The following is a 72,089-nucleotide window of genomic DNA, read 5'->3' as shown; positions in this document are numbered from 1 at the left end:
CTAGAGACTCCATACCCAGATTTTTACTACAAACTAAGTTAGTTATCTTACAGAGGACTTAAAGGTGAATATATTATAGAATTCAGAGAAGTTCTGCCAACTGAGCCATCATCTTATCCTACATTTCTACACGTAAAAGAAACCCTTACTAACCTCACACAAGTATCCAGGCAAGGATCTCTGGAAAAGAAGCCAGAATCTATAAACAGAAAAAAGCAAATGGTCAGCTCAGTCATTATGGGTGAAGGAAAGTGTTAGAGTAACTTGCTGGTGCATGGCTATAATTTTCTTAAATCATAATAGCTTTGAGCAGCTCTTACCTCTCAATATGATAGCAGATTTGGAGGGGCCTGGCTGGCTGGCTTTGATCCATGTGTTTCTGCTATTGATGATATGTGATAAACCTGGGACCACTATGGTAAAGCTTTGAAAATTGGTGGCCATTGTATTTTTCACGCCCAATTAAAGGTCTCTCCATCTTCACTAATTTGTATTTCCTAAGCTTGGTGATCTCAGAGTGAATCAGAATTTTACATGGCAGCTGAAGTCTTCAAGAGAAAGTATTTACTTACATTAACAATGAAGACCCTCTATAACATTTTATGAAGTAGCCTTAAAAGTCACATAATTTTCGTTTTGCAATATCCGATGCATTGAAACAAGGATAAAAGCCATTCTTAGTTGCAGGTACTGAAGAGAGATTATCAAATATGAATAGATGGTTAGTCTAATTTACATCATGAGGACATGCTGGAGAGAAAATATGATTGTAACAGTTAAAAAAGTTACCTGGTTTATTATGTTGTGTACTTAGGAGACAGAGGCAAGAAGGCTCATGAGTTCAAGGCTAAGGTAGGTTAAATAGGGAGCTCACAGCCTACTTGAAAGCAAGCTCAGATCTCCAAAGCTACAACATAACAAAACAAAAAAATCAGTTCTAAAAGGGAAATGGGATGTCCAGAGATTCTTAAAGAGAAGCAAAAAAGAAAAGAATGTCTGAGAACTGACTAGGCAGAGATATCTGGGAGACTCAAGACCATTCATATATAGGAAGAAAGACAGATAACAGGTGATGAGTTTTCTCAGAGTGAGGCACATGGGAACGAGAATGTGGTCAGAGAGTTATATATAGTTGGGGATGGATCAAGAAGTAAAGATGATGAAAGAGGATTGGAGAGCCAAAAGGGTGAGGGAGCATGTCAGGATGAGCGTGTCAGTCTGGAGCCAGAATTTTGAAATTTATCGATAAGAGATCATTTCTGGAGACTCCTAAGAAAGAAATCAGCCTCTCTGTAATTTTATCTGCTGAGATTCTGCAACAGTTCATGTCTCCGATTCAGGTCATAACTGTCCTCGCCTCCATGATCTTCTTTTCTTGTTCTGGGTTGCCAGGTCCAGCATGGCCTTGCTGGGGACAGAATGACATGTCTTCTGCCCATGGGATGGGGCCATTGGTCATGGGCCTCCACAAGTGTTGATGGCAGCAATGGGCATAAGGCTTGTTTGTATAGTAATATACATATTTTACAATTCCTCCTTTAAGGAATGTCTTACCTGTTAACTGAGATGACTTAAAGATAATCAGAATAAGTACAAGGTCAGGAGGCAAAGGTGTGACTAATGTCTTAGCAAAATGGTAAATTCTGGTACATTAAGGACAGCTCTAAAGGCTGTGATAAAAAAATATCTAAAGACACAGTTTAAAATTTATAATTTCTCAATTTTGCAAAAAATAATGATGCAATATAAATTATATGAGGGGCTTCACAAATCTAAAGGAACAGACAGCTACACTATAAGCCAACTTGTTAGAAAGATACTGAGGGAGGAGATAGAGAAATTTAGGAAGTGATGATTGCAGGAGAACCCACCCAGCAAAGTTTTGTTTGTTTGTGTGTTTGTTTGTTTATATTTACAAAGGCAGACAAATCCCTGAGTTAAATGTTCAGCCTGGGACAAAGTAAGGTTAGGTCCAGGTGTGGGAGAAATGGTAATTTCAGAGTGGGTCCCACCCATCTAGTTTTTAGTATCTGCTTAACATGGGCAGGCAGATCTCTGAATTCTTTTGCAAGGTTTAAAAAAAAAAAAAAGTATGCTTGCTGTTTCCTAAGATTTAAAGGGGCTGGAGTCAAAGTATGCAGATTCATAGTACAATGAAAAGGAAACCTGAAGTAAATGACTGGAAAATTGTAACACTAAAATAAAAGTCTAGGTTTATGATCTACAGGAGATGAGCTGTCCAAAGAATTGTTTAGAATGCAAGAGAGAACTTCCTGGAGCAAAACATAAAGTTGTCTGGAGAGCTCCAGAAAAAGCAGACCAGAGAGAAAGCAGGTTGAAAATTGTCTACAGCAGCACATAGGTTGCCAGCTTGGATTTCCATTTGAATGGAATGGAATTCACCATTTGAATTTCAGTCCTTGGTTTCACTGCTCCCAGACACCCCTTCCTCAGAACCCCTCTACAAGAAGAGGTTGGGTCTCCCCAAGGTTTGTTACATGGATAAAGCAAACAGAATTCAGGGCTCCAACCAACCCAGAACAGTTATCTATAAGTTGAATCTTATTGTGTTTTTTCTATTTTTTTTTTTTACAAGGCCACCATATTAGGTTCCTTCCCCCCTCCCCTGATAACACACTGGAACCAAGGCAGCTTATAAAAGAAAGGGTTTGATCGTGCTATGCTTCCAGAGGGTTTGAATCTTGTGATGGTGGAGTGAAGGCATGAAAGCAGGTGGCTAGAGCAGCAGCTAAAACATCAAATCCTGATCCATAATCAGGGAACTAACAAAAAGAACTGGAGGTTTGTCTTAGCCAGGGTTTCTATTCCTGCACAAACATCATGACCAAGAAGCAAGTCCGGGAGGAAAGGGTTTATTTGGCTTACATTTCCACATTGCTGTTCATCACTGAAAGAAGTCAGGACTGGAACTCAAGCAGGTCAGGTAGCAGGAGCTGATGCAGAGGCCATGGAGGGATGTTCTTTACTGGCTTGCCTCCCCTGGCTTGCTCAGCCATCTCTCTTATAAAACCAAGACTACCAGCCCAGAGATGGTCCCACCCACAAGGGGCCTTTCCCCTTTGATCACTAATTGAGGAAGTGCCTTACAGTTGGATCTCATGGAGGCATTTCCTCAACTGAAGCAACTTTTTCTGTGATAACTCCAGCTGTGTCAAGTTGACACAAACTAGCCAGTACAGGGTTCCTAGTAACTTTTGTTTGTTTGGTTTTTGGTTTTTTTCTGCCTCCGGAGTGCTGGGATTAAAGGCATGCGCCACCATGTCCAGCTCAGAAACTTGAAGTTCTTATTATTCATGTCTTTCACTTACTTGGTTAGAATTGCACCAAGGTATTTTATATTATTTGTGGCTATTGTGAAGGGGTGGTCTCCCTCACATCTTTCTCATTCTATTTATCCTTTGTGTCAAGGAAGGGTACTGAGTTGAGTCAATTTTGTATCCAGACATTTTGCCAAAGGTGTCTATCACTGGTAAAAGTTCTCTGAGAGAGTTTTTCGGTTCACTTGTTCACTTATATATACTATCACATCATCTACAATAGAGATATTTTTACTTCATCCTTCCAAATTTGTATACTATTGATCTCCTTTCCGGATTTGAACTCCGGACCTTCGGAAGAGCAGTCGGGTGCATAGCACAATCAAACCCTTTCTTTTATAAGCTGCCTTGGTTCCAGTGTGTTATCAGGGGAGGGGGGAAGGAACCTAATATGGTGGCCTTGTAAAAAAAAAATAGAAAAAACACAATAAGATTCAACTTATAGATCATTGTTCTGGGTTGATTGGAGCCCGGAATTTTCCTTTTTTTTTTTTTTTTTTTTTTTTGGTTTTTCGAGACAGAGTTTCTCTGTATCCTGGAACTCACTCTGTAGACCAGGCTGGCTTTGAACTCAGAAATCTGCCTGCCTCTGCCTCCCAAGTACTGGGATTAAAGACACTCCAAGAGGGAGTCAGATCTTGTTACAGATGGTTGTGAGCCATCATGTGGTTCCTGAGATTTGAACTCCGGACCTTCAGAAGAGCAGTCGGGTGCTCTTACACACTGAGCCATCTCACCAGCCCTCATTTTCTTATTGCTTTAGCTAGAACTTAAAGTACTGGATTGAGGACATAGGGAGGAGTAGCCAGCCTTGCCTTCTTCCTGATTTTAGTAGAATTGCTTTAAGTTTCTCTCCATTTAATTTGATGTTGCTTATTGGATTGCTGTATATTGCATTTATTGTGTTTAGGTATGTACCCTGTATTCCTGATCTCTCCAAGTCTTTTAACATGAAGGGGTGTTGGATTTTGTCAAAAGCTTTTTCAACGTCTCATGAGATAATCATGTGGTTTTTTTTCCTTTCATTTTATATGGTAAATTATGTTGATGGATTTTTATATATTGAATCATCCCTGCATCCCTGGACTGAAGTTTATTTGATCATGGTAGATGTGTTTGATTTGTTCTTGGATTCAGTTTACTAGTATTTTATTGAGCGTATTTGTACTGATGTTCATAGAAATTTCTCTGAAATTCTGTTTTTTGGTTGAGTCTTTGTGTGGTTTACTATCAGAGTTACAGTTGTCTTACAGAATGAGTTTGTCAATATTCCCTCTGTTTCAATTTTGTGAAATAGTTTGAGGAGTATTGGTCTTACCTCTTCTTTGGAAGTCTGGTAGAATTCAGGTATAAAACCATCTGGCCCTGGAATTTTTTTGGTTCTGTTTCTTTCGGGGTTATAGGCCTATTTAGATAGATTACATGATCTTGGTTTAATTTTAGTAAGTGGTATCTGTCTAGAAAATTGTACATTTCATTTAGATTTTTGAATTTTGTGGAGTACTGGCTTTTGAAAAAAACCTAATAATTCTTTGAATTTCCTCAGGGTCCATTGTTATGTTTCCCCTTTTCTTTCTGAATTTGTTAATTTAGGTACAGTCTCTCTGCATTTTAGTTTGTCTGACTAAGGGTTTATTGATTTTTTTTTCAAGGAAACAGCTCTTGGTTTTGTTGAGTCTTTGTATTGTTCCCTTGGTTTCTAATTAACTGATATTTTCTTTGAGTTTGATTATTTCTTGTTGTGTACTCCTCTTGGGTTCTTTGGTATTTTTTTTAAAGCTTTCTGGTGTACTTTTAAATTGTTAATATAAGAACTCTTGAATTCTTTCATGAAAACACTTAATACGGTGAACTTTCCTCTTAGCACTGCTTTCATTGTGTTCTATAAGTTAGGTATCTTGTACTGAAAAAATATAACATAAAAGCAAAATTCTAGGCCTTTAGGCCCAGGCTTGAGAATGTGACCTCTATGACTCAATGCTCCAAGGTATGCTAATCACAAAACAGATAGCAACATTCCTCCACTCACCCACTTCCTGGGTTCAAGGAGTGTTCATTCAAAGAAAGTCACCCTGACCTGCCCTGACCATTGCTGAAACCCACTATGCAAATGTGCTATTGTTAGGGGCTCTTAGAAACTGTCTTGAGAAATAACCTACACAATTACCAGGTATTGTGACTCTTGTGAGTTTGCACTTCCTTGTGACTCTTAACTGTTATTTTTGGTATTTTCCAACAATGCCCTCCCCACCTCCTTGAGTTGTGGTTTCTTCCTTTAAATACCCCCTTACCCAGCTACTTGGGGGGCCATGGTTCTCTCCCCCTGCGTGGTGTATGACTGTGGGCCCTAGAGCACTCTTGAAATAAAAAGTCCTCTTGCAGTTTGCAGCAAGACCGTTTCTCGTGAGTGATTTTGGGGTGTCGCCTCTTCTGAGTCAGAATGTGGGGGAGTCCTCATGCTGTGGGTCTTTCAGTACCCTCATTTTCATCAAATTCTGAGAACTCTTTACTTTCTCTCTTTCTTCCCTTAACCAGAGATCATTGAATAGGGAATTATTTACTTTCCGTTGTTTCTGTTGTTGTAGTACACCTTTAATCAATGGTCTTCTGATAGGATACAAGAAGTTATTGCAATTTTCTTTTATCTGTTGAAACTTGTTTTGTCACTGAGTAGATGGTCAATAAAGTCTGTTAATTTCATTATTTCTGTTTAGTTTCTCTCAATAACCTATCCATTGGTGAGAGGGGAATGCTTGAATAGCTGGTAGTCCCAAATGTCCGCATAACACAAATATACTACTTTGAATACTGCTTCCTAATAACTCATATCCTCCTGGCTCATCAGAATAGGGTTGGGGTGGTTTGAATGAGATGTCATCTTTCAGTCTTAGGCATTTGAATACTTGATCCCCAACTGGTGGCTCTCTGGGAAGGGGATAGGACTTTGTTGGATGGAGCAGGTCATTTGGGGTAGGTGTGGAGTTTCAAAAGTTACTAGGAAGCCATGTGTGGTGGCGCACACCTTTAATCCCAGCACTCAGGAGGCAGAGGCAGGTGTATTTCTAAGTTCGAGGCCAGCCTGGTCTACAGAGTGAGTTCCAGGACAGCCAGAGCTACAGAGAAACCCTGTCTCGAAAAACCAAACCAAAACAAAACAAAAACAAAAACAAAACTTCAAGTTTCTGAATAAAGAAGCTGAAGAAGATTTCGATAGATGGAAAGATCTTCCATGTTCATGGATTGGTAGGATTAACATAGTGAAAATGGCCATTTTACCAAAAGCGATCTACAGATTCAATGTACTTCTCATCTAAATTCTACTACAACTATTTACAGACCTTGAAAGAACAATTTCCAATTTCATATGGAAAAACAAAAAACTCAGGATAGCAGAAAAACTATCCTTTACAATAAAAGAACTTCTTCAGAAATCATCACCTCTAATCTCAAGCTGTACTACAAAGCAATAATAACAAAAACTGCATGTATTTGTATAAAAACAGACAGACTGATCAATGGAATCGAGGTAAAGACCCAGAAATAAACCCACACACATATGGATGCTTGATTTTTGACAAAGAAGCCAAAACCAAACAATGGAAAAGGGAGAGAAAGTTCAACAAATGGTGCTGTTCTAACTGGATGTCTCAGTGGAGAAGAATGCAAATAGATCATAGTCAGTGTAACACTCAAGTCCAAGGGGATCAAAGACCTCATCATAAAACCAGATAAACTAAATCTAACATAGCAGGAAGTGGAAAATTGCCTTGAACATATTGGTACAGGAAACAGTTTCCTGAACAAAGCAGCCATAGCTTAGGCATTAAGATGAACAATTAATAAATGAGACCTCATGAAACTGAAAAGCTTCTGCAGGGAAAGGGATACCATCAATAAGATAAAACAAATGAAGGTATACAGGTTGGGAAAATATCTTCACCAACTTTACAGCTGACTAAGGGCTAATATCTAAAATACATAAAGAACTCCAGAACAGCCAAAATAGCTTAATTATAAAATTGGGTCAGAGATAAACAGAATTCTCAACACAAGAATCTCTAGTGGCTGAAAAGTGGGTAAAGAAATGATCAATGTCCTTAGTCATCTGGGAAATGCAAATCAAAATGACATTGTGATTCCACCTTACACCCATCAGAATGGCTAAGATCAAAACTCAATAGAGAGCACATGCTCGTGAGGATGTAGAACAAAGGGAACATTTCTTAATTGCCGGTGGACTTGCAAACTTGTACAACCACTCTGGAAAACAATTTGGTGGTTTCTCAGAAAGTTGGGAATAGTTCTGCCTCAAGATCCAGCTATACCACAGGAGTAGCATTTACCCAAAAGATGTTCCACCTCCCACAAAGACACTTGCTCAAGAATGTTCATAGCAACTTTATTCGTAATACCCAAGAACTGGAAACAACCCAGATAATCCAAAACGGAAGAATGGATAATGTAGTTCTTTTAAACAAGGGAATAAAACTCAGCTATTTTTTTTTAAAGGACAGCATGAATTTTCAGGTGAACGGATGGAGCTAGAAAAACATCATCATGAGTGAGGTATACCAGACAAAAAGGACATGCTTGGCATATACTCACTTATTAGTGGATATTAACCCTAAAGTACCAAAGAAACCAAGTAACAATGAGGGCCCAAGGGAGGATGCTTGAATCTTTCTCAGAATAGGAAATAAAATAAATAAAATAGATAGTGAAGGTACATGGAAGGAAGGAACTAGGTAGGAGGAGAGGTGGGGAGAGGAATAGGGCAAAGGTATCAGGTTTAGGGAAATGTGGGAAGTGAGAAAGGAAATTGGTGGTGGGCAGAGGGATCATCTCTAGCAAGTGACCGATATTGGGGTTGGAGGGAGATCTCAGGTAGTCTATGGGAGTGATTTCAGCTGAGACTCTTTGCAGTGCGAGATATGGCACATGAAATGGCCACCGCTCGTAGCCAGGCATAATTCCCAGTGGAGGATAAAGGACACCAACCCACCCAAAAAAACCTTTGACCCAAAATGTGTCCTGCCTACAAGAAGAACAGGAACTAAGATGGAGCAGAGACATGGGTAATGGCCAGCCAATGACTGGCCCAAATTGAGACCCATCCCATTAGCAAGAACCAATCCCTGACACTGTTAATGATACTCTGTTAAATTTGTAGACAGGAGCCTAGCATAACTGTCCTCTGAGAGGCTCCAACCAGCAACCAACAGAAACAGATGCAAAGACCCACAACCAAGCATTAGGCTGGGCTAGGAAATCTTGTGTAAGACTTGGGGGAAGGCCGGATGTGGTGGCACATGCCTTTAATCCCAGCACTCAGGAGGCAGAGGCAGGTGGATTTCTGAGTTCGAGGCCAGCCTGGTCTACAAAGTGAGTTCCAGGACAGCCAGGGCTATACAGAGAAACCCTGTCTTGAAAAAAAACAACAACAACAACAAAAAAAAGACTTGGGGGAAGGATTTAGGAACCCAGAGGGGATAGGAACTCCACAAAAAGACCAACAGAGTCAACTAACCTACATCCTTGGGGGCTCTCAGAGACTGAACCACCAACCAAAGATGAAGCATGAGCTGGACCTAGGCCCCCTACACATATGTAGCAAATGTGCAGACTGGTCTTTGTGGGGTGGTACCCCAAGAACTGGAATGGGAGCTGTCCCTTAACGTGTACCTGACTGAGGATCCTGTTTCTTTAACTGGGCTGCCTTGTTTGGCCTTAATGGGAGAGGATGAGCCTAGTCTTGCAGTGATTTGATGTCCAGGGTAGAGAGATATCCAGGGAGGCCAACCTCTTCTCAGAGGAGAAGGGGAGCGGGGACTGAGGAGAGGAGCTCTGTGAGGTGGGGACTGGGAGGAGAGGACAGGCTGATGTTTGGATATAAAGTGAATAAATACATAAAGTAATGAAAAAAATTATTGGTCCTAGAGAACCTGATAAAGAATTTGGTGTGCAAGAACTCAGGGGTATCCCAAAATCAGTGACTAGTTTGCATGAGAGCTTCAATAAGAAGCTCAGCATGATGTATTATTAATAATAATATATCGTGGATATACCCAAACAGCATGCCAGGCCAAGGCAAACCACGTGAGAGAGGTTTATCGTGAGGGAGAGACAAAAGGGGTGGCAGGGCAGGGCGAGTGGAAGGGGAGAGAAGAAAGAGAAGAGAGAGAGAGGGAGGGAGGGAGGGAGGGAGGGAGGAAGGAAGGAAGGAAGGAAGGAAGGAAGGAAGGAAGGAAGGAAGGAAGGAAGGAAGGAGGTGTTCTCCTTATTTATATGGAAAGTGACATAACACAAGTAAGGGTGGAAGGTGAGCCAAGTGGGTTCTGGGGTATGGTGGTCATTGGCTTGGCAACCAGCCTGCAGGTCCTGGGTCATGTTGTTAGCTCATATGTTTGGAATGTCCTGGTACTAACACAGGGAGCGTCAGGGAGCTCAATTAGAATTCATGAACCCTTATTTACAATTAGAAGAATTCAAAATAATTCATCTCTCATTTCTCAGTGTCTGCTCTCGGCAAGTTGTCTGGGCCTCTCATAATCCTGAAAAGTCCTAGCACTGAGGGTGTCCGTTGTACCTAGTAAAGCCCTCCTGAGCTCATGAATTGAGCTTTTTGGTCTCTGTCATGGAGTCTCTGTCAGAAACTCTGGATCTGAAGCAAACAATTCAAATTCACTTAGCATGTTTCCAGGTCTTAGCTTTTATGAAGAGAGCAGCTATCAGCATGGCTGTGCAAGTATCAGATGAGTAGAATATCAGGTCCTTGTCGGGCAAGGGTCCATGATTCGCCTGAAGAATGATAGCTAGGACTCAAATAGTATATAAATGCAAGAATGTTTTATTCTGCAGAAGTCCAGCAGGCTGGAGTCTCCCATTACTATAACAGAGAAACCCCAAAGTGAGCCCAGAGGTCAGATTTATGTTATATTAGGGGAATTCCAGAGAGGGGTAGGTGACCTCTCTCTTAATCTGTTAGATCCTTCTCTATGGAAATTCCACAATCATTACAGGGATGTGGGTCCATCCTCTACCAAAATCATTGCTGGGGAAGTCTTGAAACTATTGCGGACCCATAGTCCTTGCTTCAGGCCAGTTGGCAGGCCAGTTTCTGACTAGGTACCTGAAGCCTGGGGTCTTTTTTTTTTTTTTTTCCCCAGAAATTGACTTGCCTGGGCTTGCGTAGATTTGCCCATTTTTTTTGGAAACAGAAATTTAGGTTCAGTCTCCTTAACTGCTAATTTGAATCCTGTCAAGGAATCAGCCTAGCCTTCTCATATGCATATTCCAAGGAGTGGTACCACTAGAATGTATGGTAGGGTTTTGTTTATTTGTTTGTTTGTTTTTTCGAGACAGGGTTTCTCTGTGTAGCCCTGGCTGTCCTGGAACTCACTCTGTAGACCAGGCTGGCCTTGAACTCAGAAATCCGCCTGTCTCTGCCTCCCAAGTGCTAGGATTAAAGGCGTGCGCCACCACCGCCCGGCTACATGGTAGGTTTATGTTTAGCTTTTGGGAATTCTCTCCTGTTGTTGTGGACCCAGCAAACATCATGGTTGGCAGGGGAACTTTACATATAAGGTATAGAATAAAACTTGGATCAGCATCATTTTATCAGGTGCTAGGACAAAAGTCTCTAGAGTCTAACCAAGTGGTTTATTTTCCTTACACATTTAAACACAGTAAACTTTGAGGAATGGATTCTTGGTGACAATAATCACAACAAACCTTTAGACAAGGTTACATGGAAACTCCTAGGTGAAGTACATCTCTTTAGTGAAGCACCTGTGATATTTACCATATGAATGGGTTCTTATACACTGAGATAAATTGTTCAGGGGCCCTCTGGAGAAAGAATTTGTAATATGCATAAGAATGGGTTCTATTGTGGGACTTGTTTCACAAAGATGGCTTTTATTCACTTAGAGGCAGAGACAGAATTAAGGCCTAACAATGTTCAGGATCTGAGGGATGCAGGTGAAGGCTAGCTCAACAGAATGGCAAAAGATTACCAGGTTGTTAGTAAGGATCCACTCCAGCCTTCCAGGTGAACAGGCATCAGTCATTTTCTTCCCATTGAGAAAAAAAAAGCCTAGATATTTAGCAATTCTGGTTTTTCTAACACATCCCTTAAGCTGTGTCCTGTTGGTATCAGAATCAGTTGGGAAACCAGTAACATCACACCTAGGTGACAGCGACTTGCACGTCTGTTGCCAAGGCGACTATCACCCTATTCCCAAAATCCACTTGGCTCCTCTCCCACCTTTACCTGTGAATGGCTATGTCAATATCCAAATAAAAGGAAGACCTCTCTCTCTCTCTCTCTCCCTCTCTCTCTCTCTCTCTCTCTCTCAGTCTCTCTCTCTTTCTCTCTCTCTCTCTCACACACACACACACACACACACACACACACACACACACACACCCTGCTTCTTCTTCTCTGCCACCTTTGTCCTTTTCTCCTACAATAAACCTCAGGTGGAATTGTTTGCTCTGGTGTGGTCTGTCTGCAGTTGCACTTCTAACACAACATGACTTTTCCATTCATGCCTCCTAACATTTGCTACCCTTTGTTGTTCTTTTCATTCTAATTACATAGGAAGAAATCTCACAGTTGTTAGGATTTGCATTTTCCACTTACTAGAGATGGTAAACTTTCTTAGACATATTTCTCCTCCTCTTCTTCCTCCTCTTCCTCCTCTTTCTCCTTTCCTCTTCAAGTATGACCTTTTTACTTAGCATGCCACCTCCCTTGAATGGGCTATTTTATTTGGACCTTGCTGATTTTACAGAATTTGAGTTCATTATAAATTCTAAAGACTAATCCTCTTTCAGATGTAGAATTAGCAAAGATTCTATCACATTCTTACATCTACAATCTTCAATTTTTTTTTCTATACTTTTCTCATTCTTTTAGGTTTTAGTCTCGTTTTTGTTAACAAAGTAATTATTGAAAATTGATGTAGACTCTGCATGCGTTCTTTGGAGATGTGCTAGAATTCTCCAGAGACCTTTGCCCAGGGATATTCTTTTAGCTGCAAGCGGTTTATTATGGCTTATAACCCAATAGTTGTTATTGGCTCATTATGTTATCCGTGTCATCTGGGTTAGTGTTGATAGTTCATAAATATTAAGAAATATGTCTTGATTTAGATTTTTCAGTTCAATAGAATGTAGATGTTTTCAGTAGTTTGTCTATGTGATACCAGTTCTGCTATATCTGCGTGCTTCCCTTTAAAACGATTTCATTAATTCTAATAATTTTAATAATCTCTCTCTTTAAAAAAATAACCAACCAGATTCCCCCCCCCCCCCACTCCTCAGGCTCCCAGGGACTAAGCCACCAACTAAGGATGGCACATAGCTCCAGCTGCAAGTTTATAAAAACAAGATAACAACATGTTGGCTTGTGGACTCTGTCACTTTTTAAATAATATATAACTGATAGACTATTGGGGTTTTTTCACTTTTTAAGATTTATTTTTTATTATTATACATAAGTACACTGTAACTGTCTTCAGACACACCAGAAGAGGGCATCAGATCTCAATACAGATGATTGTGAGCCCCCATGTGGTGACTGGGATGTGAACTCAGGACCTTCGGAAGAGCAGTCAGTGTTTTTAACCACTGAGCCATCTCTCCAGTCCCTGATAGGCTGTTATTTACTCTTTTTCAGACTTCTGACTACATTAACAGCTAGAAAAAAAAAGCTTTCACAGATGTAATCTGTTATCTCCTTACCTAAACTTGGTTTCCATTAATTAAATGCTTTGTATTTCTTCTTATCTCTATGCCACTGTCCTAACATTATCTGAGTTTCTATAAATTTGCCTAACTCTAATAAAATGTTCCACTATATGATCCAAGTTTTTTAATCTTGCTCTTCAGCTCAAGAAAAGGCTCATCTTAAAGACTGTGCATGTTGTTAACGCATGTTATTCTATCTTTTATAAACTTATACCCTATAGATCGTACAACATTATGAACTAACCAGTACCTCGGAGCTCTTGACTCTAGCTGCATATGTATCAAAAGATGGCCTAGTCGGCCATCACTGGAAAGAGAGGCCCATTGGACTTGCAAACTTTATATGCCCCAGTACAGGGGAACGCCAGGGCCAAAAAGGGGGAGTGGGTGGGTAGGGGAGTGGGGGTTGGGTATGGGGGACTTTTGGGATAGCATTGGAAATGTAAATGAGGAAAATACCTAATAAAATTAAAAAAAAAATAAACTTATAAGCTCCAGGAAACCCATTCAGTTACCTCTCATGGACCAAATAGACTCCATCCAGATAAGTACATCTGGCCATAGTTCCCATTTACTACCTATTCCAAAGGATGGGATTCCTCTAGGTTTCAAATGTACATCTTAAGAAAAAATTTTCTTTCTCCCAAATGTACTTAATCTTATTCTCTACCTGTAATAATGTGTTTCAACATCTTGTCAAGTCCAGGCACTTACTACACCAAGGACAGCTCCAGAGAAGCAAACTTCAGATGCTCCATCTACTGTCACAGACACTTCTCCTGGACCTGTTCCTTCCACTGACCATGCCTTCCACTGACCGTGCCTGAGAATTACTGAGCCAGACTCCCACAAGCCCATTTCAGCCTATATTTCCCCGCTAGTGCTGATGCCAAATCTCTCCCTTCATTATGTATTCAACACTTAAGTCACCCCATCCTCCCTCTCAAAAACAGATCTAATTGAAGAATTTACATCATTTATGGGGCTTAAAACATATTCTAAAGTTAACTAATTCCTCCACGGGCCAAGAAAATTATTTGGTGAATGGACACTGGTTGAAAACATAAGCTTGCTTTCCTGGGTCTGTTGACTGTGAAGGATGTGGCCACAGACTCACGGAAGGAGTGGAAATCTCTGGCTTGTGCTCAGAAGACTTTGCATGGGTATGCCATATTAGAGAACCACAGCAACTCAGTCTCTGTGAGGAAGAATTTCATTTGTTCATGATTCCTAGCTTATCCCAGGGATATCTATCAAATGTAAACAGTGCCATACCCATTCTGTGTGAATGGGCCTCACAAGTGTATTTTTTGTTTAAAAGAAAAGATTTGAATTTCAGTATAAAACAAATATTTATGCCACTTGTGCTAATCTTTATATCAAGCCTCCTGAATGATGGATGGTATGCTTCTGTGTCGGGGTCCAGCCTCAATACAGAATTGGTATTCTCATCTGGGAGGCATAATAAATAGACACAGACTACTTTTTGAGTACAAACTGACAGGTAGTTTTTCAAGGCTTAAAATTATTCTCTTCTCTCTCTCTCTCTCTCTCTCTCTCTCTCTCTCTCACTCCCTCTCTCTCTCCTACTCTTGCTCGCCTGCAGCTTGAGGCTACACACCCTCTGCATTCTCCTGCACACTCTGCTTCTCTTCTTGAACCCCACACTCCTACACACCTGTGTGCATTCCCCTTTCACTCACACACACTCTTCATACACACCTCACACACACCACATGCACTGTCATTTCACTCACACAAACACTCTCCATACATACCTCTCTCTCACATTCTCTCCACTCACTCCACACTCACCTCACGCACACCTCATGAGCACCCCACTTGCTCTCCACTCCTCCTCACTATCTCTCTCACCTTTTTTTGCCTCAGTCTTGTATTGATACTCCAAAAGCAAGTAGAAAAAAAAAGACATTGTATAATCATTGCCAAATCAAATTCAAAAGAATAACCACATCCCACAAAGAATCAAGAATGACAATCGCTCCCCAAAGTTTCAAGCTTCTCCTATTCCCAGGCCTGGGGCCATAATAATAATAATTACAAACTTATCATTATTTAACTTTAACTTTTGACTTATTACACTTCAGAGCTCAGAGCTCCAAGGTCAGCTACCTGCAGCTTCCTGTGAAGCTCTAATGATCAATGACATGGGCAAAGCTGCCAGGCAGTGGCCAGAAAGAATCAAGTTAACCCTTAACCCAGCAGTTCCGCTAGCTTTCTGCTTCTGTATACTGCACACAATGACTCTCCTAAGAGTACCAGTGTTTTGAATTACTTTTACAAGTATATTATTTTATGCATTCTATACTTGTTTATCTAGGAACCACTTTTAAATGTGCAAAACTTGCTTCATAACTTCAATAATTTTTTTTCCTTTCTCAGGGTCCCAATGTGGACTCTAATTCATTTTCTAATAATTTCTCCAAACTTTCTTTGCAAGTCAAACATTAATCTGGAACTACCATTGTACAGTAGTTTCCAAGATGAGAGCACACAGCATGCACCTGGGCCATTAGGACTGTCCTATGCTGTGCCCCATGCCTCAATTTTTAATTGTTAGGAGTCATTACATCAAGGAAAACTTAGTTTCATAGAATTCACCAGAGTAGAAAGAAATAAGAAAGTCAGATATGATAGAATAACTATGCATACAAATGCCAACTAAAAAGAAGTCATGCACAAATGAAATCTATACAGCGGTTGTCCAGGGCTAAGGTTAGGAGAAATAAGGGAACAACTGTTTTTTACAAAGAGCTGCCTCGGGCTACTGAGATGTCTCCATCCCAGCCTACTGAGGGCAGTCCCTTATTTCAGATGGTAGGTTCCCTGAAGGGATGTGTCTACTGATTCTCAGGGTCCCAGATGCCATCCGTTTTTACAAGGAGCTGTGGCTTCTGAGATGTCTCCATCTGGGTCTGCTGCTGGCAGTCCCTGTCATGGTATGTTGTCCCCAACACTTCCTTAAATCCATATAATGCTTTCCAAGCATTATGTAGAATATAATATATGGATCCCCATCTTTTTTTTTTTTTTTTTTTTTTTTTTTTTTTTTTTTTTGGTTTTTCGAGATAGGGTTTCTCTGTTTAGCCCTGGCTGTCCTGGAGCTCACTTTGCAGACCAGGCTGGCCTCGAACTCAGAAATCTGCCTGCCTCTGCCTCCCGAGTGCTGGGATTAAAGGCGTGCGCCACCACGCCCAGCTTCCCCATCTTAATATTAAGTTCCATGCCTGTATTTTTGCTTTGAAGTAATTCAAAGTGCACAAAATGCATACAAATTAAACAGGAACATTTCTTACTACCCTAAACACCTAACAAAGCAATGTCAATAAGGAAGACATTCATAACACTTCCATTTTGTTTACTTTAATACACTGAATCTAATCCTGTGTTATAAATCCAACTACATTCGAAACCATACAAAAAACAGTATGATATACCTCTCATAATTCACAGGACTTTCTGTGTCTACACAAGCTCTATTCACCCACCTTGACCAAAGCAAAGAGCCCTGGAGTGTGGTGCCACACCAACCCCAGTAGAATCTGTGTGACAAATTCCACAGACTGAGGCAAAAACTTCAAAAGAAGGAGGCCCCCTGGAACCAGCTGTGGAAATCTTGGCCGGAACAAAATATTGAGCCATAGTTTTCATGGAAATTTATCTGTTTTCATCTTCTTCTATTCTTTTCCTTATTTACAAGATGTTCCTGATAGCCTAGGCTAAGATCTTAAGCAAGAATAATGGATAAGAAACCATCTCTTGAGATGGAATCACTAACCATGACCTTATCTCTAAGAAAACCAGTACTTTACTTCATAAATGATTTACAAGGTTACATAATATTATTATGATAGATAAAAACTTTCAGGCTGGAGAGATGGCTCAAAGTTTAGGAGCAGTGGCTGCTCTTTCAGAGGTCCTGGGTTCAATTCCCAGCAACCACTTGGTGGCTCATCACAACCTATAATGAGATCTGGTGCCCTCTTCTGACCTGTAGTCATACATGCAGACAGAATGCTGTATACATAATAAACAAATAAATCTTTTAAAAAAACAAAAAACAAAACAAAAGACCAAAAAAAAAACTCCACCCTTTCCCAACAATAAAATATTATATGGCTGCACGTGTGTCATCGGAAGTGGGCTTTGGTATATTGTTTAAGAAAGCCTTAAGTAACCATGTAGAGACTGCCATATCCAGGGATCCACCCCATAATCAGCATCCAAACGCTGACACCATTGCATACACTAGCAAGATTTTATTGAAAGGACCCAGATGTAGCTGTCTCTTGTGAGACTATGCTGGGGCCTAGCAAACACAGAAGTGGATGCTCACAGTCAGCTAATGGATGGATCACAGGGCTCCCAATGGAGGAGCTAGAGAAAGTACCCAAGGAGCTAAAGGGATCTGCAACCCTATAGGTGGAACAACATTATGAACTAACCAATACCCCGGAGCTCTTGACTCTAGCTGCATATGTATCAAAAGATGGCCTAGTCGGCCATCACTGGAAAGAGAGGCCCATTGGACACGCAAACTTTATATGCCCCAGTACAGGGGAACGCCAGGGCCAAAAAGGGGGAGTGGGTTGGTAGGGGAGTGGAGGTGGGTGGGTATGGGGGACTTTTGGTATAGCATTGGAAATGTAAATGAGCTAAATACCTAATAAAAAATGAAAAAAAAAGAAATGAAGTAGACATAGCATACCAGAAAAAAAAAAAAAAGAAAGCCTTAAGTACAAAGAATTAAAATAGTTTAAATTTACACTTTGAAGATTTACAAAAAAAAATCAAGTACTAGATGTTAAACGATAACTGACAATAAAAGTTTATTAACTTGTTCTTAGAAATGTGCTGCTAGCCTTGGATGATTTTTATTGTGCCAAATAATAATGATGTTACCTGTTCTATCCATGATTGCTTCACTGAGCACTGTTTTTCAGAAGTTGTAATACTTGGATGATTTTGTATTTTATTGTGCCAAATGACTATGATGTTATCTGTTCTATTTGACTGCTTCACTGAACACATCTTCTCAGAGTTGTAATACTTCTTTCTTTATGCATAAAAATCCTTGCTTGAGAACTGCAAAATACATTCAGATTCAAAATGCCTCTGTGTTTGTTTTCTGTTTGTCACTGCTGAATTCTTACTCACCTAGCCTTCGAGGATCCTCATCCCAGGGACCCTCATACCCTACTGGGGTGGTCCATGGCAGTCTGGACATAGAAGACTCATAAAGCAAAGAAACTGTGAAGTTTGAATGAAACAATGGAACAGGCACAACATTGAAAGCAAGGCAAGTTCAGTCCTGCAGTGGGTGATGTAAACTCTCCAGTTAAAAGAGTTGCTGAGGATTTCATGCAGAATAATGTCCTCAACATGTATCCTAAGATGTATATTAGAGAACTTTGTATTAATTCGTGTGTATTATGATTATTTGAAATCTCAAATGCCAATATAAGGTTGATATTGTGTTCCTCTGCGCATCTGTATTTTCATGTCGTTGTGCCAGTGTTAAATAGTTCTGCTTGATATCATTACAGAACAGCTTGAAATTACCTTTTTATAAATGAATTATACCAAATTTTGGTGCATCTATATTTATAATAGTAATGTCAACTTGATTGATTATTTCATTGATTAGGATAAAAATTCCTTCTTTATCTTTTCTGGTCAAGTTTAGATAGCGCCCACTTTGTTAGATATTAGGACAAAAACACCTCCCTGTTTCCTTGTCGCACTGATTAGAGTACATACCCCATCCTAGCACTTTATGGTGATATCTATCTTTAAAGTTCAGTTCCATGTAAAACCTAGAAAGAATAATTTCGTTTCCTAATCCAAAAAGCTGATGTGTTTCATTTTATTGGAGAACTGAGATCATTTTTTAAAGATTTATTTACTTATTTTATATTTATTTATTTTATGTATATGAGTACACTGTAGCTGTCTTCAGACACACCAGAAGAGGACATTGGATCCCCATTACAGATGGTTGTGAGCCACCATGTGGTTGCTGGGAATTGAACTCAGGACCTCTGGAAGAGCAGTCAGTGCTCCACCCCCAAGAACTGAGACCATTAAGACTTAAAGTTAGGGATGTCCTGGAACTCACTTTGTAGACCAGGCTGGCCTTGAACTCAGAAATTCGCCTGCTTCTGCCTCCTGAGTGCTGGGATTAAAGGCGTGCGCCACCACGCCCAGCTTCTCCAGACTCCTTAAGGCCTTTGTCTTGAAGATTCTCCACAGAATTTATGTTTGACTCTCCTGCTGTGGAAACTCAACCCTTCATGTCTTCAGAGTTCTCTCATATATGGAGATATTTTTGTATATATATTTTAGAATACCAAGAATAACTTTCAGTCTTTTTTTCTTCTTTTTAAGATTTATTTATTTATTATATGTAAGTACACTGTAGCTGTCCTCAGACACTCCAGAAGAGGGAGTCAGATCTCATTACGGGTGGTTGTGAGCCACCATGTGGTTGCTGGGATTTGAACTCCTGACCTTCGGAAGAGCAGTCGGGTGCTCTTACCCACTGAGCCATCTCACCAGCCTAATGTGCCATCAGAGAAACCACCTGAAAGAAAAAACGTGCCGGTGTGAGCATTGTGGGAGGGGCTTCACCGCCACTCAAGTCTGTTTCCACATCAAGTAGTCCCCATGGATGAGAAACCTTACAAATGTGACATGTGTAGGAAGGGGCTTCACCAGGAGCTCAAGCCTGCATGTGCATCATTCTTCCATACAGGTGAGAAACCTTTCAGATGAGATAGGTGTGGGTAGGGCTTCAGCCAGAGCTCAAACCTACACATCCACTGGTGCACCCACACAGGAGAGAAGCCATACCAGTGCTACGAATGTGGGAAAGGTTTCAGCCAGAGTTTGGACCTTCGAAACCACCTCAGGGTACACACCAGGGGAAAGCCCTACCACTGTGGCAAGTGTGGGAGAGTCCACACGGGAGAGAAGCTGTATGAATGCAGCAGGTGTGCATTCATACAATGCAACCTCCACATCCACCAGCAGGTTCACAGGAAGGAGCTTCATTAAGTAACACGAAGTATGCTTGGAAAAATACAGAGCTCTCACAGGTAAAATGGTGGAATATACTTCTAACAGCACTGGCAGAATTGCATTTTACACTCTACCCATCAGGAGTTCAAAATACTTTTATTGTAAAGATAAAAAAATTTTTTTCACAGCTGAGTGTGCTTCTCAGAGGTAGCATGCTTGTCTAACATGTATAAGACCTTGAATTTGAGCCCTGGTTACCCCCCCCCCCAACACACACACACAGTTTCCATCTTAATACTTTGTGCGTGTAGAAATGTGTATTCATGCAGAGAGGGATACATGTGTTGTGCTGGTGTATGCATGCATGTGTGCACATGTGTGGAGGTCAGAGGACATCTCAGATCCTCAGATGCTTGTCACATTCTTGTGTGAGACTGGGGATCTGTCTGTCACTCATGGTAAGTTAGGCCAGAGTCCCATGGGTCTACCTGTCTCCGCTTCCCAATTCACCATGGCTAGGATTATAGGTGTGTGCCACCACACCCAGCTTCTTTTAGGTGTATTCTGTCTCAAGCTTTCTAGACAAAAGCTTTGCTGACTAAGCTATGTCCTAGGGCCCCAGTTTAATACGTTCAACTCTTACCTTTGTATTCCTCAAAGGAAAGAAATAGTAAGGGTTTTCCCAATATAGCCACTCACAGAAGAAATCAATCGGAGTACCCAGCCTATTTATGTTATACAGTGAATGGATTACTCTGGTTCCTCAATTGGGTAGAGTGTATAATGCAATTCTGCCAATGTTATTAGAAGTATATTCCACAATTTTACCTGCAATAACTCTGAATTGTTCTAAGCACAGCATGGGTCCCTTCATTCATATTCTCCGAGAAATTGGAATTCATGTTTCCTCTGGGGGAAAAAAGACTTAAAGTTATTCTTGAATGGTGGGTGTGGAAGACAGAAAATTTGATGTTGTTTTCCTGTTGATATATTCTTCTGTTCTTTTACGTTCTATGTGTTGGGGTAATGACATCGGCCTTTGTTTCCTTGCTTGGGTTTCTGAGTAATGTTTATTTCTTTCTTTACACTTAAATAAATGACATCGCCTTTGTTTCCTTACTTGGGTTTCTGAGTAACGTTTATTTCTTTCTTTACACTTAAATACTCCTTCCAGTAGGTTGTATTGGGTTGATTTGATTTGATAGTTATGAATTGTTTTTCTCTATTGAGTTCATAGAGAAGTCCCCCTAGCCCCAACACTTACAGTAGTTAGTTTTGCTGGGTATATGTTGGCTGTCATTGTGTTTAGTAGTTGGAGTGCTTTGTTCCAGTCTTATTTGGGTTTCAAGATGTTTACTGTAAAATCAGATACTATTCACATGGGCTTCCCTCTATCTGTGATGTTTGTTTGTTTGTTTGTTTATACTCCTTTTTTGTGGAATTTCCACATGATCTGTGTGACTACATTATCTGTGTGACCACATGATCTGTGTGACCATTGCCCCAGCATATCTGTCAGGCAGGACAGATTGTAGGCCAAAGTTTATGTGAGAGGGCTGTATTCCACATTTCTCTTTTTTTGGCCCTTACAGACTAAAACTTAGAGGTGAGCCCTCTGTGGAGGCACCAGTTTAACCTCTCCATGTTCAATAAACTTTATGGATGTTGTTCTCAGCAATGAGGCAAATCTGTCAGTTTTCAGAAAGTAACATTCTTTCCTAGCATCAACTTGGGTTGTTTGGGAATCTCCGTAGAACCATGTTGGACAGCAAATCAATGAAATGCAACCTGGTTCCCACACTGAAAGATCTCCCTGTCTAAAAGAGATGGCCAGGTGAGATTCTACATCCCAGGTTGCTGGGTGTCCTCAATAGCACACCCTCACAGATTCCAGAAAGTTTCTGTTGGACCAAGTCTCCACAATACCAAGGAACATCCCCTGTTCAGATCATCTCTTCCATCACACACTCTTTCTATCCCATCTGCCCCTACTCCTGATCCCCTACTCCTATTCATACCTATCACAGTATACTCACAAAATCTAGCTTATTGCACCTATTTCTCCTGTCAGGCCCTTCCTTTTTACCTAGCTTCTCTAAATCTGTGGATTATATAGCCTGGTTATTATTTACTTAATGGCAAATATTCACTTACAAGTGAATATATACAATTTTTGTCTTTCTGTGTTTGGATTACCTCACTCAAGATGATCTTTTACTTTCATGAGTGTTTCAAAATGTCAGTTTTCATACAGCTGAGTAATACACCATCATGTAAATGTACCACATTTTGTTTATCCATTTTTAGTTGAGGGACATCTAGGTTGTATCCAGCTTCTTGCTATTATGAATAAAGCCATAATGAACATGCTTGAATATCCTTGAGATAAGTGGAGCATCATTTGGGTGTATGTCCAAGAGTGGTAGAGTCTTTAAGTAGATTGATTCCCAATATTCTTAGGAACTGCCATATTGATTTCCAAACTGACTGTACAACAAAAAACATCCCACCAGCAGTAGAGGAGTATTTGCATTATTCCACATCTTCAGCAGCATTAACTGTCATTTGTGTTATTAATCTTAACTATTTTCATGGGTATAAGATGGAATCTCATAGTTTTTTTTTTCCTTGCCCTGATGGGTGAAAATATTGTATATGTCTTTAGATGTTTCTCTGCCATTTGATTTTCACCTTTTTAGAACTCTTCTATTTAGAATTTTCTTACCCTGTTTTTGCAATTGGATAGCTGGGCGTGGTGGCTCATGCCTTTAATTCCAGCACTTGGGAGGCAGAGGAAGGCTGATTTCTGAGGACAGCCTGGTCTACAAAGTGAGTTCCAGGACAGCCAGGGCTATACAGAGAAACCCTGTCTCGAAAAAACAAAAAACAAAAAAACAAAAAAAGCAATTGGATTAGTTACTTGTTTAATATATAGTTTCCTGAGTTCTTTATATGATTTGGATATTAATCCTCTATCAGGTGTGAAGTTACTTAAAAATAGTTTGTGATTCTGTAGTCTGTCACATTGTCCAGTTGATGTTGTCCTGTATTTTCAGTTTCATGATGTCTCATTTACTAATTTTGATCTTTGTGTCTGAATTATTGGCTTACTTTTCAGTTATCTCCTATGCCACTGTATTCAAGGGCTATTCACTTCTTTCTCTTCTAATAGGTTCAGTGTAACCTCTTTTATATTGAGGTCTTTGATCCACATGCACTTATAATCTGTGCAGGGTGAGAAATGTGGATGTAGTTGCATTCTTCTACATGCATATATTCAGTTTAAACAGCACCATTTCTTGAAGATGCTGTCTCTTTTCCATTTTGTATTTCTAGCTTCTTTCTTTAAAAAATCATATGTAGCCATATGTCTGTGGATTTATGTGTGGGTGTTCACTTAGATTTCACTGATCAACGGGTATGTTTTAATGTCATTACCATGCAGTTTTTATTATTTTAACTCAATAGTACACCTTGAAATCAGAGATACTATCAGAAGTACTTTTATTGTTCAGAATTGTTGTAGCTATCCTGGTTTTTCATTTTTCTATAAAAAGCTGAGGATTTTCCTTTAAAGGTCTGCAAATAACTGTTGGAATTTTGCTGGATTTAATCTGAAGTTTTCTTTTGTATTATGGTCATTTTAACTCTGTGAATTCTACCAATCCATGAGCATGGGAGATTTTTCATCTTCTTAAATTTCTATTTTCAAGGAGTTGAAGTTTTATCACATAAGAATTTCACTTGCATGCTTAGTGTTATCTCAATATTTTTATATTATATGAGTCTTTTGTGAAAGGTGTTGTCTCCTGATTTCTTCCTCAGTCTGGTGGGCATCTGTATGTACAAAATCTATGAATTATTATTATTTTCATTTAGTTAAATTTGTATCCAGTGACTTCTCGGAATCCCCTAACTCTTCCACAGGGGTTCCCTACCTCAGTCCAATGTGTGGCTGTAAGTTTCTGCATATGTCTCAGTCAGGTACTGGTAGTCTGCAAGCATAACATGGCATCAGTAATAGTGTCAGCCTTTGATGCCCACCCATTGCATAAATCCTAAGTTGGGCTGGTCACTGGACAGCCTTTCCTTGAATCTCTGCTCCATTTGTGTCACTCATTTATTTAGTCAGGTACAATTCTGGGTCAAAACATTTGAAGGTACGTTGGTGACCCCATCCCTCCACTGAGGCCCCATCTATCTACTGAAGGTGGTCTCTTCAGTTCTCATTTCCCTACTGTTGGGCATTTTGGCTAAGGTCATCCCCATTTAGTCCTGGGAGCCTCTGAAATTTTCTAGAGGTTCCCCATACACCCCTCCCCCACAGCTGCATATTTCCATGCATTCTCCTGACCCTTTGGGTTTCTCACCTATCTCTTCTCCCCCATAATTGATCTTGCACCCCTTTTCCCTCACCCCTCCCATACAAAATCCACCCTTTCTCTACTTCCCATGATTATTTTGTTCCCCCTTCAAAGTGGGATTCAAGCATCCTCATTTGGGCCTTACTTCTTGTTAAACTTCTTATAACCTGTGGGTTGTATCCTGGGTGTTCTGTAATTTTTGGCTCATATCCACTTGTCAGTAAATACATACCATGAATATCCTTTTGGGTCTGAGGTACCTCACTCAGGATGATATTTTCTAGTTCTATCCATTTGCCTGCAAAATTCATGATGTCCTTGGTGTTAATAGGTGAATGGCATTTCATTTTGTAAATGAACCACATTTTCTGTATCCATTCTTCAGTTGATGGACATCTGGGTAGTTTCCACCTTCTTGTTATTACAAATAGGGCTGCTATGAACATTGTAGAATGTGTTTCCTAGTGGTATGGTGGAACATTTTTTTGGCATAGTTCTAGGAGCCATATGGCTGGGTCTTCAGGTAAAATTATTTCCAATCTTCTGAGGAACCTCTAGATTGATTTCTAGAGTGGTTGAACTGATTAGCAGTTCTACCAGCAAAGGAGGCATGTTCCTCTATTCCACATCCTTGACAGCATGTGCTGTCACTTGATTTTTTGATCTTGGCCATTCTTATTGGTGTAGGGTAGTACCTCAAGGTAGTTTTGATTTGCATTTTCCTGATGACTAAGGATGTTAAATATATCTTTAAGTGCTTCTTCTTGGCCATTCCAGAATCCTCGGTTGATAATTCTCTGTTTAGCTCTATAACCTATTTTTTAATTGGTTTATTTATGTTTTTGGAGTCTAATGTCTTGAGTTATTTATATATTTTGGATATTAGTGCTCTATCAAATATAGGGTTAGTGAATGAAGATCTTTTCCCAAACTGTAGGTTGACATGTGTTGTATTGACAGTGTCCTTTGCCTTAAGAAGCTTTTCAGTCTCATGAGGTCCCATTTGACAATGGTTGATCTTAGATCCTGAGCCATTGGTGTTCTGTTCAGATCATTTTCTCCTGTGCCAATGTGTTTAAGGCTATTTCCCACATTCTCTTCTATTAGATTCAGTATATCTGGTGTTATGTGGAGGCAGGCGTGGTGCAGGTGCAGCTGAGAGCTCTATATCTTCATCTGAAGGCTGCTAGCACAGTGCTGACTTCCAGGAAGCTAGGATGAGGGTCTTATAGCCCACATGAACATTGCCAGACCTACTCCAACAGGGCCAGAGCTTCCAATAGTGCCACTCCCTGGGCCAAGCTTATACAAACCATCACACCTACTGAAGGCAAGTCCCTGAATCTCCAATGCACATTTGGATGCTGGTAAATGTTCCTGCCTTGATGATAAATGACTGAACCTCAGAACCTTTTAGCCAGCCCCAATTAAATGCTGTCCTTATAAGAGTTGCCTTGGCCATGGTGTCTGTTCACAGCATTAAACCCTAAGACAGAAGTTGATACCAGGAACTGAGTTATTGCTATGATAGGCCTGACAATGCTTTTGTTTGGAAGAATTTGGGGACTTTGGATTTGGAACACTGTGGAATGCTTTAAATGGGACTTAATTGGCTATCCTAGTAGAAATATGGAAGACCCCTTTGACATTAGAAATGAAGATGCAGAGTTTGGAGTTTGCCCAGCTGGTTTCATGTCTTGCTTTGGGGATTACAATGAAGTGATTAGATGAATCTCAGAAGAGGCTTTCAACTTTAGACTTTTAACATTTTTGAGACAGCTTTAGACTATGGGGACTTTTGAATTTAGACTACAAGTACTTTGCATTATGCCATATTTAGGTACAGCTCCCATAGATTCATATATTGCTACATACTCCAGTAGTGACAAGCGTGACAGGCCCAGAAAACGTGGGTGCTGTCCCAAGGCGAAAAGTTCATGGAAACTTAGTCTCCTGGAACCGTGACATCCTGTATAAAGAATGCTCTGATGTCCTTGTTTTAGTTGGTAAATGGATCTGCGTGCTTTCCCTTAATATTGCTTTATTACAAGTGCTCGTAAGGATTGATATTTTGATATATAGCTAAGTTAGATTCTAGGCATTCCTTGATCCGACCTTGGGCATGGATAGCTAAATCACACCCTACACACAAATTTACCATTATCTAGGAAGAAGGAAGTTTGTGACCTAAAGAGGTAGCTGAGTTACACCCATACACAAGTATTTACAATGGCCTAGGGGGAAGAACTATACAATAGACTAGAGTAGGAACTATGGCAAGAGCAGGAAGCCCTTGCCCCTGGCTTCTAAGATTAAGTGGACCTTAGGTGGAGCTGTTTTTGATCCCAGTTTGTTTTGTTTTGGTTTTTTGTTTTTGTTTTTTGTTTTTTGTTTTTTTTTGGCTTTTAGAGACAGGGTTTCTCTGTGTAGCCCTGGCTGTCCTGGCACTCACTTTGTAGACCAGGCTGGCCTCCAACTCAGAAATTCGCTTGCCTCTGCCTCCCCGAGTGCTGGGATTAAAGGCATGCTCCACTGCGCCCGGCTGATTCCAGTTGTTAACTTGAGTTTTACCCCAGTTGGCTCATGCCAGTTCTTCCGTGTTTGCATTCCTCTGTTTTGTGAAAGAATCCAGTAACCTCTTTATACCTAGCCAGTGTGTCACCCAACTTCCCTATTTTCTTCTGTATAAAAAGTTTGATGCTCCATTTGACAAATTACATTCAGATCCACACTCCCTTGTGTCAAGTCTGTCTGTCAATTCCCACCAACTCCTTCCCACCTGTCATCAGAGACCCATTCCACGCAGACAAGGGACCAAGAGGGTCTGCAGCAATATGGTTTTTTTTTAATTGATTTTTTTTATTGGATATTTTCTTTATTTACATTTCAAATGTTTTCCCCTTTCCAGGTGTCCCCTTCGGAAACCCCCATCTCATCCCTCCTCCCCCTCCTCTATGAGGGTGCTCCCTCACCTACCCACTCCCATCCTTCCACCCAAGCATTCCCCTATAATGGGGCATCAAACACTCTCAAGCCCAAAGTCCTCTCCTCCCACTGATGTCCAACAAGGCCATTCTTTGCCACATCTGTGGCCAGCACCATGGGTCACTCCATGTGTATTCTTTGGTGGTGGTCTAGTCCCTTGGAGCTCTGGGGGGGGGGCATCTGGCTTGTTGACAGTGTTGACCCTTCCATAAGGCTACAAACCTCCTCAGTTCCTTTAGTTCCTTCTCCAGCTCCTCCATCAAGGACCCATAGGACAAAGCAGCAACCAACAGAATGGGAAAAGACCTTTACGAACCCTACATCCAATAGAGGGCTAATATCAAATACATACAAAAACTTAAGAAGTTAGACTCCAGAGAATGAAGTAACCCTATTAAAAAATGGGGAACAGAGCTAAACAGAGAATTCTCAACTGAGGAAACTACAGTGCTGAGAAGCACCTAAAGAAATGCTCAGGGGCTGGTGAGATGGCTCAGTGGGTAAGAGCACTGACTGCTCATCTGAAGGTCCTGAGTTCAAATCCCAGCAACCACATGATGGCTCACAACCACCCGTAATGAAATTTGACGTCCTCTTCTGGCACGTCTGAGGACAGCTGAAGTGTACTTATGTATAATAATAAAAAAAAAAAATCTTTGGGCCAGAGCGGGGCTGGCGGGAGTTGACCAGAGTGAGCAGAAGTCCTAAAATTCAATTCCCAACAACCACATGAAGGCCCACAACCATATGTACATGTACTCATATACATTAAATAAATAAATCTTTAAAAAAAGAAAAAAGAATTGTTCAACATCCTTAGTCATCAGGGAAATGCAAATCAAAACAACCCTGAGAGTGCACCTCACACCAGTCAGAATGGCTAAGATCAAACACTCAGGTGACAGCAGATGCTTGTGAAGATTTGGAGAAAGAGGAACACTCCTCTACTGCTGGTGGAATTGCAAGCTGGTACAACCACTCTGGAAATCAGTTTGGCACTTACTCAGAAAATAGGACATAGTATTACTGGAGGACCCAGCTATACCACTCTAGGGCATATACCTAGAAGTTGTTCCAACATGTAATACAAATGCTCCACTATGTTCATAGCAGCCTTATTTATAGTAGCCTTATAGAAGCTGAAAAGAACCCAGATGTCCCTCAACAGAGGAATGGATACAGAAAATGTGGTACATTTACACAATGTAATACTACACAGCTATTAAAAACAGTGAATTCATCAAAATCTTAGGCAAATGGATGGAACGAAAAAATATCTTCCTGAGTTAGGTACCCCAATCATAAAAAAACACACATGTAGGGAATTGGGGGGAGGGTATGGGGGACTTTTGGGATAGCATTGAAATGTAATTGAGGAAAATATGTAATAAAAAAAAAACACATGGGGGCTGGTGAGATGGCTCAGTGGGTAAGAGCACTGACTGCTTTCCCGAAGGTCCTGAGTTCAATTCCCAGCAACCACATGGTGGCTCACAACCACTCGTAATGAGATCTGATGCCCTCTTCTGGTGTGTTTGAAGACAGCTACAGTGTACTTATAATAAATAAATCTTTTTTAAAAACACACACACACACACACACATGGTATACATTAACTGATGAGTGGATATTAGCCCAGAAGCTTGGAATACCTAAGATTCAGTTCACAGACCATATAAAGCCTAAGAAGAAGGAAGATCAGGCCAGGTAGTGGTGGCCCACGCCTTTAATCCCAGCACTTGGGAGGCAGAGGCAGGCAGATTTCTGAGTTCGAGGCCAGCCTGGTCTACAGAGTGAGTTTCAGGACAGCCAGGGCTACACAGAGAAACCCTGTCTCAAACCAACCAACCAACCAAACAAACAAAAAAAAAAAAAGAAAGGAAGAAAAAAAAAAGAAAAACAAGAAAATCCACCTCCAGCATTTAAGGTTGAATGTAGGTTTCTTTTTTTTTTTTTAAAGATTTATTTATTTATTATATGGAAGTACATTGTAGCTGTCTTCAGACACTCCAGAAGAGGGAGTCAGATCTCGTTACGGATAGTTGTGAGCCACCATGTGGTTGCTGGGATTTGAACTCTGGACCTTCAGAAGAGCAGTCAGGTGCTCTTACCCACTGAGCCATCTCACCAGCCCTGAATGCAGGTTTCTTATTTTCTTCACTGTGTGCAGGCTTCTGGAAATTTAAGATTTGTGGTTTCCCTGGTGATTTGTGGGTACAAGGACCTTTGTCCCCAACATCCTGTTCTTCATTAAGGAGTTGAGGTCTCTTGCAAGTGGGAAAAGCAGCCTCATCCAAGGATGAGCTCCCTACATGGTTATCCCAAAATACAACATGTTCAGTGAATTCATATACACACAACCAACAGAAATGGAGATAGAAAATTACATTAACATATTTGAGCAGACATATTTACACATATGTAACAAGAAAGAAATTGGCTGAGTAGAATTTAGGAAGGGCTGGAGAGAGGACAAGAAAGCGGGAAGTGACATAACATATTTAATTAAAGTATATAAAAATGAATGCTAAACAAAAGACAGTTGCTAGACCAATGGCCTAGCAGCCAAGAGCATTGCATATTTTTACTGAGGATATAGATTCCATTCTCAGAAACCATATTGTAGCTAACCAGTAACTGCTGGAACTCCAGTCCCAAAGGATCTAATGTCCTCTTCTGGCCTCTGCTAGTATTGTGTGCTGACAAGTGCAGGGAAATACTCACCCATCCCCATGTAAAATAAAAATAAAGTTTTAAAAAAGTAGCATACCCTACCTTGATGTCATAGCAAGAAGATAGATAGCACTCAAGGCTAGTTAAAATACACGTCTTATGGTCCTTCATGGAATCAGCTATGGCCTTCCTTTGAGCCAGCCTCCTAACAGGCAAAAGCAGCTTTGTTTTGAAGTTAGAATAGTTGTGCATATCTGTTCATCTAAGAACAACATTCACAGTCCTGATAGATGACTTTTCCTTGAAGTTTCTTTATTTGCGCTTTCTGTTCTTTGTATATGAGAATTGTGGCATTGATTGATGCATATATCTGTTAAATCATACATTATGATTAAGAAGTAACATTGGTTCCTCAGAAATCTACTTTCACACCATCATCTACTTGGTTTTCTGCTAAGACCTTACAGTATAAGGTGAACATTCCTGAGAGATTTTTGTCCATCATTTTTACAATTTACATACTTTCCTGAGTGACTTTGAATTAAGAATGCCCTTAAATATCTCTGCTTTTTACACTGTGACCACATTCAGAATTATATTTATTTAACTTAGCACTCTTAGGAATAAATGAATCTGTAAGTGAACATAGCCAGACTCCCTAAGTAGAATTCTAACGCTTCCTTGTTGATAAAAATAAAGCATTGTTTTGGAAATGACTCCCTAGGCCGGGCGTGGTGGCGCACGCCTTTAATCCCAGCACTTGGGAGGCAGAGGCAGGCGGATTTCTGAGTTCGAGGCCAGCCTGGTCTACAGACAGTCCTGGTCCAGGACAGCCAGGGCTATACAGAGAAACCCTGTCTCGAAAAAACCAAAAACCAAAAAAAAAAAAAAAAAAAAAAATGGAAATGACTCCCTTTCCTGCAACAGGAAAGAAATCTTTCTCAGATCTTCTGTCTTGTCTCTCTCTCTCTCTCTCTCTCTCTCTCTCTCTCTCTCTCTCCAGGATTTCTCTGTATATCCCTGACTGTCCTGGACCTCACTCTGTAGACCAGTCTGGCCTCGAACTCAGAAATCCACCTGCCTCTGCCTTCCAAGTGGTGGGATTAAAGGCGTGCACCACCACTGCCTGGCCCGGCTTAGTTCTCGTGATGGTTATTCTTGGTGATCAAATTGGCTATACATGGAATTAACTAAAACTTTAACAGTTCAGTACTGTGAGGGATTTTTCTTAATTAGAGTTTTTTAAGTTATAAAGACCCCCTCTTAATCTGGAACTTTTGAAATAATAAGAAATACCTTTAAACTGGGCGAGGTGGCGCACGCCTTTAATCCCAGCACTCGGGAGGCAGAGACAGGCAGATTTCTGAGTTCGAGGTCAGCCTGGTCTACAGAGTGAGTTCCAGGACAGCCAGGGTTATACAGAGAAACCCTGTCTTGAAAAACCCAACAAACAAACAAACAAACAAAACAAAAAAGAAATACCTTTAACGTAGCCTTCATTTATAAACGTCATTGAAGATGGTAATTCTTTCTCTCTGTCTTCAAGATCTACCTCTGGCTAGCAAGTCTATATTTTTAAAAGAACTAGCATTAGAGCCTACTTCTTTGTAATTCTGGTATTGACTGAAGACCAGCAGAGACATCCAGCCACATGGACTGAAGCACTACAGTATTCTTCATCTGTTCATTTGCACACAGCCATTGTTGGACTTGTTGGAACAGACAGAGCTTGCAATAAATTCCAATGAATCCACTTTCTCCATACACAGAGAGATCGTTCCATCAGTTCTGTTCATCTACATACCCTTATTAATACAGCTGTGTTTTTTTCCCCTTCCCACTGAGGAAGATGCGCTGGATAGCAATAGTGTTCCATAGAATTTGCCATCTGCTTCCTGCTTTTCTCCCAGGATTGTGTAAAGTCTCATTTTAACCAAGGGAAGAGGAGCTGCAATTTACCTGACCCAACCATGAAACCATGAGACAAAAATCTTAGTGTTTCCTAAATATCTCTCTTGAATGGTTACTATTCTGGGCACCCTTCTCATGTGGGCTGGGTTGTTTACTTCACTGCATGTTGAATAATGAGCCCTGAAAGCTATTGGCATTGATTCCAGGATGGAGAAGAGAAAGTGTTGGAAGCAAGAAGGATAGGGGGTTAGAGGGCAGGCAGGAGTGCTACTAAAATGCAAATCTCTCCAGCTCTGGAAAAGGTCTAGCTCTGGAATGGACGCCTGGTACTGGAACCACTTTGCCTTATCCCTTCAGTGCACTCTCACCCTACTTATCTGGAAAAGGGTTGGTCCTGGACCAGCAGCAGGGGCCTGGAAGCATTATACTGTGTCCCTTCATCACACTCTAACCTTAAGGGAGGCGTTCATGTCACTCAAGACACACTGGCCAATCAGGGCCTCAAGTCTGAGCTGCCAGTCAGAAGTGGAGGTGGGTGCTTCCGGGCGCCATGTTGCTGGTTCAATGCTGTAGCTGAGGAGGCTGGAGCGGTTTGTGTGTCCTGCTCAGTGTGCTACTGCTGGGTGCTGTGAGGGGAATTCAGGCGAGCTCAGACCTCGCGACATGGTGAGTATATGGCAGCTGCTTCCAATGGGAAGGGGCAGGCGATTGAACAACTGGAGCGAGTATGGTGAGTCCTCCCTGGGGCAGGGTGCGCACCGCGAACTTCAGCTACACAGGGCCACGTGTGAGGTTGTTTGTGGTCTTAGCTGCTCTGAATAACTCTGCTCCGGGGCTTCATTTGTGCAGGTTCTGGAGCCTGGGCTTGTGTGTGGAAACCTTGGCAAGAGGACAAACACAGAAATTCCTGTGTCTTCTACAATTATTGCACTTTAACATTTTGATGTAAGATATGTTTGGAGTCAATATGAGAGAGTTGTAAATGCCACCTCTTCTCTTGCATGGCAGTCCAATATGAAGCTGTCTTAGACTCCTCCTAGTTTATCCGATTGTGTAATTGTGTCCGCTGACTGCACACAGGTCGTCCCCTTCCCTGCCAGTAGGTAGTATAAAAGCTGATACTCTTCTTAAGATGCTTACTTGTCTTAAGTTGTAGCTGTTGTAAGACCGATCCATCCCAACATTTGTACCTTGTACCTTCTACTTTGCCACACCAACCTCAGTAGAATCTGTGTGACAAGTTCCACAGACTGAGGCGAAAACTTCAAAAGAAGGAGGCCTCCTGGAACCTGCTGTGGAAATCTTTTTTTTAAAAAAAGATTTATTTATTTTTATATGTAAGTACACTGTAGCTGTCTTCAGACACACCAGAAGAGGACGTCAGACCTCATCACGAATGGTTGTGAGCCACTATGTGGTTGCTGGTATTTGAACTCAGGACCTTCGGAAGAGCAGTCAGTGCTCTTAACCACTGAGCCATCTCACCAGCCCTGCTGTGGAAATCTTGGCCGGAAGAAAATATTGAGCCATGGTTCTCATGGAAATTTATCTATTTTATCTTCTATTCTTTTTCTTATTTATGAGATGTGCCTGATAGCCTAGGCTAAGATCTTAAGACTAATGAGTAAGAAACCACCCCTTGAGATGGGGTCACTAACCATGACCTTATCTCCAAGAAAACCAGTGCTTTACTTCATAAATCACTTACCAAATTACATAATATTATCATGATAGATAAAAACTTTCTCAACAATAAAATATCATATGGCCGCACGTGTGGGCTTTGGCATATTGTTTAAGAAAGCCTTAAATACAAAAAATTCAAATAGTTTAAATTACTCTTTGAAGATTTACAAAAAAAATCAGGTACTAGATGTTAAACAATAACTGACAGAGTTGTAATACTTGTTTCTTTATGCATAAAAATCCTTGCTTGAGAACTGCAAAATACATTCAGATTCAAACTGCCTCTGTGTTTGTTTTCTGTTTGTCACTGCTGAATTCTTACCCACCTTGCCTTCGAGGACCCTCCACCCAGGGACTCTCATAACTAGCTGGGGTGGTTCCTGGCAGTACTTTTCTTATTCTTTTTATTCTTTGGGATCTTCCATTTAGGACTCTGTCACTGCTTCAGGCATCTGGTGTACTTAAGAAGTACTTCTGGGCATATCTTTGCCGTGTACATCTTCCCTCTGCCTAAGTAGCTAGACCTGAGGTCTTCTGTCCCTATTTAAGCTGTTAGAAGTGTAGCCTGGAGACTGAACATAAGAGACAATTATGAATGGTGGCATCTGGACTGCAAAATCTGTTCTATGCTGGCTCCTCTTTGAGCATTAACCAGTGCTTGATGCATGCATTTATTTAAGAGATATTTCTTTTCTTTTTCTTTTTCTTTTCTTTTCTTTTTTTTTTTTTTTTGGAGACAGGGTTTCTCTGTATAGTCCTGGCTGTCCTGGAACTCACTCTATAGACCAGGCTGGCCTCGAACTCAGAAATCCGCCTGCCTCTGCCTCCCAAGTGCTGGGATTAAAGGTGTGCGCCACCACGCCCGGCTTCTTTTTATTTTTTTTATATTTATTTATTTTTTCTGTGTAGCCCTGGCTGTCCTGGAACTTACTCTGTAGACCAGTCGGGCCTCGACCTCAGAAATCCGCCTGCCTCTGCCTCCGGAGTGCTGGGATTAAAGGTTTGCGCCACCAAGTCCGGTTCTCTTTTCTTTTTTAAAATTGTTTTATTTATTTACATTCCAATTGTTGCTCCCTTTCCTGGGCCTGTTTCTAAAGTCTTCACTCCCTCCCCCTCTCCTTGGCCTCTGAGATGAGTCTCTCCTCCCTCAACCCCATCCCCACTCCCACCTCCACTCCCCCCCCCCCCATCCCTCTTCCCTGGGGCATGAAGTTTTTCCAGGATTAGGCTCAACCTCTCCCAGTGAGGCCAGACTAGGTAGTCCTCTCCTACATTTGTGCTAGTCCATGTATGCTTAAAGAGATATTTATTTTTCTTTTCTTTTTTTTTAAAGATTTATTTATTTATTATATGTAAGTACACTGTAGCTGTCTTCAGACACTCCAGAAGAGGGCGCACCATGTGGTTGCTGGGAATTGAACTCACGACCTTCAGAAGAGCAGTCAGTGCTCTTAAGCGCTGCCATCTCTCCAGCTCTAAGAGATATTTCTTTTCTTTTTTTTTAAAAAAATATTTATTTATTATATGTAATTACACTGAAGGTGTCTAAAGACACACCAGTCAGATCTCCTTACGGATGGTTGTGAGCCACCATGTGGTTGGGGGGACTTGAACTCAGGACCTTCAGAAGAGCAGGCGAGTGCTCTTAACCCCTGAGCCATCTCACCAGCCCCAAGAGATATTTCTTAATTAATGTTCTCATTATGTGTGTAGTGATTTCTCCCTGGGAAGGTGTACTGGCTGGTTTTGTGTGTCAACTTGACGTAGCTGGAGTTATCACAGAGAAAGGAGCTTCAGTTGAGGAAATGCCTCCATGAGATCCAATTGTAAGGCATTTTCTCAATTAGTGATCAAGGGGGAAAGGCCCCTTGTGGGTGGGACCATCTCTGGGCTGGTAGTCTTGGTTCTATAAGAGAGCAGGCTGAGCAAGCCAGGGGAAGCAAGCCAGTAAGGAACATCCCTCCATGGCCTCTGCACCAGTTGCTGCTTCCTGACCTGCTTAAGTTCCAGTCCTGACTTCCTTGGTGATGAACAGCAGTATGGAAGTGTAAGCCAAATAAACCCTTTCCTCCCCAACTTGCTTCTTGGTCATGATGTTTGTGCAGTAATAGAAACCCTGACTAAGACAGAGGCATGTGAATTCTAGAACAGCTGCTTTTTCAGCCTTTTAGGAATTCTTTTTCTTTTTTAAACCCTGTCTTGAAAAACCAAAAAGAAAAATCTTTTTGGTTTTTCAAGACAGGGTTTCGCTGTGTAGGTTAAATTTTTTTAAATATGGTTTTGTTGAAAATATTTACTAGACATTTGAGCTGGTATCTTTCTCTATTCCTGTTATTCATAGTTTTTGTCTTCACATAATACTCCAAAGTTCCTGGATATTTTGTGCTACAACATTTTTATATTTAACATTTTCATTGACCAATGTATCCATTTCTTCCACTATATCATAAGTGTCTGATACTCTTTCTTCCATCTCCATTCTGTGGGTCAACCTTGCCATTGTAGTTCTTTACAGTCCTCAGTTGTTCATTTCCATGATTTTCTTAGTCTGTTTTTTTCTTTATTGCTTCTATTTTCAGTTTAAGGTCTTAAACTGTTTTACTTCAACTCTTTTTTCTTGGCTAATTAAGGGAGCTGTTGGTTTCCTCCAATTATTTGTTTGCCTTCTGGCTGTCTTTAATGGATTTGTTGATTTTTCTCTCATTGTTTGATTGTGTTTCCCTGGATTTCTTTAAGGGATTTATTCATTGCCACTTTAAGGACATGTATCATCTTCATATAGTTGGTTTTAAGGTCTTTTTTCTTGTGCTTTCAGCTATGTTGGAATATTCAGGACCTGTTGGGATAGGATATTTTGACTCTGTTGCTCACCTGTTTCCCTGGGTGTTGATGATTATCTGCCTATGCTGTTGTCTAGGCATCTGGGTTTGGGGTGATTGTAGGTCTAGGTTTCGATTTCTGGGTTTGTCTTGTTTAAATGGGAGTTTTGTTCCTGCTGTTGTTTTTGCCCTCTGTATTTCCAGAGTGTGTTGGCTAAATGTTGCCTACTTTACTGCCATGCTTGGCTGGTGTGTTCTAGTGGGAATGCTTGCTGGTGTTAGAGGATTGAGGAAGGGAAGGCTAGGGAGATAGGATCTTAGCTATTCCTACAAGGCATAGATGAAGGGGTGGTGAAGTTTCCTCTGCTGTTCTTTTCCAGTGCTAAGGACAACTGTGAAGATTAGCTCTGTGGTAACATCACATTCGTAGATCTGTGGGTGCCTACCTGGTCTTCTGGCAAGCATGGCATGTGGTTTAACAGGGTTTAACAGCTCAAGTTAGGGCTAGGACACAGAAATGAAGTAGGACAGGAAGGGCAAGTCGGGATGGTATGTTTTTTCTACGAGGGCATAAACAGGGGAAGAGGAAGCTTCCCCTGGTATTCTGTTCCAGTGCTAAGGGAAACTGTGAGAATTTAGTCTCTGGTAACTGGTAATGGGGTAAGTCTTGTACAGACTACCCAGTCTTCTGGTACGCATGTTTAATCAAGGGGTATCTGATCATAGGTTGTAGCTAGGACAAAGAGATCACCAGGAAATGATGTGTATTAGTGAGTGTTCTCTAGGGTCACAGAACTTATGGAATGTCTGTCTATATTAAGGAAATTTTATTGTGATGACTTTCAGTCTGTAGTCCAGCTCCCAACAATGGTTGGCTGTAAATTCAAAGTCCAAGAATCTAGTAGTTGCTCAGTCCCATGAGGCTAGTTGTTTTAGCTGGTCTTCTGTAGAAGTAGATTCCAACAAGTAAATGCAAGCAGGTGAAGAAGAGTGAATCTTCCTTCTTTCAATGTCCTCATGTAGGCCTCCAGGGGAAGGTGTAGCCCAGATTAAAGGTGTTTACCAGCATGCCTGGATCTGGGACCCCCCCAACCCCCAATTCTTGATTGTAGTTCATTCCAGATATAGTTAAATTGACAAACAGGAATAGCCATTACAGGATGGGAAGGTGGGATTGTCTGTGGTGTCTGCCTGAGGAATGGACAGTAGGAGAGGAAGCTGCAGCACTAGGCCAACCATGAGTATTGGGTTCCAGGTAACAGAGAGTGGGGAAGGTCTGGAGGCATCCTACCTTGTCCCATACCCAACATCTTAATACTGAGACATCAGTTTCTTAGGGATCATTTATTTACTTCTTCATTTCTTTACTTCTTTAGGTTTTTGTTGTCATTGATCTGTGATAGACGTTTTGTTTATCAGATAAAAAGTACTGTGTGGCAGGGCAGGTAACTGAGTAAATTTTCTTCTTGGAGTTGACCTGAATTCAGATACCAACACTCAAGTGAGGACGCTCACAATCACCTGCTATGTCCGATCCAGAGGATTGACAAGTTCTTCTGTGGTGGGCTACCCGTACATACATGGAAAGCATTCTCTCTCATACACACAAACACACACATAAAATTGAAGATAGACTTGTTTTTAAAAGAGCACAACAAGCTGTTTACCTGCAGAACACGAATCATATACTGTTTCCTTTTTTTCCATAATTTTTTATTGGATATTTTATTTATTTACATTTCAAATGTTATCCCCTTTCCCATCCCCCCCAGAACCCTTTATCTCATTCACCCCCCCTGCATCTATTCGGGTGTACCCCTGCCCATCCACCCACCCACTCCTGCCTCCCTTCCCTCACATTATCCTACAGTGGAGCATTGAGCCTTCATGGGACCAAGGGCCTTTTCTCCTATTGATTCCCAACAAGGCCATCCTCTGCTACATATATGGCTGGAGCCATGGATCCCTCCATGTGTACTACTTGGTTGGTGGTTTAGATCCTGGGAGCTCTGGTTAGTTGATATTGTTCTTCCTATGGGGTTGCAAACTCCTTCAGCTCCTTCAGTCTTTTCTCTGACTCCTCCATTGGGGACCCTGTGATCAGTTTAATGGTTGACTTCGAGTATCCGACTCTATATGTCAGGCTCTGGCAGAACCTCTCAGGAGGCAGCTATGTCAGGCTCCTGTCAGGATGGAATTCTTGGCAGCCACAATAGGGTTTTTGTTTGGTGACTGTACATGGGATGGATTCCCAGGTAGGACAGTCTCAGGATAGCCATTTCTTCAGTCTCTGCTCCACACTTTGTCTCCTCATCTGCTCCCCTGAGTATTTTGTCATTCCTTCTAAGAAGGACCGAAGCACCCACACTTTGGTCTTCCTTCTTCTTGAGCTTCATGTGGTCTTGGATATTCCATGCTTTTGGGCTACAATCCACTTACCAGTGAGTGCATACCATGTATGTTTTTGTGTGATTCATTTAGCTCACTCAGGATGATATTTTCTAGTGCCATCCATTAGCCTAAGAATTACATGAAGTCATTGTTTTTAACAGCTGAGTAGTAGTCCATTGTGTAAATATACATTTTCTGTATCCATTCCTTTGTTGAAGCACATTTGGGTTCTTTCCAGCTTCTGGATATTAATAAATAAGGCTGCTGTGAACATAGTGGAGCATGTGTCCTTGTTACATTTTGGAGCATATTTGTGTATGTGCACAGGAATGGTATAGCTGGGTTCTCAGGTAATACTTTGTCAAATTTTCTGAAGAACCCCCAGACTTATTTCCAGAGCGGTTGTACCAGCTTGCAGTCCCACCAGCAATGGAGGAGTGTTCCGTTCTCCATGTCCTCACCAGCATCTGTTGTCAACTGAGTTTTTGATCTTAGCCATTCTGACTGGTATGAGGTAGAATCTCAGGGTTGTTTTGATTTGCATTTCCCTGATGACTAAGGATGTTGAACATTTTACATACATAGGTGCTTTTCGACCATTTGACTTTCCTCATTTGAAAATTCTTTGTTTAGCTCTGTATCCCATTTCTTTAAATAGGGTTATTTGATTGTCTTGGGTCTAACTTCTTCTTCTTTTTTTTTTTTTTTTTTTTTTTTTTGGTTTTTTGGTTTTTGAGACAGGGTTTCTCTGTATAGCCCTGGCTGTCCTGGAACTCACTTTGTAGACCAGGCTGGCCTTGAACTCAGAAATCCACCTGCCTCTGCCTCCCAAGTGCTGGGATTAAAGGTGTGCACCACCACTGCCCCGGCCTGTTTTAGCTAATTTTATATCCAGCCACTTTGCTGAAGTTGTTTATCAGGTTTCAGAGTTCTCTGGTTCAATTTTTTGGGTCACTTATGTATACTATCATATCATTTGCAAATAGTGATATTTTGACTTCTTTTTTTCCCCAATTTGTATCCCTTTGACTTTCTTTTGTTGTCTAATTGTTATAGCTAGAACTTCAAGAAGTATATTGAATAGATAGGGAGAGAGTGGGCAGACTTGTCTAGTCCCTGACAAGGTTTTGGGTCTAACTTCTTAAGTTCTTTGTATATATTGGATATTAGCTCTCTTATCAGATGCAGGATTAGAAAAGATCTTTTCCCAATCCGTTGGTTGCCATTTTGTCCTATTGACAGTGTCCTTAATATTACAGAAGCTTTGCAATTTTATGAGGTCCCATTTGTCAATTCTTGATCTTAGAGCATAAGTCATTGGTGTTTTTTGTTCAGGATCATTTCCCAGGTGCCCATGTAGTCGAGGCTCTTCCCCACTTTCTCTTCTATCAGTTTCAGTATATCTGTTTTTTGGGGTTTTTTTTGGGGGGGGGGGTTTTGGTGGAGGTCCTTGATCCACTTGGATTTGAGCTTTGTACAAGGAGATAAGAATGGACCAATTTGCATTCTATATGCTAACCACCAGTTGGGCCAGCACCATTTGTTGAAAATGCTGTCTTTTTTCCAATGGATAGTTTTAGTTCTTTTGTCAAAGATCAAGTGACCATAGGTGTGTGGGTTCCTTTCTGGTTTCTTCAATTCTATTCCTGCCTGTCTCTGTATCAATACCATGCCATTTTAAATCACTATTGCTCTGTAGTACAGCTTGAGGTCAGGGATGGTGATTCCTCCAGAATTTCTTTTATTGTTGAGAATAGTTTTCAATGTCCTAGGTTTTTTGTTATTCCAAATGAATTTGAGAATTGCTCTTTCTAACTCTATGAAGAATGAATTGGAATTTTGATGGGTATTGCATTGAATCTGTATATTGCTTTCGGCAAAATGGCTATTTTTACTCTATTAATCCTGTCAATTAATGAGAATGGGAGATCTTTCCATCTTCGGAGATCTTCGATTTCTTTCTTCAGAGAGTTGTAGTTGTCATATAGAACTTTCACTCGCTTGGTTAGAGTCACATCATGGTATTTTATATTATTTGTGATTGTTGTGAAGGGTGTTGTTTCCCTAGCTTCTTTTTTAGCCTGTTTATCCTTAGATCAACATATCCTTAGTAAAGGAAGGCTACTGATTTGTTTTAGGGTGGTTTTTTTTTGTTGTTGTTGTTTTGGTTTGGTTTTGGTTTTTTTTTTTTTTTTTTTTTTTTTTTTTTTTTCCCAAGACAGGGTTTCTCTGTATAGCTCTGGCTGTCCTGGAACTCACTCTGTAGACCAGGCTGGCCTCGAATTCAGAAATTCACCTGCCTCTGCCTCCCAAGTGCTGGGATTAAAGGTGTGCACCACCACTGCCCCGGCCTGTTTTAGCTAATTTTTATCCAGCCACTTTGCTGAAGTTGTTTATCAGGTTTCAGAGTTCTCTGGTTCAATTTTTTGGGTCACTTATGTATACTATCATATCATTTGCAAATAGTGATATTTTGACTTCTTTTTTCCCCAATTTGTATCCCTTTGACTTTCTTTTGTTGTCAAATTGTTATAGTTAGAACTTCAAGAAGTATATTGAATATATAGGGAAAGAGTGGGCAGACTTGTCTAGTCCCTGACAAGGTTTTTTCTTTATCTGTTATCTTTCATTCAGTTTTAAAAAGTATGTATTTCCTCACTCTGGTGTAGACTTATATCCAATCATCATCAATCATAGGAAACAAAAGGATTTCTAAGTGATCCTAACAGACACCCTTTTCTTTCTCATCAGAGAATGAGATACTTTTAGCAGTAAAAACTGTTGTCGTCCAGTTTTTGAAACATTAGAATGCTTTAGTGAAATCTCTCCCAATCAGGATACTCCTCTACCCTCAATACAATATCTATAATTGGTAAAGGAAAGAACCAGAGTGCACGGGGTCCGTGCTGGCCAGTGATTTCTTTGATTTTGATTTTGACTATAGTCCTGTGGAGTTTTGTTCAAAGGACTATTGCATGTATAGGCCTATCTTTGTGTCTTCTTTTATCAATAGTGCCATTTATGTTATGTTATTTTACTAACTAATTTAATTATATTGCTGTTTCTCTGATAAATGATAGACCTTTACCTACTTTTGTGCTTTGAAATTTTGCTATATTATGTTATTAGTTCCTTGGGTTTTGTTGTTTGGGGACTTTTTTGTTTTTTTCTTTTTCTCGGTCCTGTTGGTTCTGGCCCTGTTCACTCTAGTCACACTTGCTCAGCCCCACTTGCTGGTGATGTATATGGAAAGGCCCCTTTACTGAGGGTGAAAACATCCCTATGTAAGTAGTCCTTGTTTAGATTATATAGATAACTGATCATGAGACAGTGACCAAACCAGAGAGAAAGCCAGTTAACAATTTTTGCCTATGGTCTTTGTTCCTTCATTTTGTAGCTTCAGTTTCTATTCTAAGCTCCCAAAGTGATAAACTGTTTTCTGACAGAATCAACCAAATAAACCCATTCATTACATGAGAAGTTTCTGGTTAGAGGATTTAATCGCAACAGCATAGATGCAAATTAGGACAAAAATGTCCCTTAAAGGTCATCTTGTTGATGGACAGAACTTGAGAATTTGTCTTTTTGATAAATGTGGAAGATATCAGGACTTTAGGTAGCCAAAATCTTATACAGAGTTTTTTGTTTTGCTTTGTTTTTTCATTTTGTTCTCGTTTTTTTTTTGGGGGTGTGTGTGGGGGGGTCGTTGAATGACTTGGATGATTGGAGTTGCCAGAGGCCAGCCCTGGCGTGTATTCTTCTTTCTGGTCTGTTCTTCTTGAGGCAGTGGAGGCGCAAGAGTGTTGGCAGGGTTAAGACTTTGTCTTACAAGATATTTGGGGTTGCTGTATACTAAAAAGTTTACTTGTCCATTTCTAAGTTACTATGCTACTGTAGCTAACCTGCCATTGTGATCCTCTGAGGCCAGAAACTGCAGTTTCTGGCACTTAGCACCTCTCCCTCAAGCCACAAAGGATTAAGTAAATAGCCTTTGTTCTGTCCCAGCAGGAACTGCTGCTGGGCTCTAACTTTCAGCAGGAAGAAGACACTTAGAGAAGTGATTATAGAATTTATTACTAAGTTATAAAAGTATCCTATGAAAGCTATCTAAGGGGAAAATCGAAGAGATTCTAAGCAGGGAAAGGGAAAACATTCTCTAAGTGGGGGGAAAGGGAAAAGATTGCTACTCTAAGTGGGGAAAGGCAAAACATTCTTTCCTATCATCTGAATCTCCTTATCTCTTTGTCCCCAGTACTTATACATCTTTCAGCATACATGATCACATGTTACAAAGTTCATCACAAGTTCATATAAAAAATCAAATAAAAAATTGTAATAAATAGAAGTTTACAACAGTGAATGTTTACATGCATACCATTAGCATGCATTACCATGACCATGGCTAAACATTCATCATCTGTCTCAGCTCCACAGGTTCACTGAAGGTTGAAAATCATAACTAAGTTATTAGTGACGTTTTGTATAGATAAAGCCAGTACACTGTCACTGTCTTCAGACACAGCAGAACAGGACTTCAGATCCCATTACAGATGGTTGTGAACCACCATGGAGTTGCTGGGAATTGAACTCAGGACCTCCGGAAGAGCAGTCAGTGCTCTACAATTGAGCCATCTCTCTAGCTTACTTCACTTACATCTTGAATAATGAAATTTACCAGAGTGTATTATTCTAATTCCCGTGATGACATGTATTCATGATATCAATACTGCTTGATCCTTCTGATTCACTTGATTTTTAAGAGTGAGACGTTCTTCCTACATGTTTTTGTTTTGATCATTTTGAATGTATGTTTACCTCTGTGTGTCTGGTTCTCACAATACTCAAAAATGGCCCTGGAACTCCTGAACTTAGAGTAATGAATAGTTCTGAGTACTGGCAATTGAGTCCTCCTATATCTAAGACCAACAAGACTATATAAAACACTGAGCCATCTCTCCTGTACTAAGTTGTTTATTTATGATCAACATTTACATGTTTTCATTTGTTCATTATTACTTTAAACATCTATTGCCTTTAAGTAAGATCTTATTAATGTTAGAGTTTAACCTGGGGAATATCAGGTTCCTAGAATATAAATACAGTACTATAGTGAATGTTTAATTCTTTGTAGGAAGTTCAGTAAAAACCTCTGAGTTTCTTTCTTGTTTGTTTGTTGGTTGGTTGGTTTTTGTTCTTTTTCTTTCTTTCTTTTTCTTTCTTTCTTTTTTTTTTGGTTGTTGGGTTTATTTGTTTGTTTGTTTTGTTTTTGGGGGGTTGGGTTTTTTATTTTTTTGATGATTTTTGCAGCAGAGACAGGGTTGAAATAGGTACTGCTGGCTTTCTTGGAACTTGTTTAGTAGGCCAGGCTGACATCCAAGTCAATGAGATACACCTGCCTCTACTTGGTGAGTGTTGCAGTTAAAGGCATGAACAACTATACCCAGCTTGTTCATAGTTTTTTGTAGTTCATTATCCCGTCCCGCGGGATTCAGTTATTCGTGGGTGCGAGGGGGACCGCGAACCTGGAAGGAAATGGGAGGAAAAGAAAGAGAGTCGGAGGACCAAGTAGATTAAACCTATCAAGGTCTCGTTTATTAAGCTGAGGTGCTTTCCTTATAAAGCATACATCGCGGAAAATAGGGGAGGGGTCGAGGGAGAGTTATACAAAGAACAAGGGAAAGGATGACTGCTGACATGGGGGCTGAAGTCAGGCGCCAAGCAGCAGGCACTTTGCATCTTATCTCCGAAGCCTTGATCCTCCTCAACAGCCTTGGGAGTCAAGCTGGGCTCAGGCACAGCTCATGTCCTTGGATGTCATGGGAACTCGGGAAGAGATAGGGAAGAGGGGACTGACTGTTATTCAGCTTTTACAGCCTCAGGTGCCAAGAAAGGAATAGGGAGGAAAGGGGGGTGATAACCAGCTCTTAGTACAAGGCCATTTGGCCTGGTAGGGAGATTGTGAAGGGCTCACTTTCTCACGAGATGGTCTCTGACAGTTCATAATTGTTTATATTGATTTCTCAGTGGTGCTAATCTGTTTGCTTCTCTCTCTCTCTCCCTCTCTCTCCCTCCCCCTCTCTCTCCCTTCCTCCCTCCCTCATCCCCCTCTCTGTATCTGTCTGTCTGTGTCCCTGTCTCTCTGTTAAGTGGCATTTTGTTTGCTAGGCTATTTGCTGTTCAAAGGGCACAGCAATGGCAGGTGAACCTCATAATTTGGTTTTCTTCTAAAATGATTTCATGATTATAGCAGGATTTCTCTATCATGAACTAAGTATGCAAATCACCAGAATTATATGAATATATTGTCAATGAAGTATTCCTTACAGTGTTATCACTATCATGCTTTGTGTTGTACACATGTATGGGATTTTAGGATGCATTGACCTTTGATGATGTGCATGTACACTTCACTCGGGAGGAGTGGTCCTTGCTGGATCCATCTCAGAAGAGACTTTACAAAGATGTGATGCTGGACACCTACAGGAATCTCACCACTATAGGTAAACCTGAATTTTCCTCTGAGTTTTAAAATAAGGGGGCGGGGAGGGGTTACAGCTGTTTCTTGATTATTGGTGCTCTTCTGTCATCTTGAATGAGAATAAGGAAGAACAAGGTGAACAAAGCAGGCATGTTCTAAGATTCACTGTAGATAATGGCTTACTGACTAATTTTCAATATATCAAACATTTTCTGGTACTACATTTTAGGATACAATTGGGAAGACCATAATATTGAAGAACAGTGTCAAAGTGGTAGAAGACATGGAAGGTAATTTTTTGTTGTGAAACCTGATTCAAATGTGCTTTTGAAGAAAAACTGCTATGTTTAATGAGAGGGGAAGTTTATGAGAGTTAACAATGTTGTAGAGAAACCTTAGTCCCTACCTTATACTTCATGTCTATGAGGAACAAATAGTCAAGCTGTGTGAATACAAGGTCAAAACCCTTTATTATTCTTTTAATAGGTATATCATATGTCATAATGGATACAGGCCGTATGACCGTAGGGATATTGAAAGAAGCAGAGTATCTTTCTTTTGTAGAACTATTTGATGATATGTGGTAGTCCCGACTTTGAGGAGACTTTTAGAATGTGATACAAGTTTGTAATCACTTAGTTTTTCAACTTCATTTGGAACACAACCACAAACATATACCGCAGAAAATTGCTATGAGCGTTAGGAATATGGAAATTCTGTTTGTCCCTCACTTTTCCAATATTGTATGACTCACAGTGTAAGAAAAGTTATGAGTGTAGAAGCTCTTGCATGTCATAGTAGTCTTCAAATACATAAAAGAACAGATACTGGAAAGAAACCCTACAAATGTAATCAATGTGATAAAGTCTTTTCACAAAAGAGACATCTCCGAACACATGAAGGAACTCATACTGGTGAATTCTTGCAGTTTTCTTCAAATATCTGACAAACTTAATATAGAAAAAGTCTAGTATAAATGTGAGCCATGCATGTAATAAATGCCCTTACCATCACAGTTATCTCTAATGATGCGAAACAAGCCACAATGAAGGGGAACACCAAGACTGTGAACAATGTGATAAAACCTTAAGATCTGATTCTATTTTACAATTAGACCAGATTATCAAATTAATTTGTACACATAAAAAATATTCATCAGTATAATGAGTGTGATAAAAGTTTTACATGTTCTAATTATTATTGCAGGCACCAAACAAGTCATGCAGGAGAGAAACACTGTGAATATACACAATATGATAACGTCTTCACATATCACAGTCATCTTCACAAGCATGAACAAATTCAAACTCAAGAGAAACCCTCTGAAGGCTTTCAACATATTGAAGCTCTTGCATGTCATAGTAGTCTTCAAATACATAAAAGAACAGATACTGGAAAGAAACCCTACAAATGTAATCAATGTGATAAAGTCTTTTCACAACAGAGACATCTCCGAACACATGAAAGAACTCATACTGGAAAGAAACCCTATGAATGTGATCAATGTGGTAAAGCCTTTGCATATCAGTCTGCTTTGGTCTTGCATAAAAGAACACATACTGGAGAGAAACCCTATGAATGTGATCAATGTGGTAAAGCCTTTGCACATCACTTTACTGTGGTCTTGCATAAAAGAACACATACTGGAGAGAAACCCTATGAATGTGATCAATGTGGTAAAGCCTTTGCATATCAGTCTGCTTTGGTCTTGCATAAAAGAACACATACTGGAGAGAAACCTTATGAATGTAATCAGTGTGGAAAAACCTTTGCACAAATAAATCATCTCCGAACACATAAAGTAGTACATACTGGAGAGAAACCCTACAAATGTAATCAATGTGATAAAGCCTTTTCACAACAGAGTCATCTCCGAATACATGAAAGAACACATACTGGAGAGAAACCTTATAAATGTAATCAGTGTGGTAAATCATTTGTATCTCACAGTCATCTTCAAAGTCATGGAAGAATTCACACTGGAGAGAAACCTTACAAATGTAATCAATGTGATAAAGCCTTTGCACAACACAATAGTCTCCAAATACATAAAAGAACACATACTGGAGAGAAACCCTACAAATGCAATCAATGTGATAAAGCCTTTGCACAAAGCAGTAGTCTCCAATATCATAAAAGAACACATACTGGAGAGAAACCCTATGAATGTGATCAATGTGGTAAAGCCTTTACACATCCATCTACTGTGGTCTTGCATAAAAGAACACATACTGGAGAGAAACCCTATGAATGTGATCAATGTGGTAAAGCCTTTGCACATCACAGTACTCTCCAGTACCATAAAAAGAATCATACTGAAGAAACCCTGTGAATATAATCACTGTGGTGAAGCCTTTGAAAATCACAATAGTCTCCTGAAACAAATGGAATCATTTGGGAGAGGAACCCTATGAAGGTATTTAACATGGTAAGGTCTTTGCACATTTCTGTATTCTTCATCATTATGAAAGTATTCATATTGTAGAGAAACCATATGAACAAAAGAAATGTGGTAAAGCTTTTGCGCATCAAGTTATCTCTTAATGTAGAATAGAATAGATATTAGAGATAAATCATACAAGTATGATAGATGTTATAAAGCATTTTTACAACACAGTTATCCCTGAATACATTAAAAAAAAACATAGTGGTGAGAAACACTATGAATGTAATCAATGTGATGAAACCATTGCATAACGAGGTCATCTTTGAATATAAGAACATGTACTGGAAAGAAGCCTTATGGATGTAAGCAATGTAGTAAAGGCATAAAACCATTTGTACTGGAGAGAAACACTATGAAGGTAGTTAATATGGTGAAGTCTTTGCATGTCACAGTTGTCTCCAGATACACAAAGAAATAATGCTGGAGAGAAATGCTACAAATACTAGTTGGCATGATAAACTATTTTTATGACACAGTTTTGTTAGAATACAACAAAGAACACATACTGAAGAGAAACCCCGTGAGTGTAAGCAATGTGGTAAAGCCCTTTCATATTAAGGTCAACTTCAAATATGTAAAAAATTATATACTGGGGCAAACACCTCCAAATGCAATCAGCGCGATAAAGCCTTTTTCCATCACAGTCATCTTCAAAGGCATGCAAAAAGTCATCCTGGAGAGAAACCTTATAAATGTATATATTATTGTAAATCTTGTGGACATTTCTGTAACCATCATCTTGACAGTATTCATAGTGGAAAAAAACCCTGTGAGTGCAAGCAATATCACTGTTATCAGCAAATGCAGAAAACAACACATAATGGAGAGAAACGTTACGAATGGACTCACTGTGGTAAAATCTTTGCATATCAGTTATCTTCAGATATATAAAAGAACACATACTGGAGAGAAACCCCAGTAGTGTAAGCAGTGTGATAAAGCCTTATTACATCACAGTCATCTTCAAAGGCATGCAAAGAATCTTACTAGAGAGGAACCTTATGAATATATTTAATATTGTGAAGCCTTTCTAAATTTCTGTAATCACCATCATGATAGTGTTCTTACTGGAGAGAAGTCCTGTGAATGCAAGCCATATTGCAAACCCTTTTATCACCAAATGCAGAAAAGAACACATACTGGAGAGAAACCGTAGGAATGGGCTCACTGTGGTAAAGCCTTTACACATCAGAGGAGTCTCTGAACACATACAAGAACACATTCTGGAGAGAAACCCTATGATTGTAATCAATGTAATAAAACTTGTGTGTGTGACAGTAGTCGTTTCTTTTTTTTTTAAAGATTTATTTATTTCATGTATGTGGGTACACTGTAGCTCTCTTCAGACATACCAGAAGAGGGCATCGGATATTACAAATGGTTGTGAGCCATCATGTGGTTGCTGGGAATTGAACTCAGGACCTCTGGAAGAGCAGTCGGCACTCTTAACCACTGAGCCATCTCTCCATCCCTGACAACAGTCTTTGAATATATAAAAGAACACATACTGGAGAGAAACCGTATGGATGTAAGCAATGTGGTAAAGCCTTTGAATATAGCAGTAGTTATTCATGATAAAAGGAAATCATAGAGCAGAGAAACCCTATAAATGTAATTAAATGTGTTAAACTCTTACATTTCAGTTTAGTTTTTACAAAACAGTAAAATCTTTACTGTGTAACCAATCTGTTAAAGTCTTTGCGTATCACAGTAGTCTTTGAGTATGTGAAAGAACTCATAATGAAGGGAATCTGACTATAAAGGATTTGGTAAGATCATTATGTTCAGCTACACAAGATTCTTGTGGAGAAAAATAATCTGACAAGTGTCATCCTTCTATTCGAGCACAGTGTTCCTTTTTATTTTAAATGCACGTGCAAACTCATCTGGACAAAATCACTATGGATTTAAGTGATAAGGTAATAATAACCCTTTTAGATTTCACACTTCTCTTTATGTGAAAAACTCATCCAGGTATTAATATCCAGGTGCATATTAATATCTTTTCTGTTGCTGTGATAAAACAGTGTCTAAGGCAACTTTTGAAACAGTTTAATTTGGCTTATGGTTCCACACCATTTAAGTATCATTAAATCAGTTGTGAGACATGGCAGCTAAAGTGGGAAGCTCAGAGCTCAAATCTCCAACCTGCAGCATGTGGGTAGGAGTGGGAACTAGAAATGTCATGCAGATGCAAACTCTCAAGTGACATATTTCCTCCACCAGGGCAGCATTTCTTCAGTTTTCCCAAATAATACAATCAATTAGAAGGATTGATTCTTCTGACTCCAAACATATATTCTTGCTCTTACATGAATCAAACCATGATAATAAAAAATGTAGGTAAGCCTTTAGATTCCTCAACACCATTGTTACAGGAATGAATGCTTACACAAGAAAAATATTCACGAGCAAAAATTTGTTTAATGATTTGTTTAATTTTAATTATGTGATGCCAGTGTATTTTTATATGGCTTTGTGCAGATACATGATGGTTCCAAGAACCCTTTGGGTCATCTTGGAGCAGGAAGTACAGGAAGGCAGAAAACCCTGATCCTTAGTCATAGAAAGAAACTTGTCTGAAATGTTTGTTTGGCCATGGCCTTTAAATATTTGAAAGCATTTATCTATTATGTTGAGATGAGGTAATAATAAAAACATTCATACATGAGAAAAATCCTGTTCCTACAAACAACTTGGTAAGGATTTTGGCATCACATTCAATCACCAGAAAAATGATTGCTGCACCTCTTTTTCAAAATAGCCTTGAAGCAAGTAAATAATTCACCATGTTCATACACATCTGATGGTTCTCATCTCCACATGTGGTTTATGTTTTGACAATTTTGTTTTTTGAGACGGTTTCTCTGTGTAGCCTAAAGTGTATTTGATGGTTCTTATATTGCTTCTGTGGCTACTGTTGTCTTCTCTTGTGTTTTTACTTGGCAGATGTCTTTTTGCTTCAATGTATATAATATAATGTCTGTCAACTAAGTGGTTCATTGTCTATTTAAAAATTGGACTGTGTGTACTCTTACATTTCAAGTAAGGGTGTCTGTGAATGGGTGGGGGGCTCTTGTTCTTGATATTGTTTATCATATTTTCACAAATTCCCTAGAGATGATGTTTGTTCATCAAGCCTGGCTTGGATATCAGTAATTAGTTAGGGCTGCATAGAACTCTAGATTTTCATGTGTCACTCTTCTGAGTACAAATCCAAAACCAGAAGATTTACCCACAATATATCCCGTTTTGTCACACAGTTTAACAACATTAATGTTAAAATGCTTAATAGAAGAGAATATAAGAAAAAATGAATACATTATGTGTGTAAACAAAGTAACGTTTTCACCTATCTGATAGAGATGTAAGAAAGTAGAATAATCTGCAATCAAATGTAGATTCACAACATAGCATGATGTGCTATAAATATGCATATATTATTTGGTGTTCCATGCCTCTTCATTTCCCCCTTAGTTATCCATTGAACGCATCATTTAGAACTATGGACTTTTAAGAGAATTACCTAGAAATGCCAGATAATGTAACAGGAATAAGATTTATTTTAAAAATCTGCTGGCATACACACACACACACACACACACACACACACGTGCAGTGTGCTTATAAATTGTTAGGAGGCCATGGTGGCTATGTGGAGACTGCAAGACAACTTAGTGAGGTGGACTTTTGGCCATCTTTATATGATAATCACAATCAGCTTGCCAGTTTTGCACTCATAGATGTTTCCTGCTGAGCCATCTCACTGGTACTCAAATAAGATTATTTGAAATATTACATCAGTAAGTTATTGTCTTCAGATTATAAACGTATTGCACTCTAAGGATGGAGGAAAACAGAACAACTTACTACATACACACTATGGAACGGGAGTATACACACAAACAGACCCAAGATTTTAAATTGGTAAAATAGTAGAGTAGAAAAGATAACCCAATAAAGGAGAATGTATGGAGTGATTCACCAATTTAAGTTATTATTGAGTGTCAGGAAACATTCCTATTCATCAGGACAGTGATAGTTTCTTTTTAAATATTATTTTATTCTTTTATTCAAAGGTAAGTCATTTAAACAAACAAAAAACGTTTCTCAGCTGGGCTTACAAGTGCTTTCGTGTAATCCAGGAACTTGGGAGATACTGACATGTCAATCTGTTTGAGTTTTAGGCCAACTTGGTCCATGCAGAGTTCTACCATAGCCATGGCTCTATAGGCTATCCTGTCTTAATAAAGAATATATCTCAAATTATATAATCTGGCTGTACTTTGACTGATTTTAAAGAATCCTTCTTTAGTTAGTAAGTTTGTTTGTTTGTTTGTTTTGCATTCTCTTTACTGTCCTCCTCCAGTTACCCCTTTCCATCATCCTTTCCCCATCCCTGGATGTCCCCCTAACCTAAAACATCACGTCTCTACAAGGCTAGGCGCTTCCTCTCAGTGAGGCCAAACAAGGCAGTCCAGCTAGAAGAACATATTTCACATGCAGCAGGCAATAGCTTTTGGTATAATCCCCTGTCCAGTTTGGGACCCAGATGAAGACCAAGCTGCATATCTGCTATATATGTGAGGGAGGGCCTTGCTGGTGGTTCAGCCTCTGAGAGCCCCAAGGGTCCAGGTTAGTTAATTCTGTTGGTCTTATGGAATTCCCATTGGGATAGCTGAGGCATCCAAGGATCAATGGCGGTGTCCTTAGTTGTGTCTCACAGCATTGGGGATATAGATTCTGCGGAGGCGGCTTTCTGTGGCCAGGCATGAACCCTGGTGAAGTGATAGGGACACCCACCCACTGTTAAATTTTTCAAACCAAAACTTATCCTGATTATAAGGAATGCAGAATCATAGGGCCCCCAATGGAGGAGCTAGAGAAAGTACCCAAGGAGCTAAAGGGATCTGCAACCCTATAGGTGGAACAACATGAACTAACCAGTACCCCTGAGCTCTCTAGCTGCATATGTATCAAAAGATGGCCTAGTCGGCCATCACTGCAAAGAGAGGCCCATTGGACTTGCAAACTTTATATGCCCCAGTACAGGGGAATGCCAGGGCCAAAAAGTGGGAGTGGGTGGGTAGGGGAGTGGGGGGGGGAGGGTATGGGGGACTTTTGGGATAGCATTGGAAATGTAAATGAGGAAAATACCTAATAAAAATATTAAAAAAAAAAAAGAAATGCAGAAATGGAGGAAGAAGCTGGGACTGACGGAATGACAAACCAGTAAGGGCCCAACTAGTGACCCCATCCCATGGGTAAGTACCGATCCCTGACACTATTAGTGATACTCTGTAATGCTTGCAGACAGGAATCTAGCATGGCTGTGCTGAGAAGCTGTACCCAGGAGCTGGCTCAGATGAAAACCCAGCCAAACAAAAACCTTTGTAAAACTTTACTCACATCTAAAGAACTGTGTTATTCATGAAAATAAGCAATGTGGAGAGTCCATTCACAGAGGGATAGAAATCTACTGAATCCTTCATCAGCCATCTAGCCATCATAACTTTCAAGTGATTCGGACACAGGAGTAATGGAGCACCTTCATTTTTTCCATTACAATAAGACATTTGAGAGCTGGAGAATTTGATCAATAGCAACTGCATCACATAGCTCAGAGCTACTTGTATGTCCAGGTCCAGGATATCTGATGTAATCTTTTGGCCTTCTAGTGCATCAGAAATGTAAAGTTGTGTGTGTGTGTGTATACATATACCTATGTGTATATGTTGCATATTGTAAAATAGTTTTTCTTTATATATTATTTTCTTAATTAAAATCAATTTAAATTATTATTTAAAGATTTGCCGCCAATGGATGGACCTGGAGGGTATCATCCTGAGTGAAGTAACTCAATCACAAAGGAACTCGCACAATATGTACTCACTGATAAGTGGATAATAGCCCAGAAACTTAGGATGCCCAAGATATAAGATACAACTTGCCAAACGCATGAAATTCAAGAAGAACGAAGACCAAAGTGTGGACACTTTACCCTTTCTTAGAAATGGGAACAAAATACCCATAGAAGGAGTTACAGAGAAAAATTTGGAGCTGTGACAAAAGGATGGACCATCTAGTGACTGCCATATGCAGGGATCCATCCCATAATCAGCTTCCAAATGCTGACACCATTGCATACACTAGCAAGATTTCGCTGAAAGGACCCAGTTATAGCTCTCTCTTGTGAGACTGCCGGGGCCTAGCAAACACAGAAGTGGATGATCACAGTCAGCTATTGGATGGGTCACAAGGCCCCTAATGGAGGAGCTAGAGAAATTACCCAAGGAGCTATAGGGAACTGCAACCCTATAGGTGGAACAACAATATGAACTAACCAGTACCCGGGAGCTCTTGTCTCTAGCTGCATATGTATCAAAAGATGGCCTAGTCGGCCATCACTGCAAAGAGAGGCCCATTGGACTTGCAAACTATATGCCCCAGTACAGGGGAACGCCAGGGCCAAAAAGGGGGAGTGGGTGGGTAGGGGATTGGGGGGGTGGGTATGGGGGACCTTTGGGATAGCATTGAAAATGTAAATGAGGAAAATACCTAAAAAAAAAAAAAAAAGATTTGCCGCCATATACCAAATGCATGACAGATACAAGTGGAGAGTAGAATGTGGCATCAGAGTCTCCATGATGGAAACTACAAATAGTTATCAAGCTGTCTTGTAGGTGCTGGGATTCAAAGTATGATGCTGTGGATGAACAGTCAGTTCTCTTAGGGGCTGAATCATCTATTTAGCCCCATGAACATGTTATAGCAGTAAGTTGTGAATGGCTAATCCTAAGTTCATCTTTACCACAGCCCAATTGACCCATATCAAGTAAGATTGATAGCATCAGAAACTTAAATGTGATGCAGAAAGAAGTTTGCCAGCCCAAATCTCCACAAAATGAGGAAATAGTGAAAGGAATGAGAGAAACTGAAAGTACATGTCTTTAATAACTAGCTCACCATATTATCAAAGCCACAAGACCAGTTTATGTCAAATGTGGTAAATCAGTAGCAGTCATAGCTTACAAGGACCTGTTATGGTTATACTTATGGGAGTTTATGACGCCTGTAATGAGAGAAAAGAGTCCTCCAGGCATGAAGATCTACTTGTTTGGATGGGATCATCTTGTGCTTTCTTGCAAAACTATTTAGGAGCCCTGAGTTGTTTGACTCCTGATGACATGAAGGTGGTTGTCAGGGAACCCAAGACTGAAAGAGAAGTCACTCTAAGGCTGAGGAAATCAGGTATTTACAGAGAGCCCTCGAGTGTGGATGAATTCTCAGGGAGGGAGCCTTAAGTGTGGAAGCCAGAGGATCAAAAGGCCAAATAGCAGTGCTTGTGGAGACCCAGAAGACAAGCTAGCTCCTGTTGTACTTTCTGTATCCACTCAGCTGTTTGGCTCAGCTCCCTTCCAGGTCTTCCATTCTTCTTGGAAACTCTAAGTAGCTGTCAAAGCCAGAACCCCACAGTCCACCAGTTGGCAGTACCCAGTTGTTCCTTAAACTGAGGAGTCCAGACGCTGTCACCCGTATGACCTATCTGCCTGGCAGGAATAATGATACTCTAAAGAGCATTTATAGCTCTCCCTTTTGGTAACATGTAGTGAAACAGTGTGTCCTATGACATTTGAATTTTCCCTAAACTCAATTTGGGGGAAGACAGATTCCTCCAGATGAGAACATCTTTGTTGAATGAGGAAGGTATTTATAGATGGCAAAGATTCATATGGATTGGTTATATTACTTAGTTGTGCATGTATCTTCCCTGCTATCTACACCTATTAGGAACCCAAGGATAATTAGTTAATTTATATCTTCATCACCGGCCCAAAGAAGTTACACTGATTAAATGCATTTATGTTTTCAGTTTTCATTATTAATATGCTTTTCTTTTTCTTTTTCTTTTCTTTTCTTTTTTTTTTTTTTTTTTTTTTGGTTTTTCAAGACAGGGTTTCTCTGTATAGCCCTGGCTGTCCTGGAACTCACTCTGTAGACCAGGCTGGCCTCAAACTCAGAAATCTGCCTGCCTCTGCCTCTGGAGTGCTGGGATTAAAGGCGTGTGCCACCAATATAATTTGCTTTTCTTTTCCATTGATTTTTCTCTTTCTCTCTTGAAGAATACCCTCACTGTGAAGCTGGTTGGCCTGGAAGTCAGCAGAACATCAGATTTGTCCACCATGTTGCCAGAGTGACTGTATTAGAGATGACCAAGTCACAGCTAGGTAACTTGGTGGGTGGGTGGAGGGGAGCACCCTTATGGAGTCTGGAGGGGAGTGGGAGTGTTTTCGGAGGGGAAACCAGGAAGGTGGATAATATTTGAAATATAAATAAACCAACTAACCAGCTTTTTTTTAAAAAAAGTGGAATTCTGCAATTGAAAAAAGCTTCAAGCAATAATGAGATCCTTAATAGCATATCCAACAAAAAGTTTTCAGCTATAAATCTATATACACACACTGAACAGACATGGACTGAAGAGATTTTATTAATATAGCTGTGCATACATATTCACACATACTTAACAAGGAAGAATTTGGAAGGGATGGAGAAAGGACGAGGAAGGTGGGAAGTGATGTATATTTTAAGTTAGATGTAAAAAACAAAAGAAAACAAAAAGCAAAGTTAGAAGCTGCCAGAAAGATAGGGTAGTAGGTAAGAACACTTGTTATAGAGAACACAGTTTCTATTCACAGAAATGACCCAGTAGCTAATCATCTTTTGTAAACCCAGTCTAAAGGGATCTGATGGACTTTGCAAATATTGTACATAGACACATGCATGAAAATACCCATATACATAAAATAAAAGCTTAAAACATAAATTCTCTGCAATAATGTTCTAGTCCTGAGTCATGTAGTCAACTCTCCATTACAGTCACACACACACACACACACACACACACACACACACACACACACACACACACAACACACACACACACACACACACACACACACACACACACACACACACACACACACACACGAAGGATTTGCAAGAGGAGCATGGGTTTTGCCTTCAAACAAGAATAGGAGGAATAGTTTATTGTGTCCAGTGGTGGGAGTCATCAGGGTAGAGAATCAGCTTCTGGAGTCACTGTTAGGAAAAAGGACCTGAAAGTGGCAGAGTTTTTAAAAATTCCCAGCTTGTATTAATTCCATGTTATGTGAATGAAGGGTGACCAGGTTGGTGGGTATACTATTTGGGGAGATTAGCTTCATCCAATAGATATTGAATTTCCAACTAGTAGACATTCCTTTGTAGGTTAGTCTAATCTATTTGCGCAGTTCAGTCAACACAGAATTGTAAAGGACATTGGCTGTAGCTTTGTGTTTGGTTGATCAAACATATCTTTTAATGCCATTCCCCATGCCAGGAAATCACTGCTCTTATCATAATTAATTTTATTCTCCAATGTTTTCTGGTTATTAAGAATTTCTTAGCCAGGCGGTGGTGGCACATACCTTTAATCCCAGGACTTGGGAGGCAGAGGCAGGCAGATTTCAGAGTTCCAGGCCAGGCTGCTCTACAAAGTGAGTTCTAGGAGAGCCAGGGCTACACAGAGAAGCCCTGTCTCTAAAAAACAAACAAACAAACAAAAAGAATTTCTTTCCTTTTTTCACAATGCTATTGATTATTTCTTTTAGAGCAGTGTCTTTTGTATCTCAGGCTTGGTTTTGCTATTCAGTTGAGAATGGCTTTGACCATGCAACCCTGCCTCTGCTGCCATGTGCTGGGAAGACAGACAGTCTTGCAACTTTTTCCAGGCAGGGTCCTGACTGGTCAGTGAAAAGGAAAAATAGACCTGTAAATGAGTGTCCTCCATTCTCTCTGGTTTTTATTGGGACTTAGAAATGAAAATAGATTCCCCATTGCTAGTGTATGCAATGGTGTCAGCATTTGAAAGCTGATTATGGGATGGATCCCTGCATATGGCAATCACTAGATGGTCCATCCTTTTCGTCACAGCTCCAAATTTTGTCTCTGTAACTCCTTCAATGGGTGTTTTGTTCCCATTTCTAAGAAAGGGTAAAGTGTCTACACTTTGGTCTTCATTCTTCTTGAATTTCATGCGTTTGGCAAGTTGTATCTTATATCTTGGGTATGCTAAGTTTCTGGGCTATTATCCACTTATCAGTGAGTACATATTGTGCGAGTTCCTTTGTGATTGGGTTACTTCACTCAGGATGGTACCCTCCAGGTCCATCCATTTGCCTAGGAATTTCATAAATTCATTTTTTTAATAGCTGAGTAGTATTCCATTGTGTAAATGTACCACATTTTCTGTATCCATTCCTCTGTTGAGGGGCATCTGGGTTCTTTCCAGCTTCTGGCTATTATAAACAAGGCTGCTATGAACATAGTGGAGCATGTGTTCTTCTTACCGGTTGGGACATCTTCTGGATATATGCCCAGGAGAGGTATTGCGGGATCCTCTGGTAGTACTATGTCCAATTTTCTGAGGAGCTGCCTGACTGATTTCCAGAGTGGTTGTACAAGCTTGCAATCCCACCAACAATGGAGGAGTGTTCCCCTTTCTCCACATCCTCGCCAACATCTGCTGTCACCTGAGTTTTTGATCTTAGTCATTCTGACTGGAGTGAAGTGAAATCTCAGTGTTGTTTTGATTTGCATTTCCCTGATGATTAAAGATGTTGAACATTTTTTCAGGTGTTTCTCTGCCATTCCTCAGGTGAGAATCCTTTGTTCAGATCTGAGCCCCATTTTTTAATGGGGTTATTTGATTTTCTGAACTCCACCTTCTTGAGTTCTTTATATATATTGGATATTAGTCCCCTATCCGATTTGGGATAGGTAAAGATACTTTCCCAATCTGTTGGTGGCCTTTTTGTCTTATTGACGGTGTCTTTTGCTTTGCAGAAGCTTTGCAATTTTATGAGGTCCCATTTATCAATTCTTGATCTTACAGCACAAGCCATTGCTGTTCTATTCAGGAATTTTTCCCCTGTACCCATATCTTCAAGGCTTTTCCCAACTTTCTCCTCTATAAGTTTCAGTGTCTCTGGTTTTATGTGGAGTTCCTTAATCCACTTAGATTTGACCTTAGTACAAGGAGATAGAAATGGATCAATTCGCATTCTTCTACATGATAACCGCCAGTTGTGCCATCACCACTTGTTGAAAATGCTGTCTGTTTTCCAATGGATGGTTTTAGCTCCCTTGTCAAAGATCAAGTGACCATAGGTGTGTGGGTTCATCTCTGGGTCTTCAATTCTGTTCCATTGGTCTACTTGTCTGTCACTATACCAGTACCATGCAGTTTTGATCACAATTGCTCTGTAGTACAGTTTTAGGTCCGGCATGGTGATTCCACCAGAGGTTCTTTTATCCTTGAGAAGAGTTTTTGCTATCCTCGGTTTTTTTGGTTATTCCAGATGAATCTGCCGATTGCCCTTTCTAATTCATTGAAGAATTGAGTTGGAATTTTGATGGGGATTGCATTGAATCTGTAGATTGCTTTTGGCAAGATAGCCATTTTCACAATGTTGATCCTGCCAATCTATGAGCATGGGAGATCTTTCCATCTTCTGAGATCTTCTTTAATTTCTTTCTTCAGAGATTTGAAGTTCTTATCATACAGATCTTTCACTTCCTTAGTTAGAGACACGCCAAGGTATTTTATATTATTTGTGACTATTGAGAAGGGTGTTGTTTCCCTAATTTCTTTCTCAGCCTGTTTATCCTTTGTATACAGAAAGGCCATTGACTTGTGTGAGTTAATTTTATATCCAGCTACTTCATTGAAGCTGTTTATCAGGCTTAGGAGTTCTCTGGTGGAATTTTTAGGGTCACTTATATATACTATCATATCATCTGCAAAAAGTGATATTTTGACTTCTTCCTTTCCAATTTGTATCCCCTTGATCTCCTTTTGTTGTCTAATTGCTCTGGCTAGGACTTCAAGTACAATGTTGAATAGGTAGGGCAAGAGTGGACAGCCTTGTCTAGTCCCTGATTTTAGTGGGATTGCTTCCAGCTTCTCACCAGTTACTTTGATGTTGGCTATTGGTTTGCTGTAGATTGCTTTTATCATGTTTAGGTATGGGCCTTGAATTCCTGATCTTTCCAAGACTTTTATCATGAATGGGTGTTGGATTTTGTCAAATGCTTTCTCAGCATCTAACGAGATGATCATGTGGTTTTTGTCTTTGAGTTTGTTTATATACTGGATTACATTGATGGATTTCTGTATATTAAACCATCCCTGCATCCCTGGGATGAAACCTACTTGGTCAGGATGGATGATTGTTTTGATGTGTTCTTGGATTCGGTTAGCAAGAACTTTATTGAGGATTTTTGCATCGATATTCATAAGGGAAATTGGTCTGAAGTTCTCTATCTTTGTAGGGTCTTTTTGTGGTTTAGGTATCAGAGTAATTGTGGCTTCATAGAATGAGTTGGGTAGAGTACCTTCCGTTTCTATTTTGTGGAATAGTTTGTGAAGAACTGGAATTAGGTCTTCTTTGAAGGTCTGATAGAACTCACTAAACCCATCTGGTCCTGGGCTTTTTTTTGGCTGGGAGACTATTAATAACTGCTTCTATTTCTTTAGGGGATATGGGGCTGTTTAGATGGTCAACTTGATCCTGATTCAACTTTGGTACCTGGTATCTGTCCAGAAATTTGTCCATTTCGTCCAGGTTTTCCAGTTTTGTTGAGTATAGCCTTTTGTAGAAGGATCTGATGGTGTTTTGGATTTCTTCAGGATCAGTTGTTATGTATCCCTTTTCATTTCTGATTTTGTTAATTAGGTTTTTGTCCCTGTGCCCTCTAGTGAGTCTAGCTAAGGGTTTATCTATCTTGTTGAATTTCTCAAAGAACCAACTCCTTGTTTGGTTAATTCTTTGAATAGTTCTTCTTGTTTCCACTTGGTTGATTTCACCCCTGAGTTTGATTATTTCCTGCCTTTTACTCCTCTTGGGTGAATTTGCTTCCCTTTCTTCTAGACTTTTTAGGTGTGTTGTCAAGCTGCTAATGTGTGCTCTCTCTAGTTTCTTTTTGGAGGCACTCAGAGCTATGAGTTTTCCTCTTAGGAATGCTTTCATTGTGTCCCATAAGTTTGGGTATGTTGTGGCTTCATTTTCATTAAACTCCAAAAAGTCCTTAATTTCTTTCTTTATTCCTTCCTTGACCAAGGTATCATTGAGAAGAGTGTTGTTCAGTTTCCACGTGAATGTTGGCTGTCTATTATTTATTTTGTTATTGAAGATCAGCCTTAGTCCATGGTGATCTGATAGGATACATGGGACAATTTCAATATTTTTGTATATGTTGAGGCTTGTTTTGTGACCAATTATGTGGTCAATTTTAGAGAAGGTACAATGAGGTGCTGAGAAGAAGGTATATCCTTTTGTTTTAGGATAAAATGTTCTGTAGATATCTGTTAAGTCCATTTGTTTCATCACTTCTGTTAGTTTCACTGTGTCCCTGTTTAGTTTCTGTTTCCATGATCTGTCCATTGGTGAAAGTGGTGTGTTGAAGTCTCCCACTATTATTGTGTGAGGTGTAATGTGTGCTTTGAGCTTTACTAAAGTGTCTTTAATGAATGTTGCTGCCCTTGTATTTGGAGCATAGATATTCAGAATTGAGAGTTCCTCTTGGAGGATTTTACCTTTGATGAGTATGAAGTGCCCCTCCTTGTCTTTTTTGATGACTTTGGGTTGGAAGTCAATCTTATCAGATATTAGGATAGCTACTCCAGCTTGTTTCTTCATACCATTTGCTTGGAAAATTGTTTTCCTGCCTTTCATTCTGAGGTAGTGTCTATCTTTTTCTCTGAGATGAGTTTCCTGTAAGCAGCAAAATGCTGGGTCTTGTTTGTGTAGCCAGTTTGTTAGTCTATGTCTTTTTATTGGGGAGTTGAGACCATTGATATTAAGAGATATTAAGGAAAAGTAATTGTTGCTTCCTGTTATTTTTGTTGTTAAAGTTGGCATTCTGTTCTTGTGGCTGACTTCTTTTAGTTTTGTTGAGGGAGTATCTTCTTGTTTTTTCTAGGGCATGGTTCCCGTCCTTGTATTGTTTTTTTTTTTTTTTTTTTTCTGTTATTATCCTTTGAAGGGCTGGATTCGTGGAGAGATAATGGGTGAATTTAGTTTTGTCGCGGAATACTTTGGTTTCTCCATCTATGGTAATTGAGAGTTTGGCTGGGTATAGTAGCCTGGGCTGGAATTTGTGTTCTCTTAGTGTCTGTATAACATCTGTCCAGGCTCTTCTGGCTTTCATAGTCTCTGGTGAAAAATCTGGTGTAATTATGATAGGCTTGCCTTTATATGTTACTTGACCTTTTTCCCTTACTGCTTTTAGTATTCTATCTTTATTTAGTGCATTTGATGTTCTGATTATTATGTGTCGGGAGAAATTTCTTTTCTGGTCCAGTCTATTTGGAGTTCTGTAGGCTTCTTGTATGTTCATGGGCATCTCTTTCTTTAGATTTGGGAAGTTTTCTTCAATAATTTTGTTGAAGATGTTTGCTGGTCCTTTGAGTTGAAAATCTTCATTCTCATCCACTCCTATTATCCGTAGGTTTGGTCTTCTCATTGTGTCCTGGATTTCCTGGATGTTTTAAGTTAGGATCTTTTTGCATTTTCCATTTTCTTTGATTGTTGTGCCGATGTTCTCTATGGAATCTTCTGCACCTGAGATTCTCTCTTCCATCTCTTGTATTCTGTTGCTGATGCTGGCATCTATGGTTCCAGATTTCTTTCCTAGGGTTTCTATCTCCAGCGTTGCCTCACTTTGGGTTTTCTTTATTGTGTCTATTTCCCTTTTTAGGTCTAGTATGGTTTTGTTCATTTCCATCACCTGTTTGGATGTGTTTTCCTGTTTTTCTATAAGGACTTCTACCTGTTTGGTTGTGTTTTCCTGTTTTTCTTTAAGGACTTGTAACTCTTTAGCAGTGTTCTCCTGTATTTCTTTAAGTGAGTTATTAAATTCCTTCTTTATGTCCTCTACCATCATCATGAGATATGCTTTTAAATCCAGGTCTACCTTTTCATGTGTGCTAGGGTGCCCTGGACTGGGCGAAGTGGGCATTCTGGGTTCTGATGATGGTGAGTGGTCCTGGTTTCTGTTAGTAGGATTCTTACGTTTACCTTTCGCCATCTGGCAGTCTCTGGAGTTAGTTGTTATAGTTGTCTTTGTTTAGAGATTGTTCCTCTGTTGATTTTGTTACCCTCTATCAGCAGACGTGGGAAACTAACTCTCTCCTCTGAGTTTCAGTGGTCAGAGCAGTCTCTGCAGGCAAGCTCTCCTCTTTCAGGGAAGGTGCACAGTTATCTGGTGTTTGGACCTCCTCCTGGCTGAAGATGAAGGCCCAAAACAGGATCCTTCCCAGAAGCTGTGTTGCTTTGGCCAGGAAGGTGGCTGGTTGTCTGGAGCCGAAGATGGAGCCGCATCAGAAGCTATGTGGCTCTCGTCTGTCCCAGAAACGGCTGGCCTCTGTATTCCACACCGTCATCCGTGCAGCCTGCCCTCCGCGGAGTCCCGGAGCCAAGGAGGCTCCCGCCGGGGCCTGAGGCACAAACCTCTCGGGCTGGGCGGACCCCTGTCCCTTTACCAGGAAGGTGGCCGGTTGTCTGGAGCCCGGACTTCCACGTTTATCAAGGAAAACTAGAAACCTACAATTCAAAGACAGCCAGAGTGGAAATTTACGCTCTCAAGTGGGACCTTAAATCGCACCCCATGAACCACTAGTCACTTGGGGTGAATGAGCTACAAGAAGACCGCTTTGAATTTTCAAAACCTTTACTTAGCTTCAATCTCACTTCTAGCCCATGGACCAGAGGTAGAAGGAAATGTAGGTGAATAGGGAAGGGGGTTGTGGACCTGTTAAGAACTAGTTCCTTGGGGCTAGTCCACTCTTTGTTGTCAAGACACCAGGAGTTCAGTCCAATAGCAAAACTAAATTAGTAGTGATTCCATGATACAGCAGAAACAATAAAGCTTTGCCAAGTCTGTGAAAGTGGCCAGGATCAGCTGTTATTCTGAACCATGAGAAGTTCTTTGGCGAATTTCTCTCTAGGAATCCAAAACCAGCTGAGACCAGCAAAGACCAGTGAAGCATTGCACCATGTAGCAATGCAAGAGTGCGCTCTCACTGTCTGTGGATCTATTTACATCCATTCTAAAATCACTTGCCCTCTCAAGGGTCTGTTTTCATTCAGCAAAACATCACATGTTCTCTCCCAAGACAGCATCCAGAAAAAAAATCATGTGACACATCCAAGGGGTTTTTTTTGTTGGTTTGGTTGGTTTTTGTTTTGTTTTGTTTTTCGAGACAGTGTTTCTCTGTGTAGCTCTCTCTGGCTGTCCTGGAACTCACTCTGTAGGCGGGGCTGGCCTGGAACTCAAGAAATCCACCTGCCTCTGCCTCCCAAGTGCCAGGATTAAAGGTGTGTGCCACCACGCCCAGCTACACCGGAGTTTTTAAAGGAACCAGAACTTCCACTTCACCCAACCATGTTCAAGGCTTGCAATTTAATCTCTCTGTGCTTTCTGGTCATCCAGGCAGTGTAACGCATGGTGTGGTCTCAAGTTAAACATACCATTCATTGGACATTCATGTTCCAGCATATCTTGTCCATGGAGGGTTTTATGTTTTAGCTGTTCTAGTCTCCAAGTTTCTCTCCATGGCCTGTAGAGTGCCTTCTCACCGCAAAGAGAATAGAGCATAAGGGTGAAGGCTCCCAATCCTGCATGCACTTGACATCAGGAAACTGTGGAAATTGTTCTGAGCAATGGGCACCGGTTTCAGTTTTCAGAAAGTAATCTTTTGTCCTAGCAGCAGCCTGATTTGTTTAGTGTTCCCCACATGCCCTCCTAGGCCAACAACTCAACTGAATGTCACCCAGTCTTAGCACTGGAAGTCCTGCCTGTTTGTAAAAGATAGCCAGTTCAGACTTCATATCCTCCATTACCAGAAGCCCTCCCTAGGGTCACCTTCATAGATTCCTAGGAATTTCCACTGAAATATATATATATATACACACATATATATATATATATATATATATATATATACACACACACATATATATATTCTTCTATGAGCTTTTCTCTTACCATCACTTTCATTCCTCATAGTATCACACAATTTTGCATATTCTGTGTGTTCATTTTTATTGAATTCTAGAAAATCTCTAATATTTCTCTTTATGTTTTGAAACATTTTTCATTCAGTAAATAATTGTTCAATTTGTCAAGTTTGTAAGCTTTTTGTTGTGTTCTTTTTGATATCCAGCTTTAATCCATGATGATCTGATAGGCTGCAGTGGGTCATTTCAGGGTTTTTTTTTTTTTTTTTGAGACTTTTAGTGTGTGCAAGTATGTGTTCAATTTTGGAGAAAGTTTCATGAACTTTTAAGAACATGGTATATTCTTTCCCATTTGGGTGAAATATTCTGTAAATATTTTTTAGATTCTTTTGGTTTATAATACCTGTTAATTCCATTATTTCTTTGTTTACTTTTTGTCTCAAATGCCTGTCCATTGATGTAAGTGGCTTATACTATTAGTCTTGTACTATTAGTCTGTGAGAATTAATTTGTGATACTAGCTTCAAATCTTTTTCATTTACAAAAGTTGGAGATCTTGTGTTTGCGACATAGATGTTGAAAATTGAAATGTTATCTTGGTTTAATTTTTCCTTGCAGGCACCTCTTTTGATTAATTTTTGTTTGCAGTCTATTTTGTTAGATATTAAAATGGCTACACCAGCTAGCTTCTTAGATCTCTTTTCTTATAATATCTTCCCCCAAACTTTTACCTTCAGGAAATGTCTATTCTTGACATTGAAAGGTATTTCTTGTATAAAGCAGAAGTATAAGTCCTGGTTTAGCTACCACTCCATTAATCTTTGTCTTTTGTTTGGGGAACTGAGGCCACTGATATTGAAAGATGTCAAGGAATGATGACTGTTATTTCCTTTTATTATGTTGCTGTTGTTGGTGTGTGTGTGTGAGTTCTGTGTGTGTATTCTTGCTCACTTTTGGTTTTCCTTATGGGTAATTATTTATTTACTGTGTTTTCATGTGTGTAGATAATCTCTTTGGTTTACATTTTTCTTCTAGAACCTTCTGTAGTGCTGCATTTATTGGTAGGTAGTGTTTAAATTTGACTTTTTCATGGAATATCTTATTTTCTCCATTTATACTAATATATATATATATTTTTTTTTCCTGAGTATCGTTCCCTTAGATGGCGTCTGTGCCATTTCTTAGAGTCTATAGCACATGTTTTCAAGCCCTTATGGTTTTAGATCTCCACTGAGAAGTCAGGTGTAATTCTCCATACTAATACCATGCAGTTTTTAATCACTAGAGCTCTGTAGTATAGCTTGAGATCAGAGATGGTGATTCCCCCATAATTTCTTTTATTGTTGAGAATAGTTTTGACTACCCTAGGTTTTTTGTTATTCAAATGAATTTGAAAATTTCTCTTTCTAACTCTATGAAGAATTGAGTTGGAATTTTGATGAGGATTGCAATGATTCTGTAGATTGCTTTCGGCAAGATGGTCATTTTTACTATATTATTTCTGCCAATTCATAAGCATGGGAGATCTTTCCATCTTGTGAGGTGTTCTTTGATTTCTTTCTTCGAAGATTTTAAGTTCTTGTTGAATAGATCTTTCACTTGTTTGGTTAGAGTCACACCAAGATATTCCATATTGTTTGTGACTATTCTGAAGGATGCCATTTCCTTAATTTCTCTCTCAGCCCATTTATCATTTGATTATAGAAAGGCTACTGGCCGGGCATGGTGGTGCACGCCTTTAATCCCAGCACTTGGGAGGCAGAGGCAGGCGGATTTCTGAGTTCGAGGCCAGCCTGGTCTACAGAGTGAGTTTCAGGACAGCCCGGGCTACACAAAGAAATCCTGTCTCAGAAAAAAAAAAAAAAAATGAAAGGCTATTGGTTTTCTCTCTAGGGTTCCTCTGAGGCTGGTCTATGCAGGAGAGGCACAGGCCACAGACGCAACAGAGCTTTTTGTACACGGTCCCTTCGGGCCTTCATCCTCAGCCAGAGGCAGAGCTAAACCTTGGACCTCTGTGCCCCTTCCCAGCCAGCGGAGAGCTTGCCTCCATGGAGTGCTCTGACCCCCTGGACTCAGGAGGGAGCTGGTCTGCCAGGAGTGCTGACAGAGACTAACAGACTCACAGGAGGAGGAACAAGCTTCAGCCAGAGACACCTAGAACATCTAACAGCAGCGATTACCAGATGGCAAATGGCAAACGTAAGAATCTTACTAACTGAAACCAAGACTGCTTGGCATCATCAGAATCCAGTACTCCCACCTCAGTAAGTCCTGGATACAACAACACACCAGAAAAGCAAGATTCAGGTTTAAAATCATATCTCATGATACTGGAAGAGGATTTTAAGAAGGACATTAACAACTCCCTTAAAAAATACAGGAAAACCCTGCTAAACAGAAGCTCTTACTTAAGGAAGAAACACAAAAATCTCTTAAAAGAATTACAGGAAAACACAACCAAACAAGTGAAGGAATTGAACAAAACCATCCAAGATCTAAAAACGGAAGTAGAAACAATAAAGAAATCACAAAGGGAGATAACTGTGAAGATAGAAATAGAGATAGAAGTCCTAGGAAAGAAATCAGGAACCATAGATGTGAGCATCACCAACAGAATACAAGAGATGGAAGAGAGAATCTCAGGTGCAGAAGATTCAAGAGAAAACATGGATACAACAGTCAAAGAAAATGCAAAATGCAAAAGATCCTAACACAAAACATCCCGGAATTCCAACACACAATGAGAAGACCAACCCTAAGGATAATAGGTGTAGATGAGAATAAAGATTTTCAACTTAAAGGGACAGTAAATATCTTCAACAAAATTATAGAAGAAAACTTCCCAAACCTAAAGAAAGAGATGCTCATGAACATACAAGAAGCCTACAGATCTCCAAATAGACTGGGCCAAAAAAGAAATTCCTCCTGACACATAATAATCAGAACAACAAATGCACTAAATAAAGATAGAATATTAAAAGCAGTAAGGGAAAAGGGTCAAGTAACATATAAAGGCAGACCTATTAGAATTACACCAGGACTATCACTGATGAGCTAAGCCAGTATTCTCCATTTCCCTGGGCTGAGTTCACAGTAGTCATCCTCAGCCCACAGGCCCCTGATAGTGCCTGCCTCTCTACATGTCAGTGGACCCCCAATCCAATTCTTCATTCCTGAATTCTCTGTGCAGCACCCCAGTGGAGACTGAGTGCCTGGGAGTCAGGAAATAACACCTTCACCCCTTGCCCCCAACTGCCCCAATCTTAAGACTTTCCACACCTCCTGATGGGGGTCTCGGCACTTGTCTAAAGCCTAGCATCTGATGGCAATTGTACGTGGAGATGCGAGGAATGCTTGACTTTGTCTCCTTGTACAACTCTATCCCATACTCCAGCAGCAGGGTGAAATGTGGACCCATAACACACTATTTGTGGACACTTATTCAAGTATTTATTTATTTATTCAAACAAAATCTTACAGTCATATCAGTACATGGTACCAAAGGCTGAATTGCCATGGAAGGAAAAGATTTACTGTTTCTACCTTTTTTCTTACACCCTTTTTTGTCTGTGAGAAATGTGATGAAAGAACTAAAGTACTCTGTCCACATGTGAAGCCCTACCCTCACGTATCTTATACAGTGCAATGCTCTGGACTGGCCTTTACTCTACAGATAGGACTTTTCACAACTTAATACACCCCAGATACCATATCCTCTCATGGCATTCCTTCATGGAATATGAGTCTTCCATGTACTTCCTGGCCTGATTGGCTTTCTTTTTTTTTTTTTTTTTTTTTTTAAAGATTTATTTATTTATTATATGTAAGTACACTGTAGCTGTCTTCAGACACTCCAGAAGAGGGAGTCAGATCTCGTTAGGGATGGTTGTGAGCCACCATGTGGTTGCTGGGATTTGAACTATGGACCTTCGGAAGAGCAGTCAGGTGCTCTTACCCACTGAGCCATCTCACCAGCCCCTGATTGGCTTTCTAACTGCTGTCTTGGCTTAAACTTCCTTGTAACCATCAGGTTTGTGTCTTTCATGTCTCCAAACAGTATCACTTTGAAAATGTTGCCATACTTTTACTGCCAGGTCATGCTGTAAAATGGATTCTTGGGCCACAGTTTCAGTTTCTTCTCTTTACTGACCCAGGGAAATATGTCCTCACATATTTCTGAAAGAGGAACCTCTGTAATTTCCTGTGCTATAGGAATTGATCTGTTGCTTTATAATTCATACTCACTCAATTTCTAAAGACACAAGGAGAATGCAGTAGGAGTTTTATATGTGTAACAGCTAGAAATTAATTAATGTTCTTATTGTGCCAGTTCCACAACATAGATTTGATTCTCAGAACTCACAGAAAGGTGAAAGATATGAATGCTCAAAGCATCATGTAACTTTATAGGCATGTTTTTAAGATTAGGAAAACTTTCTCTTATGGTTTTGCTAAAATCCTTTCTAGGTGCTACAGATGGCATTCTTCATACGCTTTCATTCCTATTATTCTTAGCTTTGATCTTTTTTTTTTAAAGATTTATTTATTTATTATATGTAAATACACTGTAACTGTCTTCAGACCCACCAGAACAGGGCATCAGATCTCATTACGGGTGGTTGTGAGCCACCCGTTGCTGGGATTTGAACTTCGGACCTTCAGAAGAGCATTCCGGTGATCTTACCCACTGAGCCATCTCACCAGCCCAGCTTTGATCTGTTAATTGCCATTTGAAGCCAACTGTGCTACCCTCTTCACCCCCCACACCCCAGCCCCTGCAGGGATCATTGATGGATATCAGGACACCAGGAAAATGGAGCAGGGGCAACAGCCTTGGGATTCAAAAGCCTTGTGAGTGCTAACAGAAATGACATACTGGGATCAACTTCAAGGAGAAAGAGCAATTTTATTCAGGGTAGATCAAGAGTTACATAGTTTGGGAGGAAAGGGCTAGCAATGTCCAGGTGGGCAAAGGTCATTGGCTCAAGGACAATAGCTCTAAGGAGATACTGAAATACTGAATGTGGAGGCATTCCAGGAATCTCAGGTGCTAGCTGAGTGGGTTCTAATTAGAAGAATGGAAACTGAACCTCTAATCTAGCTAAGGCTGTGTGACATTTCACAGGTTGAGGGTGTAGTGTCCTGGATCCCTCAGTTTGCGAAGAGGAAGCTTTTCTGAACAAGTGAGTCTACCATTTTGCACTGAGTGCTGGGCTTTCCGGTATATCAGAGCCTTCTGACATTTCTTTTTGTTTTATTTTATAATGAGTATCACAAGAATCCTCTGCCTCTATGCTAGGGACATCTTGGTATTGAACAAGAACCTGATTATCACTGATTTTTGCAATGTTACTTTCAAAATCTGCATTTTTAAAATTGGACAAGCCAGTATTGTAGGAGGAATAGGTCTCTGATGGCCAAGGAGTGGGGGGAAGCCAAACCACAAAAGGATTTCGGTACCAGGGATTGAAGTGTGGGGAAAATTGCTTGCCCTGGGATCCTATCAGAGGTCTTTGAGTATACATATATCATGTTCCACCAGTCCAGATAGAACATAGAAACAATATTCCTCCCCCAACAAAATGCAAGTCCCTCCATGTTCAGCAGTAACTAAGTCCAGGGCCGTCCAGTTCTGAAGTACAACCCCTAATTTGGAGGTTTTCTGTCATTTAAGGGATCCTTTATGAGAGGCCATCTTCTGGTCAATTTTGTATTGGAAGTCACTGGGCAGATATTGTGTTTAGATGAGGGGTGGATCCAGCAGTTACAGTAGCACCCAGTGAGACTGGAACACCTAGTCTGCAATGTAGAGGGATAAAGATCTCTCATTTACTTTTTCTTTTTTTTTTTTCTTTTTTAAGATTTATTCATTTTTTATATGTAAGTACACAGTAGCTGTCCTCAGACTCTCCAGAAGAGAGAGTCAGATCCCATTATGGATGGTTGTGAGCCACCATGTGGTTGCTGGGGTTTGAACTCAGGACCTTCAGAAGAGCAGTCAGTGCTCTTAACTGCTGAGCCATATCTCCAGCCCAGATTTCTCTCTCTCTCTTTTTTCTTTTTTTTTGGTCTCCTCCCATCTGTAAACTAAGCTCTTCAATCTTATAGAGATAAACCTGAGGAATATTTATCACAGGGTGCAGAAACCATGAAAAGGGGGTTTAATGCAAGAACTTAAAGTGTTTGGCACCACAGAAGTGCATGGGGGGGGGGGGTTAGCATATACTAGCTTAGTGACAGTGATGTTATGAGAACATGTAGGGTGAGGTCTTGACCAGCACCCTCCAAGACAAAGGGGGAGTGGTAGGCTGTAGAAAGGAGTGTTTTGTAATTTCCTCATAAGTAAGGACCCAAGGGTTTTGAGAAATGAGATGTTAATGGCACCAGCTACCAACAATGGCTGAGAGAGAAATGCAGAAGAAACATTGGGAGGAGTTCAGGTGGGTGGTTAGGAAAGGAGGTTGACTATATACTAAAGGTATTGTAACCTGCAAAGGTTGGTTTAAACCTCTAAGTTTGATTTTCCAATTGAAGACCATTAATGTGAACATGTGTAAGTCAGCTGTATTAGTCAGGGTTATCTAGAGTCATAGAACTTATGGAATATCTCTGTAGATTGAGGGAATTTATTGTGATGACTTAAAGTTTGTAGTCCAACTAACCAACCAGTGGTCAGCTGTGAATGGGAAGTCCAAGAATGTAGTAATTGCTCAGTGTCATGGGGCTAGTTGTTTGACTCGGTCTTCTGTGTGAGCTGGAATCCTTAAGAGGTAGGTTCCAACAGATGTGCTTCCAAGTGAGTACAATCAGACAAAGAGTGAGTCTTTCTTCTTCCAATGTTCTTATGTAGGCTTCCAGCAGGAGGTATGGCCCAGATTAAAGGTGTGTACAACCACATGTGCATCTGGGACTTGCTTTTTCCAGGCTGACAGTGAACTCAGAGATGACCTTGCCTGAGTCTCCTGGGATTAAACGAGTGTACTACCTTGCCTGGGCCTAAGCTTTTCACGGCCACTATGCCTGACGATCTCTATGTCAAGATCCAAGTCAGAAGCTTGTGTATTCCAGATCTGGATCACAGGTAAGCCCTCCAATTCTAGTTTGTAGTTCATTCCAGATATAGTCAAGTCGACAACCAGGA

At 40.2% G+C, this 72,089-nt stretch overlaps 1 protein-coding gene across 2 annotated transcripts; it reads left to right on the top strand.

The window, feature by feature from the left end:
- Positions 1-32,548: 32,548 nt before the first annotated feature.
- Positions 32,549-49,165, top strand: Gm6871 (predicted gene 6871; the record flags this gene model as incomplete). 2 transcript variants are annotated; one of them, XM_011250929.3, is made up of 4 exons in its annotated part: positions 32,549-32,731; positions 45,335-45,461; positions 45,669-45,729; positions 46,646-46,973. In XM_011250929.3, coding segments are annotated over exons 1-4 (519 nt in total), but the record flags the coding sequence as incomplete, so codon positions are not given. The 2 variants fall into 2 exon arrangements, with proteins under 2 accessions (XP_011249231.2, NP_001365582.1); NM_001378653.1 differs by having other exon boundaries at positions 32,616-32,731; positions 46,646-49,165.
- Between the last annotated feature and the right edge of the window lie 22,924 nt (positions 49,166-72,089).

The sequence above is a fragment of the Mus musculus genome, chromosome 7 (assembly GCF_000001635.26).
Source record: "Mus musculus strain C57BL/6J chromosome 7, GRCm38.p6 C57BL/6J".
Classification (NCBI taxonomy): domain Eukaryota; kingdom Metazoa; phylum Chordata; class Mammalia; order Rodentia; family Muridae; genus Mus; species Mus musculus.
Note: the sequence above shows the minus strand (reverse complement) of the source record. Positions and strands in the feature narration are given on the sequence as shown.